Source organism: Cryptomeria japonica, chromosome 3, assembly GCF_030272615.1.
Source record: "Cryptomeria japonica chromosome 3, Sugi_1.0, whole genome shotgun sequence".
Taxonomy (NCBI): domain Eukaryota; kingdom Viridiplantae; phylum Streptophyta; class Pinopsida; order Cupressales; family Cupressaceae; genus Cryptomeria; species Cryptomeria japonica.
Genome location: NC_081407.1, coordinates 350221373 through 350293461, shown reverse-complemented (window position 1 = coordinate 350293461; position 72089 = coordinate 350221373). Strand labels below are relative to the sequence as shown.

General features: G+C 35.7%; 1 protein-coding gene across 24 annotated transcripts; it reads left to right on the top strand.

Annotated features, from left to right (window-relative positions):
• Positions 1-25811: 25811 nt before the first annotated feature.
• LOC131076517 (uncharacterized) lies at positions 25812-68157 on the top strand. 24 transcript variants are annotated; one of them, XR_009113367.2, is made up of 8 exons: positions 25819-26260; positions 33304-33351; positions 33583-33724; positions 37783-37925; positions 47601-47692; positions 47794-47843; positions 48156-48226; positions 48382-48796. XR_009113367.2 is itself a non-coding variant. In XM_058013749.2 (5 exons), the coding sequence occupies exons 1-4, from the start codon at positions 26146-26148 to the stop codon at positions 37802-37804; spliced, it is 327 nt and encodes a 108-aa protein (XP_057869732.1). In that variant the 5' UTR covers positions 25812-26145; the 3' UTR covers positions 37805-37839; positions 67590-68157. The 24 variants fall into 24 exon arrangements, 1 of the variants encoding a protein (XP_057869732.1); XR_009113370.2 differs by having other exon boundaries at positions 25822-26260; positions 37783-37839; XR_009113369.2 differs by lacking the exon at positions 33583-33724 and having other exon boundaries at positions 25825-26260; positions 33304-33345.
• Positions 68158-72089: the final 3932 nt, after the last annotated feature.

Genomic DNA, 72089 nt, shown 5'->3' with positions numbered 1-72089 from the left:
TATAGTGACCTATGAAGCTGCGGGGGGAAATAGAACCATGATGTGGGGCCAACAATTGTCGAAGCTGATAGGAAATCAATGTGGGGCCATTTCATTGGTCTGATAATTTTCAAATGCTGACAAATAAGACATGTGAGATGGTCAGATGAGGAAAATGTGACTCACAAAGTTGTGGAGTAAGGGGCATGTGAAGTGATGTGTTACTCTATAGTTCTAGAAGTAATAAAATGAAAAAAAAAAAACACCTCTGGAGCTATGGAGAGACGCATAAAGCAAATGGCGGCCCCTTGTCCAATCTCGGTCATCCATTTTGCAAACCAAATACATATCGATGGCGGTGTTTTAAGTGCCCATTATGAAGATTTTCATGGTGCATCTCAACCACTCATTTACATGTGAGAACCAAATCCAATGGTTCACATTCAAACTTGAATTGAACGTTTGAATTCAAACGGATGCTCGAGGATGGTTGTCGACTATCAAGTTGACATTTAATTATGACCTAATCGATGACCCAAATTTGATCCAATTTCACCCCAACCACTTCTAGTTGATGCAAGGAAGTTGCCATTACTTCATCTAGGCTTTGTAGGTGCTTCCCAAGGCTGTCCATGCCCATTTATTGTGTTCATAAGACTATTTGGCTTGACAAAGAATAATCAAACACCATCCCTATGATAGAGCCACCCAAACTTTGATGTATCATGCCTATATCAACTACAACAATGCCTCTTTTTGTCTGTCTCTAATGGAGTAAATATATTCCAGTACACAAGCAATCAAATCTTTGATCTAATTCATGTATCTTAATTCTTGTTGTAACCTAACCCTAGTTGGTTAGGGTTTTTGAGTTCAACACACAATTTGAGCTATGCCTGCACTATAAAAGCAATTTCGTAACATATTTTCAGGGTGCTCTTCTTATTTCTCTTATATAAATTCATGCTTTTTTGTATCTATAATGTCACCTTGCCTTGTATTAATAAAGTTATCTATTTTTTGCCTCTTTTAGTTCAAATATTTTGTGTAGAGTATCTTACCTTTTTGTTTTAATGTGTTTTTCTCTATTTCCATATTGTATGTTGTGTTAAACTACTTAATAGATCTTGTTTGTGAATATTATTAGCTCCTTGTAATGTCTCTTTAAGCTCTAACCTCCATATGTTCTTCAGGAAATTGATTAAAGTGTGAAACTGTGTATGTTTTTGGGTAGTTTTATTGATGTCTTGTTCAATTATAGGCAGAGAGGATCAAAGTTCTAATCTTGGTGCATCACCCCCTTTACATTTTCAGTACTCTTGCTCCCCTTTCCCCTCAAAATTAGTAAAACAAGTTTAGGATTAGGCTTTACAAGTGTTGGATTGGTTCAACATTGCACCCAAATTGGAAAGGAAGTTGGTCATCTCTGGAGACTCAACCTCACATGTCAAGGTCCCATACTAAGAGGTTGTTTCCATGTTTCACAAGGTTTTCTGATTTAATAGCTTAGGAAAGGATCCAAACTTTTGTGATAATAGTTTCTAGCACGCTTGTGGGACTACTTTATCAAGTTTATTTATAGACCTGTTGGTTAGGTAGTGCTAGATAAAGAATTTCAACATTCATTCTAAGAATCCAATTATGCTCTTAGCCTATCGACCTAGAAGAGGTTCATTTTCAAGCACTTGGTGACTTTCTATTCACATCATAGAGGATGATCTAGCTGTTAGGTTATTAGTTTCATAATTGAAAGGAAATGCCTTGCAATGGTATAAAGGATTGCCCCATAACTCCATTCACAATTGGGATGAGTTAAGTGAAAAGTTATGCAAGCATTTTGAAGATAAAAGTGACCACCTATCACTTGTGGAACAATTGACTACCATCAAAAGAACACCTCATGAGCTCATGGATGAATTCAATTTTAGATTTCAAAAGACATGGAATAGCATTCCTATCTTAGTGAAGTCGTCTCGCGACCATGCCTTCTTATACTTCCTAAGGGCTCTTAACAATGATGTAGCAGTTATGATTCTTTGAATGGGTGGGATTTCATTACCAAATGCATATGATGTAGCCATGTAAGGGCATAAAATTGTTTAATATAGGTTGCCAATGTTGTTATTACCAAATCTTCCAGCCTCTCGGCCCCTTCTAGCTCCCATCCCAGTAGTTTTTCTACCTACAAATCAATCCCCAAATCCTCCACATCCTCTAATGAGCAATATGAATGGAAGGATGAAATGGATAGGATGGAGAATATGATGCAAAACTTTGGTAGTGAGATCCAAAATCTTTGCAGTGAAGACATGACAATAAGAAGGTAACAAACTTAGAACAACATATCGTATCGGGTACAAAATCAGAACTATCAAAATAATAGACCACCTTTTCAAGGGCAAAACCAATGGAGTAATCCAAAATGCTTGAATAGTGTAGGCTATCAAGCTGCAAATAATTCAAAAGCACTAGTCCTAGTGAAAAATAACCTTTCTCAAGAGCAAGATTGTTGTTTTCCACGCAATTAGCCTCATAATCAGATTGCATGTCAAAATAGAGAGCTTTCTCAAGCTCTAGTTGCTCAAAATGAAACAACAACTTCAGGACAACAATATGAACAAAATCAATCCAGCATTGGTAATCAAAATCATCTACAAGGATATTCAAATTTTGTCAATTGGAAAGAGTCATATTTTTATGGTGTCAACTAGTCAAGTAGTGACCCTATGGCATGCAACACTAGTTCAAAGAAGAGGGTCATAGAAAGTGATACACCTTCTATGATGCCTCAAGATTCAATTTATGAAGTTGCCACACAAATCTTGGCCCAAAAACACTAGACAAGGTTGTTGCTTCAGATCCAAATCAGAATGCAAATCTAAACAACAAGAAGCTAGAGGGGCCTAAAGTTGCTTCTATATCAAAGACAGACCTTGTTATTGCCAAAGGTCCTTCAAATCTATCAAGTGTTCCTTTCAACATTGTGGAACAAATGAAAAAGGCCAATCTCAACATCTTTATGTGGGGTGCCCTCTCTTTTCCATCTTAGATAGATTTTCTTCAAGAGGCCTTAAAGAACATCAATCAGCAAGAGGAAGGATCAACAACAAGAAAGACTCCAGATTCTACCAACTTAGTACAACTCAAAGAGGAATAACATTCAAGCAAAATTAGTAAGCCACCTCATTTCTATATCTCTTTAACAATATGAGGTATTTTAGTTCATAATTGCATGATAGACTCAAGAGCTAGTAGCTTAGGTTTGACTAAAAAAGTAGCTAATCTTCTTGACATAAAATATGAGCATATGACTAAAGGGGTTGTCCAATTAGATTTCACTATAATTAATATAGTAGGGGTAATAAAAAATTTAGAAATGACCTTGCATGCTCACCCTAGTTGCATTGTTTTGCAAGATATTTCAGTCATAGACCTCCCTACTTTCTTTGCCATTTGCTTATCTAGAGACTTCATAGCCAAAATAGGTGGGTACTTGTCCTTATATTGATCCCATATGCTACTTAGTACTAGATATGGCACAAAGGTTGTCATTCAAACAAAACCTATTACTAATGATCATATAGAGCCCTATACTCCTAGTCCTATAAACATGAATTTTAATTTGCACGATGAAGAGGAGGAGGGTATGATCTATAAGCCTATTTCTCTCTTGGAAGAGGTCCATAATTTATTATTGGATGAGTGGGCCAATGCCTTTCAATTTGATCCAATCAATGAAGCTAAAGAAACCAACCTTAGCATTTATTGCATTCATGAGGAGAATACTCCAATTCCAAATCTCACCAACATACAAGAGGAATCAGAAGGATTATGGAGCATATTTTTTTATGGTTTAAGAAGAAAACATGGTGCAGGTGTTGGTGTAATGTTGATTTCTCCTAATGGGGAGAAATATTACTTTTCGTTCAGACTTCATTTTAGTTGCATTAACAATGTGGCTGAGTATGAAGCCTTAATTCAAGGTCTCCGAATGGCACAAAGAAGAAATATCGAATCTCTAACGGTCTTTGGAGACAATGAGATGGTTTTTAACCATATTAGAGCTCAAATCACAACAAAGAACAACTTTCTTAAGTCATATAAACAACGAGTTTGGGACTTGATTGAAGGATTTGAGGCCTTCATCATTCAACTTGTTCCTTGAAGAAAGAACAAACATGTTGATAGACTTGCAATAGTTGGTACACAATATGATATACTAGCACATATTGCAAGTACAAAGGAGCAACATATAAATCTTGTTGTGAGGCCTTCTTTCCTAGAAAACCAAATAAATTGGCAAGTATTTGATTTAGATCAGCAAATTGTCAAATTTTTACAAGATGAAGCGGAGTTCTCTATTAAAAATCAGTCTTATGTTGCAAGACTAGTACGGCGATCAAGTCATGTAGGTCAAATATAATAAGTTTCCTAAAGGTTTAGTCACCTTGGAGGACATCCTTAATTCAAATGATCAAGTAAAGAACAAAAGCATAAACTTAGTTTCCAAAAAGGGTGATTACAAGCCAATCAACATCGTTGTTGGAAGAACCCTCAACTTGAGAAATGTATGCTCCAAAACTAAATAAGAGGCCTTTGTCAATCTTTGTCAATAATATGTTGATGTAGTTACTTGGACTGTCACAGCCGTCCTTTATCACTTTTTGATTTGATACAATTCTATTATATTTTTGGTTGAGCTATTGAAAATAATTGAATGAATATTATAAAAGAATAAATAATGGACCCACATACACACTTGGAGAATATAATTCAAAAGGCATTATTTATTTTTTTATTTTTATTTTCCCATTCCCAATTATGGCACATGTTGTAGGAGGAATTAGAAGCTTCTAGAGGAATCTTCAATACCTTGCATGTAACTCCCCCACTAGGATTTTAATCAATTTTGCATGAGTCCACTATTGGAAAAGAATCACATTCTTAATTAATTTCTCTAGATAGTGGAATTAAGGGATTTTTCCTATATATTGTATGCAAGTTTTCATAAGAGGGAGTTGATTATGTTTTGAAGAAAATTTCTCAAGTTTCATTGTTGTTAGTAGTAGGATCTTCTTTGGTAGTCACATTTTCGTTGTAGGATTGTTAAGTCGTTCTTGAAAATTTCTCTCAAGTTGCAAGGAAGGATCTAAAAAGGATAGCTAGAAGATTGGAGAGGATTTAACATCGAGCTTCAATAAGCCAGGTTCTCTTCTTTTGTCATCTCTCATTTACATATGAGAAATTTGTATTATCAAAAAAATATAGTTTCTAGATCTTCCTTTATAAAAAAAAAAATTTAGATTGTAAATCTTTTTTTTTCTTATTTAGGGATAAATATTGATAAAAGTACTTTTCATATTATGCATGTAAAAGATAGCTTTATTATTTATTTAATTTTCTTTAGAAAAAAAATATATCAGATCTTGCTTTTGCTTTTCCAAAAAAAAAAAAAAGATTTTCTAGATCTGTGCAAAAATCATATTTCCCTTATTTAATTACTTTTTCTGAGATTAAACTCTTCTCTGTGTGATTAAATTTTAATCACTTGTGTATGAATTCTTGTTCCTTGTTATTCTTCTCTTAAATTCATTACTCTCGCTCCTGGAATGAGAATTTGAATGTAAATCTTATTTCTTACATTAAATCTTACGTCCCTGTGAAAAATCTCACCTCTATGTGAATACAAGTTTGATCATCTGCATATGAAGTTATTTAAATATTTTTCCTCTGAGTTAAAAACCCATTTCTCTCTCTCTAAATGTAGATTGATCATAAATCTTAATTCCTTAATTAATTCATTCTCCTCTAAGAGCAGTTTTGCTTCTCTGTGAACAAAAAACGTTTGGAAATAAAGTATAAACTTCATTGTATTCATTATTCTTTGTGGAAATAAAGTATAAATCTCTCTCTGTGACAAAAACTATGTACATTTAGGTGTTTACTATAAATAATTTCTTCCTGAGAAAACTCTATTTACCTCAATTCCAACTATACTATGAAGATTTCATCTTTATCTCAATAGCCTTCAAAAAAAAGGAGGGGATCTTTCTCTGTGTATCCACGAACAGTTTATAACCCTTGAGATTGAAGTTATATCATAAATTTCCTTGATTAAATTAACTCATTATTATCTATACTATTATTATTCTCATGGAAAAAGTTTATAAATTACCATATATTATATTTTTTATACATATATAAATAATTATATTCGCATTTCAATAAAACTTCGGCGTCATTAAATTTTAATTACATCTCAAAGCAAATTTATTATGGGCGCCATTAATATGGTTGTGGTTTCGGTTATGGGTGGAAGGTGAGGTGGGCACGAGGGACCCACCCACCCCACTCCCTGTAGCCTCTGCTAGCGCAATGGCCCGCAGGGGTATGGGATGGGCGGGGGCCGACGGGCCCACCTTCCCATTCCCTCTCCCTTCCTTTAAAACTCCCGCCTTCACCGCCACTTAAATCCGATTCAAAATAAATGGAAAAGAAAAGAGAACTAGTTTGTTGGATTAAAAAAAAAGATATTATTAATTTGCAAATCGGAATTTATTAATATTTTCTTTAATTTTTAGTTTAGATAAATTTATAAATAATTTGGGATGATTGTTATCTAACATTACCAAATCAATCTTTAGTAAATTTATAATTTTAAATTAAATTATAACAAATTTCATAATTGGAATCTTCAATTTATTTGAGATTTATTGGGTTACTTAGTTGGCATTTTAGATTCACTAAAAACAATTAATTTACATTATTACGATTTGATCCAGAATTTGTCTAATGTCGAAACTAATTGCTAGTGACTCTACAATTAATTATTCTCATAATAGAAGTAAACATTACTTAACCTTACATATAAATTACACTATTCTTGCATCATGCGAATTACTTTACATTATTTGCATTTATTGATGACAAAGTTACATTTTCTTCATCTCCATGCAAGTTACACGTTTAATTATTAATATGCGAGTTTCATAATTGTCATTATTATGCAAGTTATATTTCAAGTTTTGAATATTAAATAATTTAGTTATGGTTTTTATTCCACGTGGTTCATCAAGTAGTTATTTCAATTAATTAAGCTTTGCAATGTTTAATTATACATGTTCAATTCATAATTGTTTTCAAGCATGATGTTTTTCATAGCTTCTTAGTTAGAAAACTAAATAAAGGATGTCAGAAAACCAAAACCTAGCAGCATTTGGTATATACAGTGCCTCTGGGTCACGCTTACGGGTAATGTCATCGTGCTGAACTACTGCACTTAACGCCTAATAAAGTTGCATCAATGACGTTTGTGGCATCATCCCTATAAATCGTCGGGGAGTAATAAGGAACACTTGGAAGTTAAAATCCAAGGGGCGGGTAATCCCCCTTGGATCGATAATCTAATAAGATAATCCTTAAATGATTTTACATCCGCTGAGTTAAACCATAGTAAACCCCCTTAAGGTTGATTGAGTGAAATGCTTTTATGAAATTGATTTAATCTCGAAGAGTTGTTGACGATTGACAATTTGGTCAAGGGTGATGCTTATGATAGGTATTAGGATCCAGTTGTTTTAGGCCACAAGCAATAGGCCATCTCGAGCTTTTGCTTAAGTGCTACCACCGTGGGTAGCAATCGCAGAGAAACTATCTGGGACATTGACCCTAGAAAGGGTTGCATACCCACTAATTAGTTTACATCAAACCATAGAGTAGAAAATAGAACTACATACTTTACGCCTTGATCCCGTGCCGAAAGGGGTATGTAGGCAGTCTTGGGACGAAGTTGTCCCTAGTACTTAGGCGTTCGTGGATGGGGTCTAGGTTTTGGTAAGAAGATGGATTGAGAAGAATCCTAACTTGAAAGATAAGTATAATAAAAAGGAAAAAGTAATTCAATGCATACTCGGAAGGAATCCTGTATGGATTCGCTTGACTTCCAGAGGCTTTAAGCCAAATTCCGAGGCGGAATTCAAGCTTGTATTATGTTATTTTAATTTCTCCTAAGGACGATGACCTCGGTGCACTCCTATTAGAAGAGTGTAGTACTTAGTGAGTGACTCAGGACTTGAATGGTCCCGGTGAGTCTAAGTCTCTGGCCAGAGCACCTCCTATCCCAATTGGATAGATGCCTACCCCGTATGGGTAGATGCCTATCTCGTATTGGATAGCTGAAACCTTCTGCTCCGTATGGACAGATGCCTAACCCGTATGGTTAGATGCTCATCCTGGATGGATGAATGCCTAATCCTAATGGATGGATGCCCAGAGTATGTGATTGAATCAAACACAAATGATTAAAGTAAACAAACAAACAAACAAAAAAGTGGTCAAATTTTGTTGGGTTAAGTAAAGTGGGTTATTACATGTGGTATCAGAGCAAAGGTTCAAATCTAGGCCTTGTGCTCACTTCAATTTACACAACTAAGGGAATGTTTTGCAATTGTAGAAATTAAATTTTAAAATCTTAAATCAAGAACTAACCACATAATTTAACTTTCAGGTAAAACCCTAGGATGGCTAGAGGAAGAGGAAGAGGAAGAGGAAGAGGAAGAGGAAGAGGAAGGGGTAATGGAAGATGTACTACCACTAGGAGACAAAGGGAAGCTAACCATGAGGAAAATCATGAAGAAACCCATGAAGAAAACCATGAGGAAGACCATGAAGGGGATCAACATAACCCAGGGAATAACGAGGATGGGGTCGAGGCTATAATCAACCTGCTAACCGAACAAAGGGATAAAATCAACTTCCTGGAGCAATCGATACAGGACCTTAGGGCAAGGCAAAATGACATTGAAAATCAAAGTGGTACTAAAAATGGGAACCCTGGTAGCAATCAGGGGAATATGATGGGCAATAGAAAAGAAAATAACATATTGGAACTCTCTAAGGATTTGAAGAAAATCACCCCTCCTAAGTTCGATGGGAGGCAAATTGGTGAAGGAGGTGAGAATTGGTTAAATGAAATGGAAAAGTATTTTGAACTAAGAGATTTTAGCGAAACAACCAAGGCCTTATGAGGTTCCTATCAACTCATAGGGGAGGTAGCTAGTTGGTGGACCAACACCAAGGAGCAAAATGGGTATAGTAGGGATACGATCACATGGGATCAATTTGTTCACCACTTCCAAAAAAGGTGGCTCCCTCAATTGTTCTTTGATGAGAAGGTGACAGAATTCCATAATCTACATCAAGGACCCCTATCAGTCCAACAATATTGGGATAAATTCGCCAAATTGCTTAAGTACGTGCCTATGTACCAGAAAGATGAAGAAGGCCAAGCGAGGAAGTTCATTTTGGGACTAAATACCAACATAGGGGCAGAGGTTGACATGCATGGACCCAAAAACATGAATGAAGTACTTGAAAATTCCCTAAGGCAAGAGAGGAAGATTCAAACACTAGCAGGGCAGAACTATAATGGGAACCACTCTTTTAAAAGGAAGTAGGAATTCAAGGGGAACACTAACTTCAACAAAAGTCAAAGGAATAATTCTTCCGAAAGAAGACCACCCCCTAATCAATATCAGAGGAATGGAAATAATAATAACAGGGGTAATAATTACAGAGGCAACTATAATAGGAATGACCAGCAGAACATGATATCTTATCCACCCAGGGCCAATGAAACAAGGGATGATCCCCCTAGGAATCAAGGCAAGAGGGGTCCTCCAGGTGGATGCTTTATGTGTGGGGGAAACCATTTTGCTAGAGAGTGTCCCAGGATGCAAGGTCAGATTAGGGCCAATCAACCCCAACAAGGGCCCCAACAAAGGATTCATGCAGCAGTTAGGAACCGAAGAGCAAGATTCCAGAATGTCCCCGTGGAAACTATAGGTACACTATTTGAGAAACCAATTTCAATTCTAATTGACACTGGGTCATCTGAATGTTTCATCTCACCTAAATTAGTAAGCAAATATGCATTAAAAGTTAATCAAATGGAGTCATCATGGACGATTCAATATGGGGATAAGGCAATTAGGGAAGTAACTAAGTGTTTTCCGAGGGCAAGGGTGCAATTTCCTTAATTTGAAACAAGGGTAGATCTCTATGTGGCACCCCTAGGATTATATGATGTAATTATTGAAATGAGTTGGTAAATAGATCATCAAGCTAATGTAGATTGCTATAACAAAGTTGTTGAATGTTTAGATGATGGGGGCAAAAGGGTCAAAATCCAAGGAAAGTTTAACCCCATTAGTATAGAAACCATATCAGCCATGCAATTAAAGAAGGAAAGAAGAAGAGGAGGCCTAATCTATATGGTTGAAATTGATAAAGGAAAAGAGGAAAATACCCCAACCTTTGAAAATACCCCTTTCTTAAAAGAATTCAAGGATGTATTTCAAGAAGAATTACCCGGTTTACCCCCTAAAAGGAAGTTTGACTTTTCTATCAGCGTACTACCGGGAGCTGAACCAGTATCAAGGGCACCTTACCGAATGAGCACAACTGAATTACACAAGCTCAAAATGCAATTAGAGGAACTCTTAGCTAAGGGATTAATAAGGCCAAGTGTATCACCATGGGGAGCACCAGTCTTATTCGTTAAGAAGAAGGATGGAACCTTAAGACTATGCATCGACTATAGGATGTTGAACAAGGTCACAATAAAGAATAGGTATCCCTTACCTCAAATAGAGGATCTTTTTGACCAAATGAAAGGAGCAGCAATTTTCTCGAAGATAGACCTCCGATCAGGATATCATCAACTCATAATTAAGGAGGAGGACATTCCGAAGACAACTTTCAAGACTAGATATGGGCATTATGAATTCACAGTAGTTCCTTTTGGTGTAACCAATGCCCCAGTTGCATTTATGAACCTAATGAATAGTGTACTCCATGACTACTTGGACAAATTTGTTTTGGTATTTATGGATGACATATTGATTTACTCTAGGAATGAGGAGGAACATTTAGTACACCTACAATTGCAAAGGTTGAGGGAGCATAAGTTATATGGGAAACTGTCAAAATGTGCCTTCTTCGAGGAAAAGATTCACTATCTTGGGCATATAATATCAAAGGAAGGAATAGCAGTTGATCCAGATAAGATAAAGGCAATAGTAGAATGGTCGTTCCCTAAAAATGTTTCAGAGGTAAGAAGATTTATGGGGCTAGCAGGGTACTATAGGAGGTTTGTGGAAGGATTCTCTAAGATAGCAAACCCCATCACCTCATTACAGAGGAAGGGTAAAAGGTTTGTGTGGACAAAACAAAGTGATAAGGCATTCCAAATTTTGAAGGGGAAACTAACTTCAACACCCATTCTAAAAGTACTAGATCTGAATGGACACTTCACAGTCGTAACTAACGCTTCTATCGAAGGTTTAGGAGGAGTACTTGTCCAAGATGAAGGGGTAGTAGCTTACGAATCCAAGAAGTTGAAGACTCATGAAGTTAATTATGCACCCCACGACTTAGAGTTAGTAGCGATTGTGCATGCCCTACAGAAATGGAGACACTTCTTACTAGGGAATCCCTTTGAGTTAAAGTCAGATAACCAAGGACTAAAGTACATCTTTACCCAACCCCACTTAAATCCTAGACAAAGAAGGTGGTTAGAGTTTCTAAGTGAATATGATTTTGAAATTGAATATATTAAGGGGAAGGAAAATAGGGTGGCAGATGCTTTAAGTAGAAGGAGACACTTGATGACTATAGCAACATTCAAAACTTCTTTCAAAAGGCAAGTAATGGATGAACAGGGACATGACCCATGGTATGAGAAAGTCAAATTGACTTTAGAATATGATCCAACTGATCCTAAGGTTGAAGGGTATACATTAGACAAAGATGGGTTGCTTGGATACAATAATAGAATCTATATTCCTGATTCAAGAGACTTAAGGGAAGTAGTCTTGTTGGATGCTCATAATGCCCCTTATTCAAGGCACCCGGGAGTTAACAAACTTTATGCAGATCTAAAGAAGTTATACTTTTGGCAAGGGATGAAGAATGACATAGTCAAGTATGTGGCTAAATGTTTGGAGTGTCAAAGAGTAAAGGCAGAACATAGACATCCAGCTGGATTATTACAGTTACATGATGTACCTCAACACAAGTGGCAAGTTATTAGCATGGATTTTGTGCAAGGGTTGCCCATGTCACCTTCTAGGCATGATACAATAATGGTGGTAATTGACAAACTCACTAAGGTGGCACACTATACCGGGGAATCTGACGGATGATGCACCTACCTTGGCTAGGCGCTTTGTTAAGGAAATGTTTAGGTTGCATGGAATGCCAGAGAAAATCATATCAGATAGAGATGCTAGATTCACTTCAAGGTTTTGGACAACTCTTCAATCAGCTCTGGGAACTCAACTAAATTTTAGCACTGCATACCATCCTGAAACCGACGGTCAAACAAAAAGGACAAATCAGATTTTGGAAGACCTACTTTGCATGTACTACATGGACCAACAGAAGAAATGGGAAGATTACCTACCTCTGATAGAGTTTTCTTACAATAATACATATCAAACATCTTTGGGAATGGCACCTTTCAAAGCATTGTATGGTAGGCCATGTCGAACACCTTTGAGTTGGGATAGTCTTGAGGATAGAGTAATTGTTTATTTATTTATTTTTATTTTCCCATTCCCAATTATGGCACATGTTGTAGGAGGAATTAGAAGCTTCTAGAGGAATCTTCAATACCTTGCATGTAACTCCCCCACTAGGATTTTAATCAATTTTTCATGAGTCCAATATTGGAAAAGAATATCATTCTTAATTAATTTCTCTAGATAGTGGAATTAAGGGATTTTTCCTATATATTGTATGCAAGTTTTCATAAGAGGGAGTTGATTATGTTTTGAAGAAAATTTCCCAAGTTTCCTTGTTGTTAGTAGTAGGATCTTCTTTGGTAGTCACAATTTTTGTTGTAGGATTGTTAAGTTGTTCTTGAAGATTTCTCTCAAGTTGCAAGGAAGGATCTAAAAAGGATAGCTAGAAGATTGGAGAGGATTCAACATCGAGCTTCGATAAGCCAGGTTCTCTTCTTTTGTCATCTCTCATTTACATATGAGAAATTTGTATTATCAAAAAAAATAGTTTCTAGATCTTCCTTTATATATAAAAAAAAAAAGATTGTAAATCTTTTTTTTTTTCTTATTTAGGGATAAATATCAATAAAAGTACTTTTCATATTATGCATGTAAAAGATAGCTTTATTATTTATTTAATTTTCTTTAGAAAAAAAAAAATATTAGATCTTGCTTTTGCTTTTCCAAAAAAAAAAAAGATTTTCTAGATCTGTGCAAAAATCATATTTCCCTTATATAATTACTTTTTCTGAGAATAAACTTTTCTCTGTGTGATTAAATGATAATCACTTGTGTATGAATTCTTGTTTTTTATTATTCTTCTCTTAAATTCATTACTCTTGCTCCTGGAATGGGAATTTGAATGTAAATCTTATTTCTTACATTAAATCTTACTTCCCTGTGAAAAATCTCACCTCTATGTGAATACAAGTTTGATCATCTGCATATGAAGTTATTTAAATATTTTTCCTGTGAGTAAAAAACCCATTTATCTCTCTGAATGTAGATTGATCATAAATCTTAATTGCTTAATTAATTCATTCTCCTCTAAGAGCAGTTTTGCTTCTCTGTGAACAGAAAACGTTTGGAAATAAAGTATAAACTTCACTGTATTCATTATTCTCTGTGGAAATAAAGTATAAATCTCTCTCTGTGACAAAAACTGTGTACATTTAGGTGTTTACTATAAATAATTTCTTCATGAGAAAACTCTATTTACCTCAATTCCAACTATACTGTGAAGATTTCATCTTTATCTCAATAGCCTTAAAAAAAAAAAGGGGATCTTTCTCTGTGTATCCATGAACAGTTTATAACCCTTGAGATTGAAGTTGTATCATAAATTTCCCTGATTAAACTAACTCATTATTATCTATACTATTATTATTCTCATGGAAAAAGTTTATAAACTACCATATATTATATTTTTATACATATATAAATAACTATATTCACATTTCAATAAAACTTCGGCGTCATTAAATTTTAATTACATCTCAAAGCAAATTTATTATGGGCGCCATTAATATGGTTGTGGTTTTGGTTATGGGTGGAAGGTGAGGTGGGCACGAGGGACCCACCCACCCCACTCCCTGCAGCCTCTGCTAGCGCAGTGGCCCGCAGGGGTATGGGGTGGGCAGGGGCCCATGGGCCCACCTTCCCATTCCCTCTCCCTTCCTTCAAAACTCCCGCCTTCACCGCCACTTAAATCCGATTCAAAATAAATGGAAAAGAAAAGAGAACTATTTTGTTGGATAAAAAAAGAAGATATTATTAATTTGCAAATCGGAATTTATTAATATTTTCTTTAATTTTTAGTTTAGAAAAATTTATAAATAATTTGGGATGATTGTTATCTAACATTACCAAATCAATCTTTAGTAAATTTATAATTGTAAATTAAATTATAACAAATTTCATAATTGGAATCTTCAATTTATTTGAGATTTATTGGGTTACTTAGTTGGCATTTTAGATTCATTAAAAACAATTAATTTACATTATTACGATTTGATCCAGAATTTGTCTAATGTCGAAACTAATTGCTAGTGACTCTACAATTAATTATTCTCATAATAGAAGTAAACATTGCTTAACCTTACATATAAATTGCACTATTCTTGCATCATGCAAATTACTTTACATTATTTGCATTTATTGATGACAAAGTTACATTTTCTTCATCTCCATGCAAGTTACACGTTTAATTATTAATATGCGAGTTTCATAATTGTCATTATTATGCAAGTTATATTTCAAGTTTTGAATATTAAATAATGTAGTTATGGTTTTTATTCCACGTGGTTCATCAAGTAGTTATTTCAATTTATTAAGCTTTGCAATGTCTAATTATACATGTTCAATTCATAATTGTTTTCAAGCATGATGTTTTTCATAGCTTCTTAGTTAGAAAACTAAATAAAGGAAGTCAGAAAACCAAAACCTAGCAGCGTTCGGTATATACAATGCCTCTGGGTCACGCTTACGAGTAATGTCGTCGTGTTGAACTACTGCACTTAACGCCTAATAAAGCTGCATCAACGACGTCTGTGGCATCATCCCTATAAATTGTCAGGGAGTAATAAGGGACACTTGGAAGTTAAAATCCAAGGGGCAGGTAATCCCCCTTGGATCGATAATCTAATAAGATAATCCTTAAATGATTTTACATTCGCTGAGTTAAACCATAGTAAACCCCCTTAAGGTTGATTGAGTGAAATGCTTTTATGAAATTGATTTAATCTCGAAGAGTTGTTGACCATTAACAATTTGGTCAAGGGTGACGCTTATGATAGGTATTAGGATCTAGTTGTTTTAGGCCACAAGCAATAGGCCATCTCCAACCTTTGCTTAAGTGCTACCACCGTGGGTAGCAACCGCAGAGAAATTGTCTAGGACATTGACCCTAGAAAGGGTTGCGTACCCACTAATTAGTTTACATCAAACCATAGAGTAGAAAATAGAACTACATACTTTACGCCTTGATCCCATGCCGAAACAGGTATGTAGGCAGTCTTGGGACGGAGTTGTCCCTAGTACTCAGGTGTTCGTGGATGGGGTCTAGGTTTTGGTAAGAAGATGGATTGAGAAGAATGCTAACTTGAAAGATAAGTGTAATAAAAAGGAAAAAGTAATTCAATGCATACTCGGAAGGAATCCCGTATGGATTCACTTGACTTCCCGAGGCGGAATTCAAGCTTGTATTATGTTATTTTAATTTCTCCTAAGGACGGTGACCTCAGTTCACTCCTATTAGAAGAGTGTAGTACTTAGTGAGTGACTCAGGACCCGAATGGTCCCGATGAGTCTAAGTCTCTGGATAGAGCACCTCCTATCCCAATTGGATAGATGCCTACCCCGTATGGGTAGATGCCTATCCCGTATTGGATAGATGAAACCTTCTGCTCCGTATGGACAAATGCCTAACCCGTATGGTTAGATGCTCATCCCAGATGGATGAATGCCTAATCCTAATAAATGGATGCCCAGAGTATGTGATTGAATCAAACACAAATGATTAAAGTAAACAAAAAAATAAAAGTGGTCAAATTTTGTTGGGTTAAGTAAAGTGGGTTATTACATGGACTTATGAAGATCTAAAAGGATTTGATCCTAGTTTGGCCCATCATACTATAGAATTAGACCCTAATGCAAAACCACTTAGACAAAAGCAAAGGCACGTTAATCCCAAGATAGATCCTTTAATGAGGAAATAATTAACTAAACTCATAGAGGCTAATATTGTTTTTCCAATCAAGCATTCCTCATGGGTAGATAACCTTGTCCCTATAAGAAAGAAGGATGGGAAAATTAAATTATGTGTAGATTTTAGAGATCTTAATAGGGCCTTCTTAGAAGATCATTATCCCCTACCATCCATAGATCAAATTCTATTCAAGTTATAATCAGGTTTTACTCCAAGAATCAAACCAATATAAGATTGCATTCACTACTAAATGGGAACTTGTGCCTATTGTAAAATGCCATTTGGTCTAACTAATGCAGGGGCTACATTTAAAAGGGCAGTGGTTATGGCTTTTAAAGGTGTACTAGCATAATTTGTACTAGTGTATTTTGATGATATAATTGTTTATTCAAGGCATGAAACTTATCATTTTGATCATCTCAAACAAGTGTTTGAGAGGTGTAGAGAATATGGTGTGTCTTTGAACCCAGGAAAATGTATATTTTCCATTGATCAAAGCAAGTTGTTGGGACACATTGTATCAAAGTATGTTTTGTCCATAGATCCAAAAAGAGTGGAGGTTATTCTTTCTCTTTCACTCCCTAGTCACAAGAAAGGATTACATAGTTTCCTTGGTAGGATCATAAAAAAGTTCAACCCAAACCTTGCATCCATGGTAAAGCCTCCCATAGCCATGTTAAAAAGAATCTAGTATTTAGTTGGACCAAGGAAGGGAGAAATGGTTTTGAATAGACCAAGCAAGCAATTGCATAGGCTCCCACTCTTGACAATCCTAATTATGAAAATGATTTTATCCTCTATACCTTAGTAGGAGATTCAAGTAAGTTAGTTTCCCTAACGAAACTACATGATGAAGATTTATAGCAGCCTACTGCCTTTTTTAATGGAGGACTCAAAGAGTATGAACTCCGATATAGTTATGTTGAGAAGCAAAGCCCTCATTTTTATAAGGGCATTAAAAAATTTTAAACATATGTTGTTCAACAACACAATCCAGCTATTAGTTCCTCATACAAGTGTTAAGGACTTCCTTTTGAACAAGGACATCAATGACTTGAGAGTTGGATGGATCAAAAAGGTCATGGAATATGACCTAGATATTTAAAACTATAAAGCTTGTAAGAGGCAGGGGCCTATGTGAACAATTCGTTTTATCATTTGATACTCAATCAGAGGTTGCCCTTGTGCTGCAATAAGAAGAACAACAAACCAACAATGATGATAGGCAACTTAGTTGGATGAAATATATGATTACCTTATTGAGGGAAGGTAAATGTCCTCAAGGTCTTGATAGAGCAAAAAGGAGACACTTTAGACTACAGTCCATTCTCTACGTTTTGGTGGATGGCATTATTTTCAGAAAAGACCTTAATGGTGTTTTGTTAATATGCATACAAGAAGATCAGATTAGTAGACTGCTAGAAGAATTTTGTGATGGCTCCTCGGGTGGCCATTTCTTTGCAAGGACCACAACTGTAAAGATAATGAGGGATAGCTATTATTGCCTTACCCTATTCAAAGATTCACATCAATGGGTGGGGAAGTTTGAAAAGTGTGCCTTCTTCTTTGGTAAACAAAGACTAGCTGCCCTTCCTCACCATCATATTCAAGCAAACCAATCATTTGCACAATGGGGATTAGACTTCATTGGACCCATTAATCCTCTATCAAGTGTTGGTCATAAATGGAGTTTGATAGCCACATATTACTTTACAAGTTGGACAAAGGCACTAGCCATAAGGGATTCCACTGATACTTCAATTCTTGACTTTCTTGATGGTATTGTGACAAGGTTTGACACCCCTTCCACCATTATTTCAGACAATGCAAAAGTGTTCCTTGGAGCCCAAATCAGTTCATGGGTTGTTAAGTAGGGTATTTACCTAAAGACCTCATCAACCTACTAACCCAAAGGCAATGGCGAGTCCTCCAACATGAATCTCATTATGATAATCAAGAGGAACATTGAAGATAATAATAAATCTTAGCATATTAGGTTGAAGACAAAATTATAGGGTGATAGGATTATGCCCAAAAGAGCTATTGGCAACTCACCTTTCATGTTTGTATATGGAAGAGAGGCTAGGTTTTCACTATCTCTTAAGTTACTCTCTCTTGAATTAGCACACTAGTTAGAGATGATAGAGAATGATGCAATGAAAGTCAGGCTAGTTGAACTAATGGAGCTAGAAGAGGTCAGAAATTAGGCCATGTTAACATTGGAACTACATCAAAAACAGGTCAAGAAGGGCTTTGACAAGAAGGCTACTAAAAGAACCTACAAAGAGGGTGAGCTAGTCCTCAAATGGGATGTCGATAGAGCTAAGTCATGCCAACATTCCAAGTTTGATTCTATTTGGAGTGGCCCATATGTTATTAGTAGCTAACAAGAGGCTAATTTATTTTAGTTGTCCAAGCCGAATAGTGAACTGCTACCCATTCCTGTGAATGGGATTTACCTCAAACCTTGCTTCTGAAGAAGGTCTTGAGGTATTGTAAATATTAGATCAGATGTTCTTTTCTTCCCAAGAAGTACACAATTCTAGGTTGTTCCTCCTTGGAATGGTAAAATTTTGATATTTTGCAAGTTACAAAGGAAAGAAAATTCATTAGTTTGTTGTAGTCGTGGCTCTACGCCCACTGGATTCTTCAAGAATTTGGTCATATGCAAGCTAACTTACATCCTCTCTGAGTCGCCAAAAATGTTGACATTTTTATGTCAACCTTAATCCTTTATTTACAACTGATCTGAGAAGTAAAAAATGGCTTAAGCCCTTCTACATTTGACCTAAGGCCTAAAACCCTAAACCCCTAAGTTGCATGCCTTGGTCTTTTGATTATGTTCTAATATTTTGTTGACCTATTGAATTGGTTATATCACTCAATTTGATTGGATAGAGGGTCCCTAAAGCATTCCTTCACTGACCCCAACCTACCCACTATCCGTTGTCTTGTCTTAGCGCAAATGATACCCCGTAGATTTGCAAGTAGAAAATAAGGTTCCAAAATGAACCTATAGAGTTGCAGAATTATGAATATAAGCATGTGATGGTTTGTTTAGCAACTTCACAAGTGTTAGAAAATGAAGAAAAATTCACCTACGGAGCTACGAAGTAATCATTTGGTAAACGACAAAGCGTAAAAATTTAACACATTATGCTATTCTGTAACTTCACAAGTAAGAATTGCAATTGGTATAGTGACCTACGGAGATGCAAGGAGGAAATAAAGCCATGATGTGGGGCTAACAATTATCGAGGCTAACAAGAAATTTTTAATATAAGCATGTGATGGTTTGCTTCGCAACTCTGCAAGTGGTAGAAAACAAATAAAATTCACCTACAAAGCTACGAAGTGATCATCTGATAAACGACAAAGTGTAAAAGTTTAATACATTATGTTATTCCATAACTTCACAAGTAAGAATTACAGTCAGTATAGTGACCTGTGGAGCTGCAGGGGGGACATAAAGCCATAATGTGGGGCCAACAATTGTCAAGGATAACAAGAAATTGATGCAGGGCCATATTGTTGGCCCAATAACTTTCAAATGCTGATAAGAAATACATTTGAGATGGTCAGATAAGGAAAATGTGGCTTGCGATGGAGAGATGCATAAGGCAAATGGAGGGTGCCTCATTCGATCTCGATTGTCCATTTTGCAAAGCATATGCAGATCAATGATGGTTTTTTAATCACCCATTATGAAGATTTCCATGGTGCATCTTAGTTGCTCATTTGTGTGCGAGGACCAAATTCAATGGATCGCATTCAAATTTGAATTAAATGTTTGAATTCAAATGGATGCCTGGGGGTTGTTGCTGACTAGTAGATTGACATTTAATTTTGACCTCGTAGGCAACCTGAATCTAATCCAATTTCACCCCAACCACTTCTAGCTAATGCAAGGTAGTTGCCATTTCTTTGTCCAGGCTTTGCAGATGCTTCTGAAGGTTGTCCATGCCAATTTATTACACATAAAATAATTTTTTGCCTAACAAAGAACAATCAAATGCCATCCCTATGACAAAACCACCTAGACTTTGATGTCTCCTTCCTAAATGAACTACACCAATTCCTCTTTTCATCCTTCTCTAATGGATTGATGGAGTCAATGAACACTGAGAGGGGGGGTGAGTCAGTGTTCTGCAATTTATTAGATTATTAAATTGATTCCTAAACCACCAGATGCAAATAATAGAAAGTATAATGCAGAAACTCAAAGCAAATAACCATAAAACCATAACATCGGAATTTTTACGTGGAAACCTGGAAAGGGAAAAACAACGGTGGGATTTGAACCCACAATATTATTATAGTATGGCAAGTAGTAGAACAATATTACAAAAGGGGAATGCACTTGCATTTAAGCACACTGCCTAGATCTCACTGCTCAATTACAAAACATGGTTGCAACCCCGGAGGACTCACTATCCTATAATTGAAATATAAAGGCAATTACAAAGTTTGAACTAGAATATAACATCTTCTAATGCCAGAAATCAGTTTTGGCTATGCACAAAATGATTCACTCCCACTGATCTGAAAATCTGCTCAGTTCTTCTCTGCTGCCAAATACCGGATCAAAAAAACTCAAGATGCGCACGTGAAACTATGCTTAATCGCACCTAAAACAATTTTGCACACACATATTCACATCAAAATGATCACCCAAGTCCATCTTATATATCTGCACCACCAAAATAGATCTCTATCAAGTCGGCCTCACAAGACTGCAAAACATGAAACATGTAGTCTCATGCCGACTCAATCCATCATAAATTCATATTCTAGACCTAAAACATGTGATCATAGGCTTCATATGCAACAACACAAACTCCTCAGACAGACCACCAAACACCAAAATCATCCCTACAGTTCCGCAACACATGTTACTCAACTTTCCACACAATAGCTCTCTTCTTCCAGAATCACCGGATACTAGAGCCCTAAAATTGCACAAAATTCAACATCGGTTATCGTGATCACAAAGTAATATATCTCGAATCTCAAACCAACTACCTAGATCACTACAACCAAAAATACTTCACCAATATCAAAATGTGCACCATGTTCTCATGCTCTACCAGTTATTGTGTTCCACCTTCCAGACTTATGCCTTATGAAGAAAATGACTTTCGATAAATCAATTCTATAGATACCATATAGGATCACTAGGTTGAGTTGGCATGAATGATAACCCCTAAGTAATCTTCATGCATCTAACATCACCGAAACAATGTCTCTTGCCAACAATCTCCCCTTTTGGCATTGATGGCAACATTGTGAAAAATGACAAGTATTCCAAGTATCCAAAACTGCAATCAATCAGAAAATCTATACACTCAACTAACTCCCCCTAAGAATGTGCACCATTTTTCACTGCTCTCTCTTCTCCTTTGACATCAATGGCAAAGGTAGGAATCTTGCAAAACTTATATACAAAAGAATGTGTATAGTGATCTACAAAAACTTGAAAATATATGCATAAGTTACCTTCAAGGACTTTAGATACTCATTCCGTCCTCTCAAGAAATAATCCAAAACATTAATTAGGATGCTAAACATGTATGCATGAACTTCTATACCCTTAAGATCTATTGGTACGTCTTTTCCCAAAGCAGTTACTGCATCCTATTGTTCTCCAAGCAAAGTGTCCAACCGAGGAGTGATTAAACTCCTCAATTCTCCCACTTTGCCTATTAACCGCTCCTTCTCTGTACTCAAGCTCTTGATTTTGTCTATTAGATTCATGATTTGGGCTTCTAAATTGCTAGCAAAAAATGAAAGAAGGGCAAAATATTGTGAAATTGCAACTAACTGTCCTTCATATTCCCTAATCTTCTTGTCAATGTCTACTGTAAAATTAGGCAAAATGAGACATGACTTAAAATATTTTACCATCTTCATCTAAAGCATCCTCAACACTCTTTACTGCAGATTTCAGAACTGCCCTATCAACCTCAATGATTTTTAAAAATGTTTGGAATCGCATCTCATTAAACTTGTTCAAAGCTTTTATATCTACTGCTTTCTCTAGTGTACAAAATCTGATTCAACTTTGGTTAACATACCCTTAAGCTTACCAAAGGGTGTGTCACTGGAATCCTGCTTAAGGTTAGGCAAAATTTTCTCCAAAACTGTAGTAGTCAGAGATATAATCTTTTTTTCTTCAGATGCAGACTTAAGTAAGTCCTCACTAGCTTTGATTTGAGAAAGGGTGGCTAACTTCAGTGCTTGTATAGGAGACAATGTGCTCAAATCAATCGGTCCATGGAAAAAATCATCTTCTTCAGTAGCAATCTGCTTCCCTTTGTCTGAAACAATGGCTCTTGCCATGATCATTAGTGTTTCTTCAACCTCCTCCTCTCCTTTATCTTTCTCAACACTAGCATCAACATCTGCATCACCCTTTGTTACAACAACTTCTTCTTCAACCTTCTCAGCTGTCCTCTTCTCCTCTGAAGTCTCCTTGGCAACTTCCACTAAGTGCACTTCCATAACCGAAGGGTCTTGCACAACTTCATCAGAGTCCCCAACTACCTGATTATCAATGGTGTCATCCACGATTTCCTTTTCTACCAGATCAATCTGTGCAGATGGTTGCTCATGAGAAACTTATGTCTGAGCATGAACTACCAGAGGAGAAGTATCTTTTCTTGATTGTCCTTCCAGTTGGGAGTCATCCTTCTCCGGAATGATCTGATAGTTTTTTTTTTTTCAAAATTTCTTTAGAATACCCTCTATATCTTTAACTACTTCGTCGACCCTTCTGAACTTGCTCTGGAATTTTTCCTTAGCAAGTCCCAAAATTCTGTGTATTTCATCTTTTGTTACATTAGGACACAACTTTACTAACGTGTATTCTTTTAACCTCTCATCTTCTAGACTAGATGTGTGTCTCTAGGCATCCAAAATATCATATAATTATTTCGGGATCATGGATGACAGTTCAATCAATGCTTTACTAAATGAATTCGTATAATGTACAATTGCTTCTTCAACAGCTCTCCGAACTTTTTTAACAGAATTCTCATAATACACAGAAAAGTTTGTCAAATTGCCTTCATTTACTATTGTGTCTATAATATTTTGTAACAGAGGCACAATAGTGTAAGGACCTTCAATCTTACCCGACTTGAGAGATTCATCTATTTCTGATTTCTACTTCTTGTTGGGCCTGACTTTACCAGATGGCTCACCTTGAGTTTTAGCCTTCTTTGTAGGTTGAGCTTCACTGAAGGGAGGCTTTCAGACTACCCTAGCATATGTAGCACTCTTATTCACCTCTCTAACTTCTTCGTTTGACTCGGTTTCCTCTTCTGCAACAACATACTTTCTCACAGGCTTCTCCTTCTTTCTCTTTTCGGTCCCACTGGTTGGTGTTGACTGTGATGGAGGGACTGCCTTCTGTGCATCGGAGGTAGGTGCGGACTTTCTCGGCTCAGCCTTAGCTTGCTTGGAAGGAGTGGGAACCAGCTTGGCTTGTTGCTTCACCATGTCTTCCTCCTTTAATATATTTTTCTCTTGGGCCCTCGACACAACTTCTTTTGTTATGCCCATCTTCTCTGCCAGCTGTTCAACTTACTTCCTCACTTTTCTCTTTCTTTCGGATTCAATGAACTACTTGTGTAGGTTTAAGTCCTTTTCTTTGAAGGTACCAAATCTTTCCTCCTTCTCATCAATTGGCTTACCAAGGAGGTGTTGTGCATATGTATCAAGAGTAATTTCATCTACCTCATATCCCATTGGCAATATCCAAATGGTCCTAGGCTCTACTGCTTCCATGTGGCATTGGTTCTTGTCCACCATGAAGCATATTGTGTTTTCATATTTCTCAACTATAGTCTTTGGGATTCTTTCTCTACCCTGCATTATCTCTTGAAAGGTTTTGAAATAACCCCATAATGCATATTTTTGTGCATCTGCATCACCAACACCCTGCAAGCCTTCTTTGATTTGTACCACCACTGGTTTGTTATAACCCCATTGAACCTTTCCAATTTTTAGGATCTCATTTAAGAAGTACAATTCCAAACAAATGATCAAAGAACCATATTTAAATACATGCTTCTTATCCTGCTTGATCTTCTTAATATTGCTCATTAATTCATTTAAAAGTACTGTGCACAGCTCATACCTCTTGTTTTCCTTAAGCATCTGATATATTGCATAAATTGCGGTACCAAACACTAAATTTTTCCTGCTTGACCAATAAACTTTATAACCGATAACCATGGATGCAAATTTCACATAAAATTCTACTATATCACTTATGGTCATTGATCTGTTGTCATGTTTTGAACCGGTTACCTCCATTGCAGTTGTGTTCTTTACATTCCGAAGGGCAGGGACTTCACCGATAGCATACAAACAATTCATTGTTTGAATAGCCTGCTTTGTGATCTTATAGGGTTTGTCCAACCATAAGAATTCATCATGCACTCAGCTTATAACATACCTTACCCATTCAGGTTCGTCAAATACCATGAAATGAACGAACTAAATAAAACCCTTTTCCTCCAAATTCTTAAAATCTGATTTCAGATTGCCAAATCCATCAACCATGTGTTGAGCGTACATGTATAACATATTTGAATTTCACAATTCCTCAATATTGCAGTGAATGTAAGCCCTACTATCCTCATTGTGTAAAACTTCATACGGTACAGAAGAAAATGCACCATTCGGATCGTCTTCTACAAACTTAAATGGACATTTCTTGAAAATAAGCCTAGCTCTTTCAATGATCTCAACAACAAGTGGAGTTGCAATGCCAGAAGGTGATGCCATTTTGAATTTAGGGTATGACCTGATTGCTTCAAAAATGGATAAATACCTTTTTAGTCACAATTGGATGCAAGAAGTCTCACTAGTAGAAATATAGCAAATAAATGACTAGGTGACTAAAACTTTTAGTCAAGACAAGTAAAAATAACCAAATTCTAGTCATTTTTTGCAACACAACTATAAATGACTAATTTGGTCATCGGATAGGGAGCACAACTAAATAATTAGTCAAACAAATAAAAATGACTAAATAAATGACTAATTTGGTCAGCGGGTAGGGAACACAACTAAATAATTAGTCACACAAATAAAAATGACTGAATAAATGACTATTACTCCTCTATCACAACTAAATATCAGGTTTATGCTTGGACACCAGTTATATATATAATTGAGTTGACCGAATCCTATATATCATTTGGTTTAGTTTTATTAGTGGTTGTTTCCACATATGATATTATTATAATACCCAGTGTTAGAACCCTATTTGTTTCTATTATCCAATTTTCATTTATATGTCAATTGCATTTAATAGGGTTTTTTTTTTTGTGAGAATCTTGGTGGTCTGAGTCTAAATTTTAATATCTTGAAGCTTATTTCTAATCTTTTCTATAAACTTATTCTAACATTTTCTAAGTTTTCCATAAAGTTTTCGCTAAGAGTTGTGCATATATTTAGTCATGTTTCTCATCTTTAAGTGAGAATTTTTAATATATCTTAAGCTTGTTATGATGTTCAAGTTCATTGTAATCAAGTTTAACTTTTTTGCCCACAAGGTTTTTTCTCACACAAAAAGTCTTAATGTTTATAGAGAAAGCCACACATCTTTTGGGAGGGAAAGTTGTGTTATGGGAAAAAAATAAATCTTTTACTCACCTCTTGAGAGCTTTTCATCCACGTACCAAAGGAAGGGTAGGGTTTCTATGTTGTATGAACTTCTTTTGAATGCCTTTGTAGCAGCAGATTGTGAGTTAATTCCAAGCCATGTTTTGAACTAAGAGGCCCCCACGTTGCATATAGTTGAAGAAAATATACTTTAAAGAATGGTATTCCTAGCACGTATTGGGGTCCAATATTTTCATAAGGAGGAATATTTGCATTTCATGCATGCTGCTGAAAGTTGAAAGGAGATTCGTAGCGCATTGCATGGAGAGAGAAGGTTTCCAAGAGTTAAGGAAAGATCATTCCATGCACCCAAACACCTGGTTTCGTGCTTTGTTGGGTATGTATGCCAGGTGTAGATTTAAGATGAAGGTTTTCATTTAATGCATGGGCGAAGAATCATTGCCATATTTGTAGAAATTGTTTCCCATGTTGTTTATTTCCTTTTACTCATGAATATTGTGCTAAATGGAGCCAATGTATGCATTGGATGCTTCTATATGTGTAAAATTTTGGCAACTAGTTTATTGTTTCCTGAAAAATTATTGGAGGACGGTTTATTAATTACAAACCACAAGAAAACTTAGTCATGCTGGAAATATGAAGTCTTTCCACTCGATAGCTATCATAGCGATTTAATAAAATAAATGTTGCATTTTGGAGGGTATCTTTTGTTTGGAAAAAAATTCACCATTAACAGGTTTGGAGTACCTAAAACCAAGGGATATTATAACAACGGTCAATGAGAAAAAAATAGTCATATAGTCCAAAAAATGATAAATTTACAAAATACAGTGCAAGCCCTAGGATAACTCCAAAGAAGAGACCAAAGAAAAATAGTAGTCATGTAAATAGCAGTGGTCTGTAACATTCCTAAAAAGAGGATTCAAGGACAATTCATGGATGAAGAATGGATGAAAAAGGTATTGATTAATGTACAAACTTGTGGCATATTTCACAGCTATAAGGTTGAGTGAATAGTTTGAGTTCATGCAATGGTAGAAGCTATGAATAATGTTCATTATCTCAATGATTGAGAAATAATGATTCCAGCCATGAGATTATCAAAGCAATGATAATCATCTGTCATCAATGCTAAGGCATGGTGTTTTAGCAGAGCAAGCAAAGACAGTGAGCAATCTATGAAGATGATGGTGTTCCAGCTTCAATAAGATAGCTACAGAAGTTCAAAACAAAATTGTTCACATTCCAACACAACAATAGAAGACTCAAGAGCTGTTTAGACATTGAGAGGATAAAAGATGACTGTGAATCATGAAAAGAGTAACTAGTAGGGTTACAGTTATATCCATCTCGAAGTCACATCCATAGATAGAAGACAAAAGGCATTCACAATGCATGAACATTGGTAGAGGAGTTATATGATAGAGAGCTTAAGATCAAACCTTGTTGCAGTAATCAAAGACACAAGAAAAAGCTAGCAGCTAGTCTCATGAGAAGTGATATCATCCTTATGGGACTATCAAAACCAGTAACAAAGGTTATTGAAAGAACCATTATATAGCTTACCAAGTTATTATTAAATCATAGCCATATTCCTTAGCTTTGTAGTCATAGAAGTAATAGTCAAGTTGGGGAGCTTGTTTTTGTCTTACTCTTTAGAAAGTAGCACCATCCATAAAAAAATAAGCATGTAAAGATCCCTCAATAGTAAGAGAAAGTTTAAAGTGCATTTAGAGAAAAAGAAGTCTTCTATACAAGAAAGAACAGTCATGCACAGAGTCATGTAATGAGAAGCCTTATGAATCTAGATTTCAAAATATAGAAGATAGTATCTAAGGATCATAGCATTGACAAAGGAGTGTAAGGGACAGAGAAAGGATTAGACCAAAAGCAATAAGGACTATAAGAACAACCTTGATAAAAGCAACATTGAAAGACAAATTCATAGTCATAAGCATCATGACAGCACAAAGGGGCAAATAACTGTGAACAAAATGAGCAGTGTTTTTGTTGATGGAGTTGAATCCATTGAAGGGAGCATATGGCAGTTCAATGCAGTCCAAAGACTCCATGAACAAAGGAGTAAGACAACCTAAATGTTCAAAGACAGGGAACAAGGGTAGTGAATGCTTGGCATATGAGACAAAGAAAGATTGTCGAAGCACAATGACAGTGAGCAAACCTAAACCAAAGCCTATTTCAACACAGTCAACAATGATGAGATGATAAAAAATAATGAATACAGTCTTAAATCCTTACGACAGCCATATAAATTCAAGGATAAAGGCATAGACCACATTGTACCACACAATGAAGAGCAATGAAAAGTTCATCTCAAAGGAAGGAAGTTAGCTAGAGCCACCCTGTCAATCCCAGGAAGTTATTGTGGTATTATATTCTATCTTTTGGATTGCTTTTTTGTTACAAAGATGATAAAGAATTGAGTAGTTTGCATTGGTTGGTCTATGACTCTTGATGATCTTTGGACTGTGTCAAGTGTTCCTTTTGTTGGCTATTGGTGCTACATGCTCAATGCCACTATAGTTTCATTACTGACATACCTCTAAACTCTTTTTACTATTGCATGGATTGTATTCAAGATTGTCGCTACTAGAGCTACTAATGTTGCTATTCTTGTTGTGAATTCATATTTGGACATGTGACAAATAGGTTTGAGATATAGGTTTGACAAATAGGTTTGGCTACTATACTATGTGTGTCTCTGTACTTCTTGGCAGGGACTGCCTTTTGTGTGATAATTGCTCCTTTAGATTATTTAATTGCTCATTGACTTGTTCACTGTGACCTGATCAAAATGCTAATATGAGTTTGTGATCTTGAGTATTCTTTGAGGTTGTTTCTGTCTTTTCCTTATTTGATAATGAGACCTAATTGCTCTTGTATTACTGGGTGACTATTGATAATGCTTTTCCTTCATCCTTTGTTGTACACCTAACAACTATCTTGACTCCCTAAATAATTACTAGGATTGTTTTCTATCATTATCTCCATGCCTATGTTCTTTTTTATTGCTACCAATGATGTTCCATAACCCTACTTGGTCTTTTTGGACATTTACTGTATTTTCACTGAGATCCTTTGTGGACTGGTATCTTATATACAATAATGAGAGTGCACACCCATAGTCTAGATCAACACTCCTTTGTCTTCTCATATTTTCCCCTTGATGTTGGTGATGGTCTCCTTACCATTGTGTCTTTGATGTCTTCAAGGCCTTGAGGAGTCAAGCTTCTATTAATGTATTGATACCATCTAATTTGATGTTCTTATCTTGTCTTGACTTTGCAAAGCTCCTGGTATTTGTTACTACTATGAGATCTGTGAGGTCTTTTGTGATTATCTTTAAAACTCTACATTATAAGAACAATCACAAACCCCTTACTACTACTATGAATGCCACTTCTTTAAGGGCTACTTCAAGCTTGCCTTATTCAATGATCTCTAACTTAATATGAGTTCATCAATTGCCTTATGCTCTGCCATCTGTCAAATGATTGGAATTTCTGAGTTCTTTTGATGTCCATTCGTTGTCATTGGTGTATTAGACTTATGGCTCTTTTAAAATGACTGATCAGACCCTTTAACTGTTGCTACTGGGTCCTTCATCACCTAGTATATGTATTTTGAATCTGTGATTACTACTATGATAACAGTGATCTTAGCCTTGTTTCATATTTGTTTTAGACTATGTGACAGAATGGTTCTTCTTTGGATCAGACTCATCCTCAAAACCTTTGCTTTGGTGCATAGGGTTCTCATTTACTGTGTGTTGGCGTGGAGGGCCTTGGGCTTATGGCTGAGTGTAATCTTAGTGATTCCTTCTGAGGGGCTTCTCATACACTTAAACTCTCATCATTAATGCATACAATCTAGTCTTAATTACTAATGAAAGTTATCCTTTCATGACTGTATCTTTGTCCATGTTGGCCCCTACAATTGCTCCTTTCACTGAGCCATCTGATCTTTGGAGGAAACTTTCACAGTGAAGTATGTGTCTTTTGTTGACTGCTTTAATTACTTTTGATCACAAATTGTGGTAGTCTTGCATCATACTACTATTTTGTTATTTGTGTTGTCTTATTAGTGAAGTGTATGACTGTCATCATTTCATTATGCTTTCTACAAACTTTATCATCATGAACTTTGTAGACGTGACTGAAATGTATCGGTACAATCTCATGACCGTGGCTTGGCTTATTGCTAATTGTATCAACAAACAAGACTTGATAAATAGTCTCATTTCCTTCTGTGATTATGTCATATCAAAAGCTTTTGATCAAGCTCTATAACCTATGACTATGATTGTTATTTTGCTTTCCTTGATGCTGCAATCATAAAGACAACTGTGACTGTATTATATTATCTCAGACAAAACCTTGAGAATCTTTGTTTCATCTTGAAGCCATTGGATTTTTATGTCTTTATTCATAGCTCTTTTGTGCCTTGTCTATCATCGCATCTTTAATACCACTCTCAAGACTATCTTCAATACCTTCTTGACTACAATTTGGCAGTCATTGCTTGGTTTGTGTAACATATATATGTCACCTATAGAGATGTCATTGTATTTATGCCCTTGAAGATCTTCTGGCTATTAAGAACCTTGCATTTAGTGTCTCATTACTAGCTAGGTTGCTTCTCTGCTCATTTGTTATGAAATCTGATCTTGGGTCCTTTGTTTTTATCACTATGACTACACTATGTTTTGTTGTTAAAACTGTGTATCTCGGTGCTCTTCATACAATGGATGTCCTCAAATCTTGAGATCTGCTCTGTGAGACTTTGGTCTGTACAAATCATTTACTGTCATTTTGTGGATATTGATTATGTATATTGAACTTGCATTTGATCTTAGCACTGTGACTGTGAATTTTCTCTGTGACAAGTTGCTTTCTAATTAAAGGTTATCCTCATCTGAAGGTGCCCTGATGATTGCTCTATCTTTGTTTATCTCATCTTGCTTACCAAAACCCTAATATGTATAGGAATGATTTTCTTCTTTAAAATGTAACAAGAGATTAAATAATGAAGAAATAAACTTATCTCCTCAAGGATGCGGTGAAAGAACACTTTATGAACTTGAATGGAAGCTTAACAACATGCAAGGGCATGTGCATGATGCATTATTCACGATGCACTCTCTATTATCTGAAGGACACCTCATGTTCCAAACTCTTGAAACAACTAGTTTGACTGCTCTTTCTCTTGACGACTGCTTCCTTTACGCCTCCTTGACATGATTTGATCTTTACTGAGCTCATTGCTATGTAATAGGTGTATGAAGAGCCTTGCATGTAGATTTTGACTGTATAGCTTCATTCCTTTGCCAAAGAGGAACTCATGACTGAGAGAAAAATCCAAGAAAAGAAAGGAAAACCCTAATGTTACAGGGAGCTTTGTTTTTAAAAATAATTAACTCCCTCTTTTTTTAGGAATGTAAAAATTGACTTTACCTTTTGCTTCTCTCTTCATAATGGTTTGAACTTGACTTTGAAGCTGCGTGGGAAAGGTCTTTGAGGAATCTTTTTTGCCATAAATTTAAATATTTTTCCTTTGATTGCATTTTAAGATAAACTTAAATACAAAAAAGGGGAATTGGCATTTGACCTTACAATAAAAAGACTCTTTTAACAATAAATAATTTTTTGACCTGAAGAGTGGAAAGTTGGTAACAAAAGTTCTTAACACTATTGTTTCTATGATTTTGGTATTGAAATGCCTTTTTGTGGACTGTTATATATAAGGCTATCTTTCATGACAGTGATCTACTCCTATCATCACTCTTTTGCCAAAGAATTTTGCCAAATAAGTTGAGCATCCTTCCAAATCCTAAGGATTCCCATTTGACAAGTCTAAAGGCATGGTTTCCTTATGTTGCAACAAAGATGTTTTGAATCCATTGTTTAGGTGACTACTATCATTGTCCCTTTTTGTTACGACTATCCATAATGTTGCTTTCATTGTTCATACCTTTGTGTATGCATGTCTACTGTCATGTGCTTCTTTTGATGAGTTTGACCCTTTCATCTCCATTTTTTGATTATGCTCTATTGTTTCATCAGAATAGCATCTCTTTGATAATCTTTTAGGCATTTTACAACTTATGGATCTTGTAATTTAAACTCTACTCTTTCTGATGACTAAGACACCTTTATTCTTTGTGCATGCATCTGCCCCTCAATAATTTCTCTCATTGTCCCCAAATGCAATATTTACATATATGGTTTCTTTTCTATTGCTTAACAACAATAACGTGCTCTTCCATAAACAATGTAAAAAGAATGTAAAGCATTTCTTGTTTTGTAGTGTAGGGTATTATTTTGAGTTGAAAACCCTACCTTTTCATATTGATCTTTGATTGCAACTCCTCGAATTTGATCTTGAATTGTTCTTTAACTATTCTTGGGAGCTTCCTTATTGCCTTTGCACATATAGATCGTTGCATGATTTTTGAAGACTACTCCTTAATAGCACTTTGTTAGTATAAACAACTTACAATGAATTAAGATATAAGTGTTAAGGAAAAGATAGTTCCTTCTTTGCCATAAAAAGGTTAAAAACAAGAGGAAGATATTCAGGTATCAACTTTTCTTTTTGTGTTATTTAATACAAGACTGTTTCTTTTAAAAGAGTGTGATGAAGTGTTGTTGTAAGATATAATTTGATTGTTATAAAACATTTAATCTTTGTTGCCTGTTTGTAACAATTTTTCCAGCTTAGCTTTTCTATTTTGGATTCTAGTCAATAGATGCTTTCATTTATATGGCCGCCTTATTTTACGATTTTCAGTATAGTGGTATTCATTTCAAGTCTGGAATCATTGTGAGGAATACGATTGGACTTGGGATTGTTTAACCTTTTATCATACAGAATAGTAACCTTTTATCATACATTGTGATAGATTCTAGGACTGCAGTTCTGTTATTATGATAGATATTGAAGGCTGTAATAATTTTGTATCATGTAGTTTAAATGATCTCCTTTCTGTTTTTTGTTAGGGTTCTCTTCCACTTTTCACAACCCCCTTTTTTATGTTTAAGGGCTTATTCACAACATGGAAGGCATGGAATCAGTTTTTTTTTTGATGTGGGAATTATCAAGAATGAGTTCTATCATTCCATGGAATCCTCTTGTGATTTGGTATTTTGTGTGACTTGCTTTTTACAGCTTTTGTTGGTTGTACTTAACATAATGTACTTAGTTCTACAAGCGCAACAGAGCTTCTCATGCAAGTCTTCATTGGCAAAATCAGCATCTGCTCAATATTTTCAAATAAATACATTTCTATTTCCCTTAGTATGCAGTGTATATAATTGTTTTGTTTTATTTTATGTAAATTTATATGTATGACATCATGAGAGTTGATGTATTGACTCTTTCCTTTCTTTGTTTTGACAGTTTTCAATTCAATAAATAGCATTGCATTAAAAAAAATGCAGGGTAAGGGTAAGAACTGTTCCTTAGCTTTAGACAAAAAGCATCTTTTCTAGTATATGAAGAGATTTCTGAGGCAATGAGTTTGCATCTTACTTTCTTTTCATAAACATGAACAATAGTGCATTTGAGTCTGGAACATCAAACATGGTTGTCTTGATAAGATAATTACCATCTGCTAAACATTGTTTGTATTGTTGGGTGAGAAATGATTTTTCTTACTTGTTTTCTACCTTCGTACAGGAATAAAATCCTTTTTTTCCAGTGTCAATATCTTTCTTGGTTCACAGCTGGAGTTTATCTACTCTATGAGCCTTTTAATGGAGGTGTATAAACTTGTGAATTTGATATGCATTGCAATTTGGGCCTTGGACCTTCTGATCAGGTACTTCAAATCAGCTACTAGATTTCCACATGTGCCTAAAAATCTTCCTTAAAAGGTGGACATCTTCTTTGGTCGCCCCTTTTGACAAATATTTGAAAATAAGGCTTGCACTGATGATGAAATTTGAATTTGAAATTCAAATTTTGCAATCCTCTTCGATATCATGACTTTCAATTTTGACTATTGAGTGACCTTAAGGCTGATTTGAAAATCTATTTTGAACTCTTGAGATTGCCTTTAATGGCAGAGAGATTTTCATTACTCATCGTGACTTGTTCTATCAAGAAGATCTTGTATTGGCTATAGCTTGACTGTTTCCTAACACAATGACTATACACAGTCTTTATGAATTTTATTATGTTCACGGTCTAAGAAAATACAGTAACTTATATTGACCTCTGCTCTTGTGAAATGATATGACCTTGATGGCTGCAAATTTGTGCTTCCGTAGGTGTTCTATCCTTTACTTGATCCGATATGAACCTATATGACTTTTGACTGTGATGAATGGATTGGGGCTCTGGGGACTACCATCATTCTCATCTATATGAACCTATTTGACTGCTTTGTCTCATTACTGATGATGCCTTCACTACAAAAGGCTCTATCTTAAGCTATAATTGTATCTTGATCTTTTCATTCTCTATGGTTTGATTATGACTGTGATTAGGCTTCCGACGTTATTTGTATGATGGCACAGTTATAATAGTGTTCACATGTCCTATATTAGGCAACCCTTTGACACAAGATGGTCTTTATGATCAAATGGCTGCTCTTTGATGAGTGTTCTTTTTTTATGACTGTATCATCCCATTTTATCACTACTTTGTGATGGTTGTTGCATGTCTTTACATCTTCTCAAATGGTTACTATGGTCACCACTTTTTAAATGTTGCACTAGGGTTTGGAATCGACAACTATACCTTTGTGATTTCCTCAGAAATATCTGAGATTCATCTCTTAACTGTACTTATGATTGTAAATTCCATTATTGACTGCTACATTAGCGTACTAATTCTCTTGTGTATGACCTCATTGTTGTTGTGATCTTTGGAAAAGGACTCTTTTGATGGACTTTGCGCTTGATGACCTCGCTATTTATGAGGCTGCTATGAGATCATTCTTATCACTATTTTGCATGACTTATGCATGATTCTTTTATATGCTCAAGACTGTCATTTTTTATATCTTTTCTATATGTGGTAATGAATATTTATCCCTGCTAGGTCTGAGACTACCCCATTATGACTATCAAGATCTGAAAGTATACCCTATGTCTTGTCAAAACTCATTGTCCTGGCTTGCTTTGCATGGGCTTTGTAATATTGATAATGATTGTCCTATTTGTTATCCTTAGAGCCTATTGACTTCTTTGAGGATGTGTCCTCGGATTATTGTCTACTCTGTTTAATGCTCTATAGGTCATCATTAAGGAACATAAAACAATAATAATGAAAGATAAACTCATTGTCATATAGTCTTTTTTACTGACTTTGGGCAGGGTTTTTGGATTATGGTATGCTCTATTAATATGGCTGCAACAAACCTTTTCAATGCTTCGGGCTCACTGTGAATGTGCCCTATAATTCTTACTATCAACCCTTAGTACTGTTCTATGACTATATTTTCTTCATTTTGATGTCTTTTGCAAGTAAAGGACAGTAATAAACCTCTATAATATATTAATATGCCTTTTATTGGTTAAAATGTCTTCACCATTCTCCTTATGCTACAATGCCTTCATGTTGATATTTGGGACTATCAATGCATTTGATATCTTTTTCACATGACTGTTTCTTCTCATGAGATTCACTGTGAACTGTGTGTATTAATGACTGCACTTTATGAGGGTTGCAACCTTTATTATATTATTTGATTGCTCTGTGATCACACCCAAAACATTCTTTTGAGTATACTCCCCTTAATATCTTTGGACATTTTTCTAGACTGTAATCATTGCTTTTAGTCTTTAACTGTGCTCTAACCCTTCATCCCTTGTATAACTGATCACTGTTTTCTTGAAATATAGAGACTACTCGTGATACTATACCGTTCACAACATCATAGTCTTCTATGCATCTTTATGACTGTTTTGGCTCACTGTGCTGCTAGTGAACTGCTCTCCTTTAAACTATCATGAATGAATTTTAAGGTTTTCATGAAGTAGTGACAATATTTGTTGCTTCTTCTTAGCATTACTTCTTCTCTGTGTTGATTGTTGAGGAGTTAACCTAGGGTCATGTTTCGCACAGATTGCCAAAACACTTTACAAGCTCTTTGTTCTCCTTTCTTAAAATGTTGCAAATAAGAACCTATAGGTTGCTATGAAGTCTAATTAGAGGTTGTTTGGTGCTCTATCACTGCACTAAGAGCCTCTAAAGAGTACTACTATCTTATCTTGAGGCTGCTTTTGACATTGGGTTTCCTTGTGTTCTATTATCTTTTTTATCTTTGATAGTGAAAGCTATTGTCACAACTTGTCCTTTGGGAGGTTTTCTATTATTATTCTGAAAACTCTTTAGCTCTAATAAATCATTTGTGGACGGTGGTTATGATATATGGTTGTTATATAGTGCTTTGTTCTGACTTCTCTTTTCTTGCTTTTGAAGTCATTGATGGTTCTTCTCTCATAACAGTACCTACTCTTAAGACTTCTTCCATCAAACTTATGGTTACCAATGATGTCCATTCATTGTATTCCTGCCTTAAAGTTCTGTCAAGCTTATAAAAATTGCTGATATGATCATGAAAGGCTCTTAAAGCTGCTATCTAGCATGTTTGACTATGAATAAGGACTGCTCAATACACCTTTTGGGATAGGTTATTTACAAATGAAAAGTTGATAGATGATCATCAAATGAAAACTATTGGTATCATAGCCACTGTGCATTATTGTGAGTTGTCTATATCTCTCTTCAAAACATTGAATGCAACAAACAGTAGTTCCTTGAAATAATATGAGAAAGCATCAACACATAAGGACTCATGGGTATTGCATTGAAACCTTACCTCAAATGATGGATTCTTTTGACAGTAATGAGGAAACCCTTGGGACATACGTTGCTCCCTCTTAATTAGTACTTGTTTTTCTCATGCTTTTGGCGATATAGAACATCTTTCTATCTATTTCTCTTTCACTGGGACTGTTGTTAACATCTTGAGTGTATCTCTCTATCTCAAGTACCCTTGGATCTTCTAAACCCATGCCTCCCTAATGAGGACATATTTGTTCTCTCTGATGAATAAGGCATTCTTCTTCAAACAATTGTTATTTAAGCACTCATGACTACTATCCATCTGAGATTTTCTATTACTTTAGGGACAAGTGAAGCTTAATTGTATAGATCTACTCCATATTTGGTGGCCAAAATAAAACATGAAACTAGGGCTTTCTTAGAGGAACTACAGTTTATTCCCTATAACCCAAGCTTTTTTTTTAGCTATGGGTTCAAAGTCCAACTCCTTTGCATTTGGGTCAAATATATGTTGAAGGAGACCTCAAAATTTCCCTCCAAGCATTATTTGAGAACTATGTGGTATGTGAATCACTGATGCAATGAGAGACCCTCCCAAAACAAATATGAAATAAAGCCCTTAATTAATATTTTCAAACAATAAGAGGCCCATTATTTCATATTTTGACATTATGAGCTTCTTTTGACACTTTTAACAACATTTACAACATATTTAAACAAATGGAAATCTTTTGACAAAAAATATTTCATCCTGACTCACAAACCAACCTCAACACAAGACCAAAACGCAAAGTCTGAAACTATATACACATACCCTATATGCAATTTAGACAAATGACCTAAATTGGATAACAAGACTAATATTTGATGTTCTCTTCTATGTTCTAGTCTCTTCGGAAAATGAACCATCTTAATATAGTGAAGTTGAAGGAGGTCATCAGAGAAAATGGCATTCTATATTTTGTTTTTGAGTACATGGTATGCTGTATGCTTTGTACTCATCAATGTGAGTGTAATTTTTAAAATTGACTGACTACTGTGAAAGCAAATATACTTATTTATTTTGTTTTTCTTATGTACCAGGAATGCAATTTGTACCACCTAATGAAAGATAAGGTCAAGCTTTTTCCAGAGTCAAAGGTACGAAATTGGTGCTTTCAAGTTTTTCAAGCCCGTCCTTGTTTATATGCATCAACATGGGTAATATCATCACAATCTTAAGCCTGGTAGGTGTATGAACCAAAACTTGTATCTTCATCTTTTACTTTAGGTTTGAGTTTTATTGTTGTATCTAATAACATATTTTTCTTCTCATATTTTTATTTGTAATAATTTTTTATATTGGAATTTTGGTGGCAAGTGGAAACTCTGTTATTTACAAAGGTTATGATAATATGGTGCCATCTTTCTTGGGTTTTGCTAAAGGATAATTTATTTTTATGGCTTATTGTATTTATTATGCTCATAACAGTGTTGCATTTTGTTCCTTGAAACATCTAATTGGTAATTGTTTGGTAAACAATTCACATGACTGTATTACTTATTTCTAAATTGTACTTCCTTGTGACTGTATTCTTCCTTTTTAGGTTTGTGTGAGCAGTCTTATCTTGCCATGACTGTTATTTGAATGATATGCTGAAGCTGCTCTCTTGGGTGTAGAAACCCTAAGACCTTGTCTGTTGTTTGATCAAGGGCCAGTATCATGACTGATTCAAGAGTATCATGACTGCTCTTGATATTGCACCTAGTCTTTTCCTGGCTTTACATTGTCAATGATGCTTATGTATGGCTCTTGGCATGCTGATCTAGGTCTGCAAATGATGTCTATTCTCTGCTCTTTTCATGGTTTTGTTTGATAGTGTTTGTCTTGATTTGATGTTGATCCCTTACCACAGAGCTCTCTACCTTGCACTGTAGATCTAATGGATTGGTCTGAAACCTCATTATACCACGTGTACTTCTCGTGCTATTCCTTACTGTGACTGCTCTAAACTGATCAATGGTTGTTACCTCTATCTTTCATCTTTTATAATGAGAGCCATTGTTCTTTGGTGAATGGATTGTGATCTTTGTTGTTACTGGGCATTGAAATGTTCATTCTATTTTGGCTTTGAGATAAGCTTCTTGACGTAATTGTGACTATTGGTTTATATCTGCCCTCATTCTTTGTCCTTCTCTTTGCTATGTCTAAACTGTCAGATGGCCTTATCTATGTGCTTGATGATGAAACCTTATGGCTCTATGTCTTCATGCTACTGCTATAACTATCCTTAAAAGGACTGTAACCTTTATACCTTAGGTATACCTTGACTAATTCATGATCCTTGAGGCAATACATTGTAAATACTTAGATTTTAGACTTTTGCTTGCAATGATGGCTATAATCTTAGGGGCTGCAAACTCAAACTTCTTTTTAACATGATCTCACATTCAGAGTTCAACCCCTTGAATTTATTATTTGTCTTTCATTTCTATATTGAGATGATTGATGGTGGTATTGTTTAAACATGGACATATTAAATTGAGACTCACAAATTTGCTTGAATATCCCACATAAAAGTTGGGGTTCTTCCAACGATTAGATCAAGAAATTCTTATGCACATGCAGAATAAACCTTTTTGTACATTGTTTCTAATACTTTTTTGATGATGCAAAAATTTATTATTGACCTTAAATTTTATTTATATTCCTTAACTATTGTAAATTATTCAAGAGGTATGCAATATCTTGTAAATATATTTGAATGCTCATAAAAAATGCATATGATGGAAAATGCAATTTAATGTCAATACTTTTTTTTTATGCTCTACTCAATGACTCAGCTTATTTAAAGGGTATTTCTTTTTACTTAAATCTATTGATGGGATTCTTGACATTAATTTTGTGATTTGTTATTGATGTCATAGATTCCATCATGTTTTTTGAAGTTCCCATTGCTCTTTGAATATCAAGGCATCTTTGGTTGGGTGTGGTTCAAATATACTCAAGGATAGTAAACTATCTCTACTAAATAAAGATACAAGCATTTACTTCGGTACAAGTGGATCTATCACCTAGAGCTACTACTACACCATTTCATTCAATCACTTTGCTTGAGACATTTGAAGTTGATGGCATAGAGGAAGAATTGAGATATGGTGGTGCAGGAGAACTTCATCAACAAGCTTTTCAGGACCCTGAGGATGAAGACTAGGATCATTAGGATGTGTTAGTGTGTTTTGTGTTTCATGTATGTAAATAAACCCCACCATGTAAGCCCATGTCACCAATTAGGCAATTTGAGAAGCCAATTGGGACAATGTGGTAAAAAGGGGTAATAGATGGTTTAGATTCATGTTTAATAGGTTTTAGACATGTTTTATGTGTGTTTGGTTGGTCCATGTGTGTGAATCCCAACCTTAGGAAGTATGACAACTTTTTGAGTAAAATGGCAAAAAATGCAACTTTTGAGTGCAAAAGTGCAACTTTTTGTAAATCGGTTGCAGAAGCCTTTCAATGGCTCCAACCTACTCCAAATTCGGTGGCAAACAATTGGAGAGTTGTATAATCCTTGTGGGCATGATTCCCAAGGTTGTTGTGATTGGAGTTGGAGTTTGAGAATCAGTAATACACAAAATACTATAGTTTTCTTAGAAATTTTGAGTTTGTACGTGACTGTACGGATTGATTTGAACCCCACCATCCATGGAGTAGACAGGGAGATGAAATAGATTTCTTTTGGTGGTGGTCTATGGTCTTAATCATTTTGGAGTAGAGAGAACCCTCCATTTTACTGTTTGTGACCCGGAAAGTGAGGGTTTGGAGAGGGTTTTGAACCAAAATGGCTTTATCTTGCACTCCAGTCCATTAGAAGACTCTTCCTTTGGAGGGATGCAAGATAAGCCTTTGTATTTTATTGTTTTCATTTTTTTTTACAGGGGAGACCTTGTTGTGTGGAGAAAAGAACAGATTTAGGTAGGCATCTCTATGTGACTACCTAGGACAAGTTTTAGGACAGTCATCATAATTTGTCTTACCGATGGATTCCAGGCATGCAACCCTGGAATTAGAATTTTCTCACTACCCCCCACATTCCTATTAAGTTTTTTTTTTCATTTTGTCTACCGATAAAGGTAGTTGCTTTGGAAAATAGGACTAATTGCCCCTATTAGGTCTCTTAGCCTCTAAAGGGAGCAGACCTTATATTTGTAGATTTGATCAAACCATTTTGGGGATCAGTATAACTTCCAAAAGGGTGTATGAAATGCTAAGTTGTTTGTATGGGTGTGTGGGATATTTTTGAGTTAAGGCCAAAACACTGGTACAGGAGGACTACTAACCGAAGGGGTAGGTTTACAAAGGAGGTATTAGAGTTTGATGCCCAAGATCAAAACCAATGCTTGAAAGAGGTATTAAATGTTATGTGTGGACCAAATATAAAATCCCAAGGAGTAGGGATCACCGATAAGGTACTTTTGAAGAGTTGTTTTACTCATCTTAAGTAGGCCCATGACTAGTGAGTGTGTGAGTAGTTTCATCCAAGGTGTAGAGTCCTTCCTTGCAAGACCCTTGTGAGTAGTTGAAGGGTCACTAGCCTAACCTTATTTGGGCTTGTTACTAGGAGTTTGGGTAGGCCTCTGCATCAAGTGGTATCAGAGCAAAGGAGTGTCATTTGGAAGAGAAGGAGAAGACAAGATGTCAGAAGAAGAAGGATCACATGAGGCACCTTCAAGAATGACCAATGCAGAGTTGAATGTCCTAGTGAAGAAGCAGATGGCAGAGAGCAGAGCAATCAGGGCTTGAGGAATGAGATGGACCGGTTGAAGGACATAGTGGAGAGGGGAGAGAGAGACTCTGGAGAAGAAGGGGATGAAGAGGAGATCCCTATGCAGGAAGAGCTAGAGGTACCTGCAGACCAGAGACCCCTGATGAGTGTCCTCGAGTCCATAAAGAGAAGGACAATGGATGTGAAGATGGGTCTGCCAGTATTTGCAGGAATGATGGAGTGGATAGACTCCTTGGACAATTTTTTTAAAAGTGAAGACATACCAGACCATCAGAGGGTGAAGATGGCCCAATCCAAAATGAAAGGGGCTGCATTAACTTGGTGGACTTTCATCCAAGATGAGAGGGTGAAAGAGGGAAAGAGAATAATAGCTACATGGAAGAAGATGATTGTTTTGGTGAAAGAAGCATATGTCCCAATGGATTACAATATCCAATTGCATAGGAGGAGGTAGAATTTGAAACAAAAGGAGATGGACGTGAGTTCCTATACCGAGGAGTTCATGATGTTGTGTGTGAGGACTAAGGTGAAAGAGTGAAGATGAGAAGGTGGCAAGGTATCTCAATGGGTTGAGATTTACAATTTAAGAAGACTTGAATCTCCACACCCTGGAGATAGTCCAAAAGCGATTTCAATTGGCACTCAAGGTGGAGGAGAAGTTGAAGAGAAGGCAAGACCAAAATGGCAGAGGTAAAGGGAGACAACAAAGAGGATGAAGAGGCCCTTTCCGAGGTAGAGGAAATGGTTTTGGTTACCAGGGAGACTCTAACCAAGAAGGCAATAGAGGAGAGAGTAGTTACAACCATGGAGGAGGCTACAATCCAAGAGGAAGCTTTAGGGGTAGAAAACCACCCTCTAGAGGGAGATCCCAAGGTAGAGGACCTCCCAGGTGCTACAACTGTAATCAAGAAGGGCATATGGCCAATAGGTGTTCGGAGAAGGCTTCTAGATCCATGGGAGAAAGGAAAAGCAATTTGGTGCAGGAATCTGATTGTCAAAGTTTGGCAAGTGCAAGCACTTCTCAAAGTGTAAATGTCCTTGATAGTTATGGATATCCTGAAAAAGGAGAGGCTCTGATGATAAGGAGAGTAGTAACCACCATGAAGGTACCTGACAAGGAGCCTACACAAAGGAAATCTCTTTTCAAAACCACTTGCAAGGCAGGCGGAAAGGTATGCAAGGTTCTAATAGACTCCTGATCCACTGAAAATTTTGTATCACTTGAAATGGTAGAGAAGCTTAAGCTTAGGAAGTTGCCTCACCCATATCCCTATAAGGTTTCATGGCTCACCCAAGATTAGCAAGCTTGGGTGGAGTTTCAGATTGGATCTTACAAGGATAGATTGCTATTTGACATAGCCAAAATGGATGCATGCCATCTCTTATTTGGGAGACCATGGTAGTATGACTTGAAGACTCATCATGATGGATTAAGGAACATCTACTCAATCACCAAGGATGGTAAGGTGGTAGAACTCTTACCTCTGATAGAGGAAGAGATGGAATCAAAAGGGAAGGATACAAGAGTGCTGATGATAAAAGGTAAACAGTTCATGAGGGAGATTGTAGAGAAAGGTGCAGTTTGCTATGCCCTCATGCCTAGCCCAAAGGTGACAAGGAAAGAGCAGTATGCAGAAGAGAAAGGAGGACCAAAACACCTAGAACCAACAGTCAGACAATTGCTTGATAAACATCAAGGCATCATCTCAGATGGAATACCAAGATCCCTACCACCAATAAGGGACATCGGTCATTGCATAGATCTGATCCCTGGATCTACATTGCCAAACAAAGCAGCCTACAAGCTCACCCCAGACCAGAATGCAGAAATGGCAAGACAGATTGAAGAGTTGCTTGAATCAGGACTGATTGGCAAAAGTCTAAGCCCATGTGCAGTACCGACAGTCCTTGCACCCAAGAAAGAAGGCACTTGGAGGCTTTGTACAGACAAGAGCCATCAACAAGATAACCATAAGGTATAGGTTCCCAATCCCTAGAATAGAGGATTTGCTTGTTTGCTTAGGAAGTGCTAAATATTTTACAAAAATGGATCTAAAAAGTGGATACCATCAAATTAGAATAAGGCCAAGGGATGAATGGAAAACAACTTTTAAAACTAATGAGGGGTTATATTAATGGAAAGTCATGCCATTTGGGTTATCCAACGCACATAGTACCTTTGTGAGGTTAATGAATGAAGTCTTGGTGGAATTCATAGGGAATTTGTCATAGTATATCTAGATGATATCTTGATGTTCAGTCACACAAGGGAAGAGCACCTCATCCACATAGATATGGTTCTCAAGAAGTTACATGAAGAGCAACTAATGATCAATTTGGAGAAGTGTTTGTTCATGCAGGAAGAGATCATCTACTTGGGTTTTGTAATCTCACAAGGTGAGTTGAAAATGGATCAAAAGAAGGTGAGTGATATATTGTCTTGGCCTACACCTAGAACTGTGAATGATGTCCGAAGTTTCTAGGGTTTAGCAACTTTTTATAGGAAATTCACAAGAGGATTTAGTCATGTTTGTGGACCCATGCTTGATGCAATAAAGGGAGGACAAAAGTGCAGGTTCAGTTGGACCAAAGAGGCAGATGATTCATGATTCATTTGAGACGTTGAAGAAGAAGGTTGCAGAACAACCAGTCCTTGCCTTACTAGACTTCAACAAGATATTTCAGGTGGAATGTGATGCAAGCCACATGGCCATTGGAGCAGTACTCAGTCAGGAAGGAAGGCCTATTGCTTTTTTCAGTGAAAAGCTAAATGATGCTAAGAAAAGATACTCATCTTATGGGTTGGAGATGTATTGCCTAAGGAGTTCATAGTGTTTACTAATAATCAGGAACTCAATTTCATCAATAGCCAAGAAAAGCTTAATCACCGACACATGAAGTGGGTAGAGACCCTACAAGCTTTCACATTTACCCTCAAACACAAGAAGGGAGTCAAGAACAAAGTTGTAGATGTTTCGAGCAGGAGAGTCTTAACTATCAACCAAATCAAGATGGAGAGTGTTGGTATTGATTCCTTAAAGAATATGTATAATGTTGATGAAGACTTCGGAGAGATTTACAAGGTATGTGAAACTTTGAATGACCGGTATCATATTGAGTTTTTTGAGTTTTTGATACAAGATAGATTGTTGTTCAACGAAGTGCAGTTGTGTATTCCTAAATGTTCCATGAGATTGAATATTATTAGGGAGAAGCATTGTGGAGCCATGGCAGGTCATTTTGGCCTTGACAAGACCCTAGACCTTGTGAAGAGCCATTTTTTTTTGCCTAAATTGCAGGCAGATGTGAGAAAGTTTGTGGAGACATGTGTCATATGTTAGAAAGCCAAAGGGAAGTCTACAAATGCAGGTTTATATCAGCCTTTACCCATTCCTTCTAGGCCATGGGAGAGCATAAGTATGGACTTTGTGTTGGGTTTGCCTAGGACAAGGAGAGGATTTGACAGTGTCTTTGTAGTAGTGGATAGGTTTAGTAAAATGGCTCATTTATTGCCATGTAAGACTTCTTGTGATGCATCATATGTTGTAGACGTATTCTTCAAAGAGATAGTCCGGATACATGGATTGCCCCTAAACATTGTTTTAGACAGAGATGTGAAGTTCATAGGTCACTTTTGAAGAACTCTTTGGAAGAAGTTGGGGACTAACCTAGCTTTCTCATTAGCCTACCATCCTCAAACGGATTTGCAAATTGAAGTTGTCAATAGATCATTAGGAAACCTATTAAGATGTTTAACAAGGCAACATGGAGAGAAGTGGGACAACATTTTGTCACAAGCAGAATTCTCATACAATGACACCATAAATAGGAGTACCGGTAAATCTCCTTTTCAGATTGTTTATGGCATACACCCAAGAAGAGTGTTGGAGTTAAGAGATTTACCCAAAGAAGAAGCCATTAGTGCAGATGGTGAAGCCTTTGCATCAACCATTAAAGAGGTGCATGACCAAGTCAAGTCTCATCTCCTACAATCTGCAGTGAAGTATAAAGCTCATTTTGATAAGAAGAAGAGAGATATACAGTTTAGTGTTGGGGATTTGGTATGGATACATTTGAAGGAAAGACTACCAAAAGGCAAATACACCAAACTCATTCAGAGGAAGATTGGACCATGTCAGATATTGAAGAAGTGTGGACGAAATGCTTATGAGATCCAACTTCCTTTTGATCTTGGATTATCACCCATTTTTAATGTGTGTGATCTTACACTTTTCAAAGGTACTAAAAATGAAGAAGAGGAACCAATGCAGATTGCAGCAGACAATGACATTCCAAGGCAAGAATCACCCAAGTTGAGCAAATTGTTAGACACTAGAGTCACACAGAAGACAAGGAACAAGGAGTACATTGAGTACTTGGTGGATTGGTAGGACAAACCAAATTCTGAGGCAGTTTGGATGACAAGTGAGCAAATATCCAATCATGGTGCAAATTTACAAACTTTGATCCCAAGTGGGCTTGAGATCTCTTCTCCCGGGGAGTATGGTGCAGGAGCACGTCATCAACAAGTTATTCATGACCCTGAGGATGAATACTAAGATCATTAGGATGTGTTAGTATGTTTTGTGTTTCATGTATGCAAATAAACCCCACCATGGAAGCCCGTGTCACCAATTAGGCAATTTGAGAAGCCAATTGGGACAATGTGGTAAAAAGGAGTAATAGATGGTTTAGATTCATGTTTAATAGGTTTTAGACATGTTTTATGTGTGTTTGGTTGGTCCATTTGTGTGGATCCCAACCTTAGGAAGTATGACAACTTTTTGAGCAAAATTGCAAAAAATGCAACTTTTGTAAAATGCAACTTTTGAGTGCAAAAGTGCAACTTTTTGTAAATCGGTTGGAGAAGCCTTTCAATGGCTCCAACCTACTCCAAATTCGGTGGGAAAACATTGGAGAGTTGTATAAGCCTTGTGGGAACGATTCCCAAGGTTGTTGTGATTGGAGTTGGAGTTTGAGAATCAGTAATACACAAAATACTACAGTTTTCTCAGAAATTCTGAGTTTGCAAGTGTTGTATGTGACTGTACGGATTGATTTGAACCCCACCATCCATGGAGTAGACAGGGAGATGAAATAGCTTTCTTTTGGTGGTGGTATGTGGTCTTAATCATTCTGAAGTAGAGAGAACCCTCCATTTTACTGACTGTGACCCAGAAAGTGAGGGTTTGGAGAGGATTTTGAACCAAAATGGCTTTATCTTGCACTTCAGTCCATTAGAAGAATCTTCCTTTGGAGGGATGCAAGATAAGCCTTTTTATTTTAGTGTTTTCATGTTTTGTTACATGGGAGACCTTATTGTGTGGAGAAAAGAACAGATTTAGGTAGGCGTCTCTATGTGACTACCTAGGACAAGTTTTAGGACGGTCATCATAATTTGTCTTAGTGATGGATTCCAGGCGTGCAACCCTGGAATTATAAGTTTCACACTACCCCCCACATGCTCATTAAGTTGGTTTTTCATTTGGTCTACCAGTAAAGGTAGTTGCTTTGGAAAATAGGGCTAATTGCCCCTATTAGGTCTCTTAGCCTCTAAAGGGAGCAGACCTTATATTTGCAGATCTGATCAAACCATTTTGGGGATCAGTATAACTTCCAAAAGGGTCTTTGAAATTCTATTTTTTTGGTATGGGTATGTGGGATATTTTTGAGTTAAGGCTAAAACACCGATACATGAGGGTTACTAGCCGAAGGGGTAGGTTTACAAAGGAGGTATCAGGGTTTGATGTCCAAGATCAAAACTAGTACTTGAAAGAGGTCTTAGATGTTATGTGTGGACCAAATACAAAATCCCAAGGAGTAGGGATCACCGGTAAGGTACTTTTGAAGAGTTGAAGCCTTTTACTCATCTTGAGTAGGCCCGTGACTGGTGAGTGTGTGAGTAGTTTCATCCAAGGTATAGAGTCCTTCCTTGCAGGACCCTTGTGAGTAGTTGAAGGGTCACTAGCCTAACCATATTTGTTCTTTTTATTAGGATTTTGGGTAGGCCTCTGCATCATATGGGTAAAAGTTTTCCAAGTGCTTAGATAAAATAGTTGTATTTGATCCATAATTCCTATTGTTGTAGTAGATATTAGCAACATATTCACTTTTTCATATATTTCTATAATGCAGAAAGCTAGATACACATGTCACAACCCGTAATCAGATCACTCTAAATGAGTGGCATCGAGATTTTGTTGGTGGGCCTCAACTTGGGCTTAATGGTAAGATCTTTGAATAGTTTGTTATTTCTCGTCTTTTTTTTGGTTGTTCAAATCATGTTCTTAAATAAATTTTAGGTAATGACACGTTCTTGTAAATGTAGAGCAAGTTCCAAGTGGATTGGATCCTTTTACAATGGTCTATTTAGATGAGGTTTGAATCTTCAACTTGTGACGCAAATTGCCTAAAGATTTTTGTATCTTCATTTCTTTCCTCTGATGTTGGAATGCTTTTCTTGCACCAATGAGAAGGGCATACACTCACACTCTTGCTAAGCATCTACAATTTATTTGTCGAACCTTGTTTAATTTAAGAAAATTTTGGGTTATCTTTTGCAGTTAGTATTGTGTTTTAATGTACTAAGAATTTTTTTTCTAGAAAATAGCATAATTTTCTAGAAGCTTCGTTTTATTAACATATGGATTGCTGAAGCAAAGTCCTAATATATTGCAATTATCTTTGCAGGAAGTGCAAAAAAACAAATCACCTGCTCAGTCTAAATTTCCACGTTCTATTCTGCTATCCCGTGAGGATGAGTATGGTCCATTTCAATTCAAGTTGCATTTTATTTTCTTTTCATTCAAATTATTCATTTGGTATAACTTTACAAGGTTGATAGTTTAGACTTACACAATTCTTAGCCAGTGTTATCTGACCTCTTCCAATGGATGATACTATGGGCTTTCGTCAGATGGATATGGAAATTAATGGCTTCAAACACATTGCTGGAGAACTTAGGGATAAGTACCTCTTGAAAACATCCCAAAACGTGAAACACTGAGATCTACAACAACAATTCCACAAGAAGAACCATTCATCAAGGGATTAGAAGGGCTGGAGAAAGGTACTGATGTAGGTTATGAGACTAAAACTAGTAAAATGGAGGAAACAAGGGTTCCTATTTTAGGAGAGACTCCAGTGATCTCATTCATGATTCATGAACTGCAAAGAGCAATAATGAGAACATGGTCAAAGAACATAGATTAATAGTCATATGGATTAAATTTGCAATGAAGTATTGGTGTAAGGGTCATCCTTAGATTAATAGAGAGAATATGTATTTACTTTGATGATCTTGACAAATCTTAATTCTAATTTTATGTCGAGGTTTCTGAAAATGCCCAATTTTTCATAGAAACTATTTTAGTAAAACTATATTTTGAATTCATGTGAATACACAATTTGTAATGTTTGGTATGATTATGATCATGTGAACCTTGGAGGTAGAATCAAACCTTGAGTGTGCCAATGTTATTTGTTTTACAAGTATAATGGCTTAATTTTTTCTTTTGTACTTGCACACTTCTATCTTTTCTTGTTTAAAAAGAAAAAGAAATTTGACCAAACTAAATATACTGCCAATTGACATGAATAAATATGACTAAATATATGACTAGTTGATGACAAAATAATGATTAAAATGATTAAATATACTACTAAAGGATGGAAATCAATTAATACAAATGACTAAATATACAACCAATGGATGAAAATTAGTGAATATAAATGTTTAAACATACTACCAATTGACGATAATTAATGATTACAATGACTAAATAAATGACCACTTCACAACAATCAATGACTAAATTAATGATTAAATATATGACTAAATATATGACTAGATAAATGACTATCATGACTAAATAAATGATCGGTCAACAACAATCAATGACAAAATTAATGACTAAATATATGAATAAATAAATCACTAACATGACTAAATAAATGACCAATTAACAACAATCAATGACTAAATGACCAATAAATGACTAAAATAGTTGAGTCATAAATTTGGTTGCGTGATTAATGACTGGCAATAAACTATTAATGGTCATGTGATCAAATTTAGTCATTTATATGCAATTTTTGGTAGTTTTTTAAGTCATATATTGTTGTTTTTGTACTAGTGTCTCTTTTGGATTGCTACAAGCTCAAATTTCGCTTTGGAATCTCTTTTGCTCTTCTGCTCTACTCTTCTTTCTCGTTCGCATTGTGAAGAATGAGTTATTGAAACACCTTTTTATCCGTTCAAAACTTAATTTTTAGTTGTAATAAATACACAACCCTAAAGTCTTTCGGATACACTATTTTTCATCATTTCATTCACTGGATTAACAGACTGCAATAAAATCTTCCGATTATCAACTACATAATTGATTTCCATCATTTGCAACAATCCTTGACTGGTTACAGATCTTTGCAAAGGGTTTTTCAAGATCTGCATGATAATTTGCCCCCTAAGGCAAAAATGCCCTAGTTACGGAATGAGGTCCCAGCATAGGATTCAGGTGTGGAGTTGTTTTGCACATTTGAATCTTCCCTTTTTACCCACATCTTCTTATGTTGATCTTTGATCTCTTCCACTTTAGCTTTTCATTTTTCATCTGATTTGTTCTTGTTCACCAAAGCATTCTTGCTATTGCAATATCTTGCAATATGATCAGGTTTGTTACATACATGACAAACAACATCCCTTTGCATAGGCTTGAAGTTCATCTGATTTGGTCTCATCCTGCATTGGTTAGATATATGTCTAAACATCCCACAAGCATAGCATCTCTTGTTCTGAAAGTTATTTATCATTGTTCTGCACATGTTTTACTTATGACCAAAGTTGTTGCATATGAAACATTGATCGACAAAGGTACAACCATTCTTCATCAGGTTGTTCATCATCCCATTATTCATCTTACTTCTACATTGACTTGCATATGACCAAATTTACCACAAACAAACTTTTTACCATTGAATTTATAGGCATTATGTTGTCTTACCGGATATTTCTTGTTCTTATGATTTCTTTGACCAGAACTGGAGGATTCTCCTTTCTCAAATCTAAGTCTCATATATCTTTCCCATGTCTCTAACTTTCCAACATCTCATCCAACTGGGCTGAACAAGATTTGAATGTTTCTTTGCACTCATTAGCAATAGCCATCTCATCTCTTAGAATTATGATCTATCTTTCAAGTTCTTGCCCATCATTCTTTGTTTGCACCAATTCAAGCTTCAACTAATCATTCTTATATGTCAATCTGCAACATTCATAAGATCTATCCTTCAATGATTGAGTCAGGGTTTCTTCATTCTTTTCCATTCTTCTTCTGGTCTTCAATCTTCTTAGTCAACTTCATCACAATAGATTGCATCTCATTCTTCAAAACTACATTCTCCCTAGCAAACTTCTCACATTCATCTGTCTTGTCTTGTAGGACGCAACAGTGTGCATTGATACGTACACAATAGATCCGATGAATCCTTAGTGGGTATGGTTGTGTCAAGGCAGCCTACGGAATCCATCTATACGACATTAGTACAGAGGTAGCGGTACAAAGGTAGCCTACGGTACTGGTATTCCGGGTAAGGCGGTGTAGAGGTAGCAAATAAGGGAATTTATGGGAACCGAGCAGGTACTACCGTAACGGTTTGATTGTCAACGCTTTGTTCTTCATTCTCCTGTAGCTTATATATCAGCTCCTTTCTCTTTTCTCTAGAAGTGTTCAATTGATCTTTCAATGTCTCAATGAAGTCTTCAACTGCGTTAAGATTTCTTTTCAGGCTACCCTTTTTCTTCCTCGCTGCATCAAGATCTTCAAGTGTCACAGTAAGTTGTTTCTGCAAATCGAAATCCATTGATTCAATTTTCCAGATATTTCTCAAGTTGTTGGGCTTCTTCAAAGGAACTAGGCTCTAATACCAATTGATGGAGTCAATGAACACTGAGAGGGGGGGTGAATTAGTGTTCTGCAATTTATTAGATTATTAAACTGATTCCTACCATCGGATGCAAAGAATAGAAAGTATAATGCAGAAACTCAAAGCGAATAACCATACAACCATAACATCGGACTTTTTACGTGAAAACCCAGAAAGGAAAAAACCACGGTGGGATTTGAACCCACAATATTATTATAGCATGGCCAATAGTAGAACAATATTACAAAAAGGGAATGCATTTGCATTCAGGCACACTGCCTAGAGCTCACTGCTCAATTACAAAACAAGGCTACAACCCCGAAGGACTCACTATCCTACAATTGAAATATAAAGGCAATTACAAAGTTTGAACTGGAATATAGCATCTACCAATGCCAAAAATAAGTTCCGATTATGCACAAAATGATCTGCTCCCACTGATCTAAAAATCTGCTCAGTTCTACTATGCTGCCAAATATCAAATCAATAAAACTCAAGATGTGTACGTGAAACTGTGCTTAATCACCCTTGAAACAATTTCACATGCACATATTTGTTGGCATTTGCATGAAGATTGGATTAATCAAATGTTATGTTTTCATTGATGTCAATTAACCGGTAATGATGTTGTTATAATGTTGTTTTGTAACCGGGACAAAGAGATAGTAAAGGGAATTGTAACCGGTAAGTGATCTTGTGAAGGAAACCGATATTACTAGAGGAGTGAGATCAACCGGTAAACCTGGTGCAGGAGCATCCCCTGTTCACAACAATCTTGCATCAACCAAAAACATTTCCTTTTATGTTTGTTTTTTGTTTGCAGTTTCAGTTTTCCTTTATGTGTGTCCCGGTTTTGGCTCACCGGTTCTTGTGGAGTTGGATTCTACTTGAAGACTTGATCACCTTGCTTGCTTTCTAACCGCATCTCATTTGGATCACTTTCTGGCAAGATATCACTACCAGTTTCCTTGATAGTTTCTTGTTACCGGTTGCCTGAGACCTATTCTAGTGATCTACTAGAACCCATTCCGAAGCTTGCGGAGCCTTGGACGTTGATCTCGATGTTGCTTGGCATGTGGCTGACCTTCTGCATTTAATCCTTTGGATTTTCCAGAGGAATCTCTTGGTGGAGGCCGACCTTGTTTATTTTGTATTGTTCTTCGAGTTTTGATCCATTTTGGGCCGACAGGATCCTTTGGATCAATATATATATTTGTAATCATGCTTTTGAATGTAATCAATCAGAGAATCAAGGAGTATTAGATAGATAGAATGTACCTAGAATATAGATCTTTCGATTCAAGGTCCCAGTGTGACCTATTCTACCAGCCAGTGTGTTGGTATGTTGTAACTCGGTTGTTAGCGGTTGGATGTAATTAACTTTCATGCAATAAAACTATCTGTTATGCATTGCCTCCATCACATCTGTGAGATTATGTTGTGTTTACTCTTGTTGATCGGTTTGGACTGATATCCTCGAGGTCTCTCCTCGCCGATGATTGGACAAAAACCCTACTTGTTGATATGCTAAACCCTAACTGATGGAGCTTGGTGAATTTGTTGTATTGGTTTATGATCTAATGATGAGCAGTAATGATTATGCCACATATGCATGTTGTATGAGAAGAGTTTAAAATGGTTTTTGGTGCGTAGCGATAACGGTTTTTGTCTTGGGAATGAAAAAGTTCATTGCATGTAATGGAAACTGCGTGATGAGTTACAAAGATCAATGAAGTGGTGATCAAGGAGTGGTCGAGGTTGTCTTGAATGTTGTGCAATGATTGTTATATAATCCAACAGTCATACTTAAACCAATTTGTTTGTAATCTCTATTAAATATTAGGTTTGTGATGTGTTACCAACCTATTGTTTTGTTTATAAGGTCGATGAGTTGTTTTGTTGTAGTGTTGGCAATTTGTGATTGAGAGTAAGAGAGAGTGGTTGCCAAACCTGATAATGTATCTGCAATATGTATAAAGGCAGATAGGAGCATGAAGAGAATTTGAACAAGCAAGTGTAGTGTTATTCAAACAGATCAGCAAACCCATGTTGTTTTCTAACAATTACAACAGTCGAATCTCCTAACCGGGTAAGCTCTAACAAGCTTAGTGTTATCTAAATTCTCTAACTAGGTGATCCATTAGCTTGGATTTCAAATCCTCTATCGAGGTTACTCCTAACAGGGTATTGCTTCTAATAGGGCATTATAGTCAATCCCTTAACCGACTGATCCCTAACAGGATCTGTTCTTAACATGACTTATTGTAAAGCTTTAACAAGCTTGGCTCCCAATAGGGCAAACTTTAGAAGAGTTCAAAATACTTGTGGGTATTCATCCCCACCGTGGTTTTTCCCATTTGGGTCTCCACGTCAAAAATATTGTGTCAAGTGGTGAATGTTTTTGTGGTTATGTTTACTATGGTTAATTTGCTTAACTACTAAATCCACTTTGATATGTTATGTTAACCGACAACAATCTAAAATATGTTTTAACTACTGTCAGTAAAGTATTTGAATGATTTAGTCAAAAGGTTTTGAGATTTTCAAGTTGTTTTATTGTTAGTCTGTTATAACAGTCAACCAGTTTAACTTGTCAATATTATTGCATTTCAAGTTCAGTGTTTAAACCAGTCAGTTTAGAGTTTACTTTGAGAGGTTTATTTTGAGATTAGTGAAAGTCTATACAGTTTTCTATCTACTAATTCAACCCCCCCTCTCAGTATTTGACCGGATCTTTATTCTTTCATCATACCATCAATTGGTATCAGAGCATTCAGGTCCTCTAAGGTCTAAGCCTAATAGCTTGACGTAAAGATCTTGTAGAATATGATCAAGAAAGAAGGTCTAAAGTTTAATAGAGAGAACTACAAAATATTGAGTGATAGAATGAAAATCTATATCAAGAGTCTAGGTAGTCAATACTGGGAACATGTTGGTACTCAATATGTTGCACCTAGTGGGACTATGACTGATGATGAGAAGAAAGAGCAACAAGAATACAATCAAGCATTGGAGGCCATTATCAATTCTTTGTCTGATTCAGAGTATGTTGATGTCCATGGTCTGGAGACTGCATATGAGGTGTGGAAGAAACTTGAAGAGATCTATAGCGGTGATGAGCATGTGAAGATTGCCAAAGAAGAGAGTCTAAGAGGTAAATTTGATGACATGCAGATTGTTGAAGGTGAGAATATACAACAGTATAGTCAAAGGATCAAAGAGATAGTTGGTGAGATCAAGAGTGCAAGTGGTAAAGTGGAGGATGCCACAGTAATTAGTAAGGTGTTGAGAACCCTTCTACCAGTCTACGCTATCTGAGTTGCAGCCATTCAAGAGCTAGAGTCTATTGACAAAACTAAGGGAACTCTTGATTCCATCATTGGTAAGCTTACTGCATTTGAATTAAATGGTTATGATGGTAGTGTTTAGAAATCTGAATCTGCATTTAGAGCTTAAGTTTCTAACCCATCTATGAGGAAAAGTAAGGATGTCAGTCATAGTTATGAATGTGGATCTAGCAAAGAAGTTGATGATGAAGACAGTGTGGTTGAGCTCGAAGCATTGTTGGCCAAGCAGTTGCCCAGAGGTACCAGTAAGTAAAGAGGTAAATTACCTTTGAAATGATTTGCATCTAACAAGATTGGACACATTGCAGCTAATTGTCCTAATGATGAAAATGAGCACAAGCGTGAAAAGTACAAGAAGTACAAAGGAAAAAGCAAAAGAGATTGCCTCATTGTAGTTGATGGTGGCATCATTGATGAGGAATCTGAGGGTGATGCTAATGAAGACATTGTCTTTGTATCCATTAAAGAGGAAACATCCGATCAGAAAGCACTAGTTTCTTGCTTGGATAATTCTGATGATTGGATTATTGATAGTGGTTGTTCACACCACATGATTGGTGACCAAAGAAAAATTCTTGCTTTGAAGGAATTTGATGGAGGGGTTGTGAGATTTGGAAATGACTCACCCTACATGGTAAAAAGAAAGGGAACTATTTCTTTTAATGGAAAGAGCAGTGAAGATGATGTCTATTGGGTTGAAGGACTAAAGCACAATCTTTTGAGTGTTGCACAACTCAATGACAAGGGTTATCCATTGGAGTTTAAGAATGGAATGTGCAAAATCTATGAAAGAAAAGGTGAACTAATTGCAACTAGCAAGCAGACTAAAGGTAACTTGTTTCACCTGAATCCTAAAGTCAACAATTGTTTAATTGCTAAATTAGATGATAGTTGGCTTTGGCATAGGAGATTTTTATCATATAAATTTTGATAAGATTGTCAAAGTTAGTAGGTCCAAGACAGTGAGAGGTTTGCCTCAGTTGGACAAACTGGTTAATGCTCTATGTAAGGAATGTCATTTGGGAAAGATGACATCCTCAACTTTCAAGAGCAAATCTTTTTCAGCAGAACATTTGTTAGATTTGGTTCATATAGATCTTTGTGGACCCATAAGGACTAAAAGTATTCAAGGTGACAAATATTTTATGATCTTCACTGATGATTGCTCAAGAATGATGTGGGTCACATTCCTGAAGGATAAGTCAGAAGCCTTTAGTAAGTTCAAGGCATTCAGGGCCTTAGCTGAAAAGGAAAGTGGTAAGAAGATAAAGTGTTTGATGACTGATCAAGGTGGCAAATTTACTTCAGAGGAATTCACTAGATATTGTGAAGACAATGGAATAAAGAGAGAGTTTTCTGCAACGAGGACACCATAGAAGAATGGTATTGCAGAGAGAAACAATCGGTCAGTTGTTGAAGCTTCTAGAACAATGCTTATACAAAGAAAAGTAGCAAAAACTTTCTGGAGAGAAGCTGTCAGCACAGTTGTCTACACTATGAACCGGATATTGGTAAAAAGAGGTAAGGATAAAACTCCTTATGAATACTGGTATGGTAGATCACCTAGTGTCAATTATTTTAAGATATTTGGTAGTAAATAATTTATTAAAAGAGGTGACGATGTTAGTAAGTTTGAGGCTAAAAGTGATGAAGGCATATTTCTTGGTTACTCCACCAAGAGTAAGGCCTACAAATTTTACAACAACCGGACACAGAGAATCATTGAGAGTGTTGATGTTCGATTGGATGAGTATCCAGAAGTCTCAGGAGAAACCAGTATGGAGAAAAGGAAGAAGATCCTTGCATTCTGATTTTCGAACCAGAACCGGTAAAACCAAAAACTGGTAAAGAGAATGTTGTTGTACCAGTTCAATCGGAACAGGTAGATTCAGAAGAAGATGATGATAATGAAGAAGAACTTGAAGATAATGATCATGTCATTCTGAGGTATGTGAGACTCAATCATAATCTTGACCAGATTATTGGAGATAGATGTTGGAGTGTTAACCAGAAGAAGAATAAGAGAGAATTCTTGCATGATCTCCACTATTGAGCCTAGAACTGCTAAGGAAGCATTTGGAGATGATCATTGGATCAAAGGTATGGAGGAGGAGCTTGATCAAATTGAGAAGAACGACACATAGACCCTAGTACCCAGACCGGTGAATAAAAATGTGATAGGTACTAAGTGGGCATTTAGGAATAAACTGAATGAAGGTGGAGTAGTAGTCCAAAACGAAGCTAGATTAGTGTGCAAAGGTTATGCACATGAAGAAGGAGAAGACTATGGTGAGACTTTTGCACCAGTTGCTAGACTGGAAGGTTTCATGACTTTACTTGCTTTTGCAGCACATAAGGGATTCAAAGTATATCAGATGGATGTGAAGTCAACATTTCTAAATGGAATACTGGAAGAAGTATCCATTGAGCAGCTGGATGGTTATGCTTTGACTGATGCAAAAGACATGGTATGCAAATTGCACAAGGCACTATATGGTTTGAAGCAAGCACCGATAGCATGGTATGAGAGGCTACATTCACACCTGATGAAGATAGGTTTTCAGAGAATCGGTGAAGACAACAACATATATCTCAAATCTGAAGGAGATAAGATACTGGTTAGTGAAGTGTTTGTAGATGATATCATATTTGGAGGCAATGATGACATGAGCAATGACTTTATAAATGAAATGAAAAGTGAGTTTAAAATGTCTCTAGTGGGAGAGATAAAATTCTTCATAGGTTTGTAAATACAACAAATGAAGAGTGGAATTTTTATCACACAGTCTAAATATGTGAAAGAGGTGTTAAAGACATTTGAAATGAGTGACTGTAAACTAGTTGGGACACCAATGGTTACAGGTTGTAAATTGTCTGAGGATGAAACCACATCTGTTGATGAAAAGGAGTACAGGTCAATGATAGGGAAATTGCGTTATGTTGTTCACAGTAGACCGGATATAGCTCACGCAGTTAGTCTAGTTTCCAGATTTCAGAAGAATCCAAAGGAGACACATTTTATAGCAACCAAGAGGATATTCAGATATTTGAAAGGTACTATTGACTATGGATTATGGTATCCATATGCATGTAACTTTGATTTGAAGGTTTATACGGATGCAAACTGGGCAGGTAATGTTGATGACAGGAAGAGCACAATCGGTGGTGCATTCTTTCTTGGAGGAAGACTTGTTTCATGGAGCAACAAGACGAAGAGTTGCATATCACAATTGTCATGCCAAAAATTTAGGGCAAGAACGGGATAATTTATTTTTTTTAAATCACAACTTAAAACATTAAATTAGAAAATATGAAATGCTCTAACATATTTTGTCTTAACTATGTTTAGAGTTCACTGTAACCACGAACACAAGTAGACAAAAATAATTTAATCAAGTGCAGATTACTAAATGAACAGTTTTATTACTTCATCGATTTTAATCAATAACTAAATTGAATCAATTAATTGATGTAGATAAAATTAATTCCCAAAGGAACGCCATAAATTGTCTCTATGAATTAAGTAAACTAGCCCTAACGCTTAGTTTATAAAAGTCTATGTTTTATTTCAACATTAATTAAAATATGATTAAACTAAATCGATTTTAAGGTCAATTAAGTCCAAAACAAAAATCGTCCTATAAGGATTAATCCCATAACCTATATCCAAGAATAATATTTAAACCTTTTTTTTTTACATCATTTCTTTAAGATACCCTTAGGTTTATTAAAACCAATATTTTGTCCACTTGATTATATAAGCATATATACTATTTACAAACACTTAAATAAAATGTTTAATCTAATATTTGCCTCTAAACAACATTAATATTAAATGTCTAAATGAAGATAAACATTACTATATATATTAAATTATAAAACTTCTTTAATATATATATATATATATATATATATATATATATATATATATATATATATATATATATATATATATATATATATATATATATATATATTCCCTTAACAACTATTATTACAACTTACCCATTTTGATTATATCATCTCTCTCTCTCTCTCTCTCTCTCTCTCTCTCTCTCTCTCTCTCTCTATATATATATATATATAATTTTTCATTATCCAATAAACCCATGGAAGCCCTAAATTCTCTATTCATATAAAAATGCCTTCTTTATTCTTTTAATCCTTATTTCCCACACTTATCTTCTTTTTTGTTTTGTTTTTGGTGTTATGCAGGGGCCGAATGTGTTCACAGGGAGTGGCGGCCATGGCAAAGTGGCGGAGGTTTTGGGGAAGCGGCGGTGGTGACCCCATGGGCGCCGCTCACTGTGGGTTACCACAGTGGCGGCGACCACAGTGTCGGCCTTAGGGTCGTCCACTGTGGGAGGCCGCAGTGGCGCCGACCACTGTGGTCGCCCACAATGGCAGGAGCCGCGTCGTCCCACTGTGTTAAACACAGTGGGTCCGGCCGAAACCTACAACCCGATTTTTTTTTAATTTTTATTTTTATTTTTATTTTTATTTTATTTTTATTTTTAATATATATATATATATATATATATATTTTGCATTGTATTTTAAATATGAGTATAAATTTATATACATTTGATGCATAAGGAGAAATAACATTACTGTGCATTTAATTTCTATATTTTTTTTAAAAAAACTACTAAAACAGATTGCTAACGAAATCCTGAATTAAACCCATGTATATATTTTTATTTTTTTTAAAAACCCAAAAATACTTTATTGCTAAAACATAGATGTACTAAGTTAACCTTAGATTTATCTTCTGCATAAAGTAACTGACTAGATTAAATTAATTTTATACAACAACTGTAAAAATATATCTTTCTATAGACTAGATAAACTATCTATCTTAGATATTATTTTTCTATAATAAATGAAAAAACAATTTCCAAAACTCTATTGTACTATATTGCATTTACAAAACCAGAACTATATGTTTTAATTTCAGCCTACAATATGCATGCAAATCTAATTTATTCCTTTCCTGTTTTATTTTATTTTAAATGCATAAAAATGAAATAAATTTCTTGCTATTCAATTTATCATAAACACATCAGATATAATTTTTTTTGTTGAACTTTGGAAAAAACTAATTTAGGAATACTCATTTCTTTTCTGTAATAAATAGCATACTAAAATATTACAACTTTTTAAAATGTATTTTAAAGACACTATTGTCTCTTTACAATGGGTCTCTCATTTCTAATAAATGAGGACTTTTTAATTATTAATTACATTTACAAATAATTTCCTGCGACAAATAACTCCTGCAAACTTCCACTTGTCCTATTTTTTTCTTTTGACAACCTGCATTTTAAATCAAAGCTATAACCATGGAGTGCTCACCTTCCAGCCTAGGCTAACTAGAAGCCACCCCCGAGCTTGGAGAACCAAGCCCTAGACAGGTAACACACATGCAAACACAAAAGACAAGGGAAAAACAATCTCAAACACAATCCCAACCAAGGTTACACTGCACCACACATTGTGATGTCTTTTCAAGGGTGGTAGTGGACCAAGTACCCTAAGGAGACTGCAAGTATGGTAAAACATATAGCCACCTCATGGCAAACCAAATACATCATAAGTATATCAACCCCCATCCTTATGCCCCCCCAAGGCATTCATGCCTTATTTCCCTCCTTATGACCCCCAAATGCATAAACAAGCCATGCAGCAAGGGTCACATAAAATCCCTTGTGATCACTCTCATAACAAGAGCCTCTCACTCAAGGGCTGTCACTTCTACCACCCACAAGACCATCCTCTCTCCCAAGAGTAGGAGGCCTTGATTACTCCCAAAGCATATAAAATGCATACAAAAAGTAAAACATAGAACACAATAATTTTCCAAGGAAAACATGCAAGAAACTAGCCTTTTTACACAAGCAAATGCTTTCAACACAACATGCAATATAAAACAATACAAGGAGAAAATATGACCAACCTTCAACTGCCCAAAGGTATGCTAGATTGGTTGAAGATGAGCAACCCAATTCCACAAACCCTTGCCTCTCTACATTTAGCCAAATTTTCTAAAACCAAATCTGTCTTTCTTTCAAAATCTTGTCTCCAAAAATGGAGAGTGGTTGATTACCCACAAAATCTCTCATTCTTGCTTAAGAAGACCCTAGTGAGAGTTCTCACAAGTTTCTAAAACTGAAAGGGAAAGGTAGGAGAGAATGGGAAAGGAATCTCACATCCAAAAGGAAAGTTTACAACTTAGATGATCCTTCTAATTTCAATTTTCGCACAACTTAGAAAAGTCACTTTTTAGGGTGTCTAAATGGTCACATGAGAGTTGGTACATGCCTAAAATTACTCTTAACCCTTAGGTATACCTTATGGGCTTTAGGAAACATTTTTAAACTACCCCTAGGTGTCCATTTAACCCCTTTTAAACCCATTTGAAGTTAATTTTCGGGTCAAACCTAAGTTGACCATCCCAAAGATTCTTTACCTTAGAAAAATATAGAACCATATTAAATTAATTGAAAAAGCTATCGTTAACAACTCCCTCCAAGAGACAATTAAAAAATAATAATAATAATAAATCGATCACGTGTCAAGCGACACCATAAAAATACTTTTACCAAATTACACTTGAAATTTGTCTCTTGTTGGAATTACACAATTTAACAAAATTCGATTTAACATTCATGCAACAATCACTTTCACGAATAAAATACGATACAAACGGGGTGGTCTCTCCAAATAGACAAACCCTGGTTTTATGAATGAACATAGGTCTAGGTTTGGTTCTCCATAATATTTCCATGGTCACATGGATAATTTTCCTGCGCATCTCAATTACACATTAGTAATTTCAAATAACCTCATATAATATAAAGCACATGAATTAGAATACACATCAAACACTCTACAAACAATATACACTTAAACAAATCAATACACCTTATATCCACAAATCCACATAAGCAATTATCATAATTCTCATAATTTTGATCCACACATAAAACATACACCCTATTTCTATCATCATAGCAAAGTCCTGCAAATCCAATAACGACATATATCATCTCAAATTCATCCTATTCAAAAATCATGTAGAGTTATATATCATAAAGCATATAAATGAAGCATCAACATATAGCAATGTTATCCAAATCATGGAATCATATAAGTTCTAAATCCATAATGCATAAAAATAAAGCATCTATAATAGTCTCAACATAAAAATCACTGAAATGCTAGACTGAGTCGAGGTAGGGCCTCACAACAATCTACTGCTGAAGCTGAGTATGTTGCAGCGTATATCAATTGTACCTAGGATATCTGGATGAAACACATTCTGGAAGGATTCAAGATGAAGTTTTCAGAACCGGTAAAGATCTTATGCGACAACACCAGTTCCATAAATATTTCAAAGAACCCGGTGATGCATGCTAGAACCAAGCATATTGAGTTAAAATATCATTTCTTGAGAGAAAAAGTGCAGAGTAAAGATGCGTTATTGGAGCATGTATCTACCAAGGAGCAGCTAGCAGATATCTTTACTAAACCTCTGCCTAAGACTACTTTTGAGCATCTTAGAAGTCAGGTAGGGGTTGTACCCCTACATGAGGTCAATTGAGCATGATGTATATTACATCAGTCCCAGAGCTACTTGCAAAATTTTACAACAAGATTGGTGTAGAGTGGAGTTATTACACAGGGGGATCATCAAGTTGCAGGTTGATGTTGCAGAATAGTCAAGTATGACATTGCATGTTTTACTTTCACTTTGACATTGTTGTCAAAGGGGGAGAAGAGCTATAAGATTGAGAATTGTATGATTGACTGAGAGAAGATCTATACCCAGTTACCAACTGAAGACATGGAGACTTAGTTGAAGGAGAGTACATGGAAAAATGTAAACCCGGATTCCTATTCACAATCATAGCAATCAATGGTATTGATACTTGTATTGCATCAATGCCAAAGGGGGAGATTATTGGCATTTGCATGAAGATTGCATTAATGAAATATTATGTTGTCATTGATGTCAATTAACCAGTAATGATATTATTATAATATTATTTTGTAACCGGTAGGAAGAGATAGTAAAAGGAACTGTAACCGGTAAGTGAGCTTGTGAAGGAAACCAGTATTACTAGAGGAGTGAGATCAAGCAGTAAACCCTACCTGTTGATATGCTAAACCCTAACCGATGGAGCTTGGTGAATCGGTTGTATTGGTTTATGATCTAATGATGAGCAGTAATGATTATGTCATGTATGCATGTTGTATGAGAAGAGTTTCAAATGGTTTTTGGCGTGTAGAGATAACAGTTTTTGTCTTGGGAATGAGCAAGTTCATTGCATGTAATGGAAACTGCGTGATGAATTACAGAGATCGATGAATCAGTGATCAAGGAGCGGTCGAGGTTGTCTTAAATGTTGTGCAATGATTGTTATGTAATCTGGCGGTCATACTTGAACCGATTTGTTTGTAATCTCTATGAGATCTTAGGTTTGTGATGTGTTACCGACCTATTGTTTTGTTTATAAGGTCGATGAGTTGTTTTGTTGCAAAGTTGGCAATTTGTGATTGAGAGTAAGAGAATGTGGTTGCCGAATCTAATAATGTATCTACAGTATGTTTAAAGGAAGATAGGAGCATGAAAAGGATTTGAACAAGCAAGTGTAGTGCTATTCAAACAAATAAGCAAACCCCTGTTGTTTTCTAACAATTACAACAGTCAAATCCCCTAACCGGGTAAGCTCTAACAAGCTTAGTGTTATCTAAATCCTCTAACCAGGTGATCGATTAGCTTGGATTTTAAATCCTCTACCGAGGTTACTCCTAACAGGGTATTGCTTCTAATAGGACATTATAGTCAATCCCTTAACTGGTCGATCCCTAACAGGATCTGTTCTGAACATGACTTATTGTAAAGTTTTAACAGGCTTGGCTCCTAACAGGGCAAACTTTAGAAGAGTTCAGAATACTTGTGGGTATTCATCCCCACCGTGGTTTTTCCCATTTGGGTTTCCACATAAAAAATATTGTGTCAAGTGGTGAATGTTTTTGTGGTTATGTTTACTATGGTTAATTTGCTTAATTGCTAAATCCACTTTGATATGTTACGTTAACCAACAACAATCTGAAATATGTTTTAACTAATGTTAGTAAAGTATTTGAAAGATTTAGTCAAAAGGTTTGAGATTTTCAAGTTGTTTTACTGTTAGTCTGTTATAACAGTCAACTGGTTTAACTTGTCAGTATTATTGCATTTGAAGTTCAGTGTTTAAACTAGTCGATTTAGAGTTTACTTTGAGAGGTTGATTTTGAGATTGGCGAAATTCTATTAGTTTTCTATCTACTGATTCACACCCCCCCCCCTCAGTAGTTGACCGCATCCTTATTCTTTCATCATACCATCAATATTCCCACCAAAATGATCACCCAAGTCTATCTTAATTTATCTGCACCACCAAAATAGATCTCTATCAAGGCGACTTCACACGACTGCAAAACATGTTAGCTCAATCCATCACAAATTCATATTCTGGACCTAAAACATGTAATCATAGGCTTCATACACAATGGCACAAACTCCTCGAACACACCACCAATAACTAAAATCATCCCTATAGTTCTGCAACACAACTTACTCAACTTTCCACACAATAGCTCTTTTCTTCCAGAATCAACAGATACCGGAGCCCTAAACTTGCACAAAATTTAACATCGGTTATCAGGTTCATGAAGTAATCTATCTCGAACATTGAACCAACTACCTAGATCACCACAACCAAAAATAATTCATCTAAATCAAGATGTGCACCATGATCTCATGCTCTACCGGTTACTATGTTCTACCTTCCAGACTTATGCCTTATGAAGAAAATGACTTCTGGTAAATCAATTCTATGGATATCGAATAGGATCACTAGGTTGAGTCACCATCATTGGCAACCCCTAAGTAATCTTCATGCATCTAACATCACCGAAAGAGTGTCTCTTGCCAACATTGATTAAATCTATTCCAATATCCAAGCAATCAAATCTTTGATATGATTCATGTATCTTCATTCCTGTTGTAACCTAACCCTAGTTAGTTAGGGTTTTTGATTCAATGTGTAACTTGAGTTATGCATCCACTATAAAGGCAATTTTGTAACACATTTTCAAGATTCTCTCCCTATTTCTCTTATAAAAATTCATACTTTTATGTAATTATAAATGTCACCTTGCCTGACATCAATAAATTTATTTATTTATTTTCTCTTTCAATTCAAACATTTTGTGTAGAGTATCTTATCTTTTTGTTTGAATCCATTTTTATGTATTTCCAAATTGTATGTTGTGTTAAACTACTTAACAGATCTTGTTTGTGAATGTTAGATTAGCTCCTTGCAATGTCTCATTAAGCTCTAACCTTCATATTTTCTTCAGGTTATTGATTAAAGTGGGAAAGTGTGTATGTCTTTGGGTAGTTTTATTGATGTCTTGTGCAATTATAGGCAGAGAAGATCAAAGTTATAATCTTGGTGCACCACCCCTTTTACAATTTCAGTACTCTTTCTCCCATTTTCCCTCTAAATCTATAAAATAAATTTAGGATTAGGCTTTACAAGTGTTGGGTTGGTTCCTACACCCTAAATGAAAAGGAAGTCGACCTTCTTCAAAGACTCAACCTCACATGTCAAGGTCCTACACTCGGAGGTTGTTTCCATGTTTGACAAGGTTGTCTAAGTCAATAGCTCAGGCAAGGGTGCAAACTTTTGTGATAACAAGAACCAACCCTTCATCTAAACATTTTGCTTCAAATCTCAAGGTCCAACACCTTGAATCCATTCGAATACTATCTCTAAACTATAGAATAGGGTCCAACAAATGTGCAATTTGTGTGATAACACTTTTCAAGCATCTCTGATGGGACTAAGTTTTATTTGCTTTGCATAATCCATTATAATAAAAAAATCATGTGTTTTCCGATACATCTTGCATTTTAGTGTAGTTTCTACAACACCATGGTGACTGTTGGTCAAATCTACTATTTCAAGTAGGCCAAGTGCTTAAGGTTTTCAATCAAATGGTGACTTTATTGGTTGTTACTATTTCTTAGAAGAGTAGATATGGTTGTTATTTTTAAGTATTACATTTTGAATTAATTTATAGCTTCCTTAATGATTTAACATGTTAAAGTATCATGGAGATATTTATTTTTCTTCACCATTTCATAAAAAATACAATTTTTATGTCTCCCTATCATCCATGTATTACAAAAAATGATCCTATTTTATCCCAAATAGTACTGCTATAACAAAATATTGGTATTTTCCTAGCATTTGCCTCCTTCCCTCCACCTACCCAAGTTTATCATCAACCTCAACAGGTCTATTTTTTCAACCCCAAAATGTGAAAATCATGAAAAATGTTGATGAAAGGGATATAATGTTAAGTTTTCCATAGTAGTTATGGGTCATTGAAAGAGAGAAAGACTATAAATTTTAGTAGCAAGAGATTTCTCATTGGGCTTATCTTCACCAACAATAGATGGAAGCATGGAAGGTATTAAAAATAGATGGAGATATAGATGAAACAATTAGAATAATGTCTTGCTAGGTAGAGTGTAGCTAAGAAGAGAAAATTTAGGTAAGAAAATAAATTAGTCTCCCCCAAACCTCATTTAGAAATTCTAAGTTTTTGAGGTACTTGTAGACACTTAAAAATGTCTCATTGATCATGTACTAATTATTTATACTATTAGTTAAATAATTATTTAATTAAGATATTTAATCATATTCTTTTGAATTAATTCAATCATTATTCATTTATCTTACTAATTATCCAATTTCCATTTCTTAATTAATTCATCATTTAATCCTTTCTTAAATATTAATTAAATATTATTTAATTAATTAATTACAATTTATTGCTCAATTAAATAATCTTTATTATTTAATTAATTCAATTTCTAATGATTGAATAATTTTATATAAATTATTTAATTAATTAACTTATTCTTCCAAATCCCCAAATTTGAATTTCAATTAATTTCATCTAATTTCATTTTCCCAAATTCACATTTCACCAAATCTGCATTTCAATGAATTTTAGTAAATCTCATGTGCATTTCAACATTCAAAAATCAAAATTCAAATAAAATAAAAATGAAAAATGAATTTCAATTTAATCTCCTACAACACATGTTGAAAATCATGACTCGTTCATCAAATCAGTTAACTAATTAGTAACTCAGTTAACTCTCCAATCTCCCCTTTTCACTCCAAATCACCTTTTCTAACTAATCCATCTATCCATTCTTTTCCTCAATCTATCTAGTCAACTGGCTAATCAATTCAGTTATCTAATCAATCAATCTAGTTGACTATCCAATTAATCGTGTTAACAGATCAATCAATCCACTTAATTGATCAATCAAAATCAGTGAACTATCAATCAACACTTCAGTTCCAAATCTCACCCAATTTGTCTCAAAAATCTATAAATTCAACCTCATTTCACATCAGTTTTCCTAGAATCTAGAATCTAGAATCAGAGAATCACAATCTTCAAAATAATTGTCTATCTTATGCAAGGAATCCTACTACAAGACCTGAAAGCCAATCAACCACATAATTATGGAGAAGAGCAATGGAAGCCACAATGCAATTAAGGGAGTTTTCAATTAGTTTGATTGTTTAATTCTCTTATTTATGCATTTCATTTCATTGATTTATGTATAAGGTTGCTAAATTAGTTAAGAATTTTTTGATTTGCCCTTTTAGTTTAATTACCTATGTTTAACCTAACAGATTTTAAGCGTGAAACAAATGGTCAACCCAATGTGAACGCAATAGCAACTAATCTTTTCTGACTTTCTATCTTGCAGAGTTTGTATGAACGCATGGGAAAGTGTCACCCATTGGCACGCAAAAATTCGCATTCGCCCGCAACATACCGCATTCGAGTTGACATAAATTTACAATTGATCAAGCAGAAATTTGCATTCGCTTAGACACTAATACGCATTCACGGGATTTACTCGCATAATTAATTTCTTTTGTCACTTATGTCTTTTACTTGATTGTGTTTCTAAAGCATAATTATTTTTTAAAGCTGGAACTTTCTAGTTTTCTGTTGAAAATGCATTTGATCCTATGGCAGGAAGGGTACCATTCAAAATTTCAGGTGCTGGGAAGAGAAAACAACATAGAAGACAATAGAAAGCTTATCAGTAGTTGATAAGAGCGAAGAAGAGATTCCAAGATCTTGAAGAGTTGGCTGCCATATCCCGATATTACACCATTGTGAACAAATACCTAATGAATTACAACGTGTTCGACGAGATTGAAGTGATAATCCTATGTTTTTGTTTGCATATTCCTCTTATGTCTTCTAATTTTGTTCATTAATTGTTCGCATTCGATTAGAACCTGAAACACATTTGAAATGACATAAATTTGCATTTGAATGCACAAAAAATTGCATTCAAGTTGACAGTAATGCGCATTCAATTTTACACTGATTCACATTCACTGGCAATTGAAAAATATTTTTGTTCTGTCTTTTTCTATAATTTTGTGGCATTTTTACTATTCTATTCTACAAACAAGTCTTTAACAGACAATAAGATAAAAGTTGTAACCAAAAGAAGAAAATTAGGCTGGAGAGCCCATAATATGCTAACCTCTTTCATGGATTTTTATAGTGATAGTTGGACTTAGTTTAGATCATTTTTATTTTGGTTCTTTTTAAAAAGAAGAACAACAAACCTACTTTATCTCATCATTGCTATGCTAGTTAAAATGAACACCATGCTTTTTTGGAGCAACATATCCAAACGGTATAGACAATTTTGCAATGAAGGTATAAAAAGAACTCTTGGTCTCTGTGTTTTCAAAGGTGATAGGCATATGCTCTCCTCTTAACTAGGTGACTAAAAAGCTAGAACCACCTTTTTCATGCTTTCTGTCAATTCTGCATTAGGATAAAACCCTTAGAAGGTCTGCCTCCCGAGTAGCCCATAAGGCCAAGTGAGAGGGAATGACCTAAGTGGCAGCGGCTAAAGCCAAGTAATCCAAGCCACTATAAATAAATGTGTTTGCAATGAAAATTATAAGCAACGAGTGTTACATGCTATCACAACGGAGTTATGCCTACCTCAGTGTCTTATGGCACGTAAAAATTTGTAGAGCATAATCTCTGCAAACTAGGAGACCTCCTTCAATGGAGTGGAAAATGTTGTTGATTGTGACCACTTGAACGAAACCCTAGTTAATATCTTTAGGAATTAGTAGCCAAGCCGAGTTAGTAACTAGACACTTGTAATATCACAATGCAAGGGTGAGGAAGAATCTGCCCCCAAGACACTCACCATATATCTCCCAGGAAAACGAGCCAATTGAGAAGCAATTTTCTTTGGTTCAACTTCTGGCAAAAGGCAAAAAAATGGGTGCACCCTAGGATGTGACAAGGTTGTTTGAGCTGACGAAGTATCAAGATGTGGGCTATGGTATTATTTGTGACCTTTTGACCTTAGGAGATTTTGCTTGATGTGTTATCGTTTGGCCAAATTTTATTGAAAACATTGGGATTTGAAAAGATCCTACCAAAAACAAAAATGATTTGAAAAGATCCTATCAAACATGCTTTCTTTTGTTCAATTTAATGTATGTCTTCTTACTTGCCGATGTGTTATAATCATTTTTCGGAAAGTCCTACCTCAAACATTTGAAACACAATCAGAGAAATCGATCAAACTCAACCTTAACTCAAAAAAGTTTTTCAAGATCAACATATCAAAAGAAAATTGCCACTTTTAGAGAAATGGAGAAAACATCTTATCTGTTGCGATCTTAAGTCCAAACCAATCAAGCAAACATCATGGAATAGCGTTATGAATTTCGTGCAGAAGGTGAAGAATCCATTCCTATTCCATCGTCATCCATGGAGATTTTAGCTCAAGAAATTAAGACTTTGCAACAACAAATGAGAGGCATGACTAGTCTTAATAACCATAGGGATTGGTTAGAAAAAATGATGAGGGAAGTGAGGGAATCATTATCATGCCAACATTCCTTCTCTTGTGAGACCATTCAAACATGCCGACCTTCATTCTTTAATAAAATCACTCCTACTTCAGTTTAGCCAACATTAGAGTCATGTCAACCATCTTTTTCTTTCAACCCAACATATCAATCATACCAATCACATCAACCCAACATTCAAACCCCTTTCAACCAAAATCAAATCCCATTCAACCAAAGTCCGAATAAATCATATCTATCCACCATTTCATCATCCGCTGAAGTCATACAAGAGCAGTCCACACCATCTCTGTCCAATAACACAATCTCCCAAAGGCTATCTATAGTACAAATCCAATCTAATCCAAGTCATGATGCTAGTCCTTTCCATGCTTCAGAAATTCAAGATCCAATACCACTATATATTCCATTTCCAAGAAAACTCACTTCAGAGAGTCTCATTCAAAATCCTTTCTCATCAAGCCAAAGTGTGGAAACCTTCCAAAAATATCCCATGCATATCTAAACTCCTTCCATATGTCAAGAGGATCATCCAAAATTAGAAAAAATTAGTCATTCAAAACAAATCAAGATCAAGAACAAACCCTTCCATCCTTCCCAATTATCAAGATCCCACCAACTAAGAATCTTATGATGATCCCCTTATTCTTTTCTATTCCATTCATAATAACACCCTTTTATCTCAAAAGAAAGATATTATTTCAAGTCCCATCCAACATCCACCTCCTAAGCAAGATTAGGACATCCCTTCCATCCTTCCTAATAATCCCTTTCCAAGTCAATATTAAAGTATTCCTTCACCTTAACGTCATAAGTAAGATCCCATTATTTCTCCAGATCCGTATCAAGATCCCTTCAACTCCATGTCATAATCCTCCATGTTCCTCACAAGATTCCCTCTCAAATGAACTTACCATTTCTCCTAGTCCCCCTCATGATCCCAATCCCTTTACACAAGTTGTTCATGAACCCCTTATCAATGAAATCACCAATCCAGATCATACTACAGATAACAATTTATCAATGGTTGTATGTGAATCATTTTCACATGCCAATGTGGTGACAGAAACAAGCATGGCACCAGCTAATGAAATCAACACCCAAATTGTTCCATCATCCTCTTCAAGCACAAGCATAACACCAGCTAATGAGATCAATGCCTAGTTGGCTACATCATCCTCTTTAAGTGCATCAATAGAAACATGCATAGCACCGACTCATGTCACAACTTTGGAACCATAATATATTTGCCTCCTACACCCACACTTGATGAGGCGATAGCTGAATTCATGGGTACTAGAGCTAGATTTTTCTCAGATGATCTACAAAATCCAAAAATTGAGGAAATAAACATTGGAGATATCAAACATGTACACCCAACTGAGTCATTATATCCTATTGGAAAAGAAAGGTTTATCCGAGTCTTCAAACAAAGACCAATGAACTATCTACACAAAATTCATACCGACCCAATAACAACATCCACCTTAAAAGAAATTACATCTAAAGGTTGGGTTAGTTTAAATTTCATTGCATCACATATCTACATTTCAAATTGCAGAACATATAGCTACATATCATTATTGCTTTCTCATATAGTTGCATCAATAAAGCAAGGCGATTGGCTGAGTCATTTACTTGTTTGCACTGAAAGGAGAGAAGGTGGTCTCATTTCCTAGATATCGGTACATGAAGTTTTAGGTTGTCTTAGCTCATTCATCTTCAATGTCACCTTGTGATTGAGTTTTATCCATGGCTGAGTAGAGGTTTCAACATTGAGCCTTGTTACCCAAAATCTATCCATTGCTATATCTCAAAAATTAATCAATGCTCTAAGTCATTACAGATACCTAGTTGGTCATGTGGCTAGTGAAAAATCCAATATTCTACTTCGGCGCCGTTGTAATTGTCATATCCAAGTAGGTTTCATTACTTACAAGTCAAGGCAAGAAAAAGAAAAAGAAAATTTGTTATGCCAAATAAATGTCAAAATATCAAGGCAAAAGACTTAATGATATATAACTGAAATATGGTGCATACAAGTGCAATAAAAGCTTGACTAAGGGAACATGCAAGTAACTCCATCAGGGCTATGGATGTTTGCTAGCAATGGAGCAATATTTGAGAGATTACAATGTGTAACCTTGTTGGGGCTGTAGACGTCTGACTGGCAACGACGCTCTATCCAGGATGCTTTTGAAGTCAAAATAACTCATGTATCTATCCACATAGGATTCCAAGGGTCTTTGATGGTTATAAGAATCAGAATAAATTCAATTGCGCGCACATGGGCAAAAGAGGATCCAAGTTTCAAGAATTGATGGAGAAGTTTTCCGTGCCTC

Coding starts and splice junctions, on each gene's coding strand:
- LOC131076517 (XM_058013749.2), top strand. CDS start 26,146: ATGCTGCTGAAAGTTGAAAGGAGATTCGTAGCGCATTGCATGGAGAGA. Junction 26,261..33,303: donor CTGGTTTCGTGCTTTGTTGG/GTATGTATGCCA, acceptor TTGTTTTGACAG/TTTTCAATTCAATAAATAGC. Junction 33,352..33,582: donor AAAAAAAATGCAGGGTAAGG/GTAAGAACTGTT, acceptor ACCTTCGTACAG/GAATAAAATCCTTTTTTTCC.